Source organism: Chiloscyllium punctatum, chromosome 31, assembly GCF_047496795.1.
Source record: "Chiloscyllium punctatum isolate Juve2018m chromosome 31, sChiPun1.3, whole genome shotgun sequence".
NCBI classification, from domain to species: Eukaryota; Metazoa; Chordata; class Chondrichthyes; order Orectolobiformes; family Hemiscylliidae; genus Chiloscyllium; species Chiloscyllium punctatum.
Genome location: NC_092769.1, coordinates 15,289,324 through 15,361,412, shown reverse-complemented (window position 1 = coordinate 15,361,412; position 72,089 = coordinate 15,289,324). Strand labels below are relative to the sequence as shown.

The window sequence follows — 72,089 nt, the reverse complement described above, 5'->3', positions numbered from 1 at the left end:
TGCCTAGTTCCTGTCTCATCTTGCTGATCCGCTCCTCCCAAGTCTTGGCGCACGCCCCAGCCCCCCCGAACCAAATACCCAGCACCTTCAGGTGGTCAGTCCTGACGGTGAAGGGGATAGAGGATTGGTCGGCCCAGTTCCCGAAGAGCATGGCCTCGCTCTTGCCTCGGTTTACCTTGGCCCCCGAGCCCCGTTCGAACTGGTCACAGATGCACACGAGTCTGTGCACGGACAGCGGATCCGAGCAGAAAACAGCGACGTCATCCATGTACAGGGAGGCCTTAACCTGCAGGCCCCCGCTGCCAGGAATAGTCACCCCTCTCAGGCTCGCATCCTTCCTGATGGATTCGGCAAATGGCTCTATGCAACACACAAACAAGGCGGGTGAGAGAGGGCATCCCTGCCTGACTCCAGATCTTACAGGGAAGCTATCTGATTCCCACCCATTGATTGAGACTGCGCTGACAATGTTGGTGTAGAGCAGTCTGATCCAATTTCCGATTCCCTCCCCAAAGCCCATTTTGGAGAGGACATCCCTCATATATGTATGCGATATCCTGTCAAAGGCTTTCTCCTGGTCCAGGCTGATGAGGCAGGTGTCCACCCCTCTGTCCTGCACATAGGCGATCGTATCCCTGAGGAGTGCGAGACTCTCAGAGATCTTCCTGCCCGGTACAGCACAGGTTTGGTCCGGGTGGATCACCGATCCCAGAGCAGACCTGACCCGGTTGGCGATGACCTTTGACAAGATTTTGTAGTCTGCATTTAACAGTGAGATCGGTCTCCAATTTCTAATTTCCTCCCTCTCCCCCTTCTGCTTGTAGATGAGGGTGATGATGCCTTTCCTCATGGATTCACTCATGGTACCTGCCCGAAGCATACTGACATACACCTCCAGCAGGTCCTGGCCGATCAAGTCCCAAAGAGCGGAATAAACCTCGACCGGTAAGCCGTCGCTTCCGGGAGTTTTATTCTTTCCGAAGGACTCGAGGGCCTTGGTCAGTTCATCCAGAGATAGCGGCTGGTCCAGCCTCTCTCGTGTTCCGTCATCTAGGACCTCCGTGATAGAGGACAGGAATGACTGGGAGGCCGCGCTGTCGGTTGGCTTCGAGTCATACAGGCTGGCGTAGAAGGATTTGCTGATCCTCATGACGTCAGCCTGAGATGACGTTACCGAGCCATCTTCTTTCTTCAGGCTGCTGAGCACGCTCTCTTTGTGCACCTTCTGGAAGAAGAAACGCGAGCACGTCTCGTCCTGCTCCACCGAGCGGACCCTGGACCGGAAGATTATCCTGGAGGCCTCCGAGGCAAAGAGCGAGGCTTGCTGGCCCTTCACCTCCTTGAGGTCCTCCGTGACATCGACCCCCATCGTCTGCAGCAGGAGCAGGTTCTGCATACTTTCCTGGAGCTGGGACAGTTTTCCCCGCCTCTCTCTCGCCTCCTGGACACCTTTGAGGATAAAGAACCTCTTGATGTTCCCTTTTACCGTTTCCCACCAGTCCGCTGGAGACTCAAAGAGAGGCTTCACGGTTCTCCAACCTGCGTAATCCCTCTTGAGCTCTTCGATGTTTCCCGGGGTCAACAGCTTAGTGTTCCACGTTCCCTTGCCCGCCCGCTGTTCGTCCTGTAGGTGACAGTCGGCCAGCAGGAGGCAGTGGTCAGAGAAGAACACCGGCTTGACGTCGGTGGATCTGACCGAGAGCGTTCTCGGATTGTAATGCTACCTCCGGTTTTAGGGTGGATCATTCTTTGGGAACCTTATTCTGCAAAACAGACACAGTGACTGAAACTATGCTACACGGTACGATTTGGGACACGGCCTGCTCAGCTTCGTGCGTTTTTTCTGTAGTCCGGTGTGTTTCGTGTTCCGTGTAAACGTGAAAGTTGTCCTGTTTTGAGCAATGGGTGAAATCATTTAGCAAAGCAAGAATTGAAATTGCAGTAATGTCAAGTAGCTCATGGTAATTTGACCCAATCATAACCGATCATATATTTGCACGCACTCACAGATACATTTGTAGCTGAATCCAGTCTGAGAAGATAGACTCAGTTTACCAGTGATTTTTGTCTGGATTGATGGGCTATCGTTATCTGCTGAGAAATTGATATTGTAGACGGGCACATCCCCGCAACTGTGCGAGTCGGAGAGGGATCATAGAACCGTTTTCACGTCAGTTTGCAGCTGTTGCTATGCAGGAGCACAATTGGAAGTGCAAGAAAATGGCGCGCTGGGCGTGTTGGTAGCGTGGCCGCGCGGTCTAAATCGCTGAATTAAGGCTGCAGTCTCGACAGAGGCATGGGTTCGAATTCCATCACTGCTGTTTCGGCTGAACCAGTCCAACGGCGCTGACCGTTTGGAAGCTGTCTGTCGTTATTCAACGTGCGAGAATTGGCACCAGAGGTCCTAAATCATGTTTTGGAGCAGTTCGTTACCAGAGCTGCAACTGCCTCACTTCCCCACTCGCCCTCCCCGTTTGCATTTTCCTGCTCGTCAGTGATTTAAAGAAAACCAAATGGATGCGATGTCTTTCTGTAGCCTCTCTGTAGATTCCTCCATTTCACTTCCAACATGGGTTAGATCTCGGGGCGCACCATAATACTAGCAACGCCACGAAAGCACCCCTGTCACCTCAGTGTAATAACAGGCCAATTGTTTGAAAGATCTAAAGATTAACCCACCCAAAAACTTTTCCCGATCATATTTCTTCACATTTATTGCTTACTAATACACATATCCCTGTACACAGTGTGCGATTTAGCGTGCCAGCTCACCTAACCTGCACATCTTTGGATTGTGGGAGGACACCACAGCAAAGTCACATAGACTTCGGGAGAACGTGCAAAGTCCCCACTGTCACCCGAGGAGTGAATAAAACGAATGTCCCTGGCGCTGTGAGGCAGCATTGCTAACCGGGTCCCATGTAATCTTATGCAATAAGTAAAATCAGTGAACGATACGAAAAAAAAAGTTTCAAATGAACACTCTCCGACATTGTCAAGGCATGTCAATCTTACATTCAATATGAATAGGTGTATGGAAAACAATAAAAAACAAAATCCCGGCAATTCATGAATAAACTATAATTAAAAATTTAATTTGATCAAAGGTCATAACAATATTTAGACGAATTGCAATTTTTCATGACAAATGTAGGTAATTAGCTGACTAATGAATAATTGGAAGTGGCATATATTTACTGAATGCCGAAGAAAGCGACTTGTTTATCCCCTTGTCACACAGCAGAATAACTGTGTGTGTGTGTGTGTTCGAAATGTTTGAATCCAGCTCTTTCTATCAAAATAAATGATGACTTACGATCACTTCGCCTTGTCACCTTTAAAACCATAACATTCTCAAATATTTTCCAGGCATTTGCAACCAGAAGAACTAGTTAATTTCTTTTCATAGGAACCCAAAGAGAATAAGTAGCGGACACTGTGAATTAGTGAGTCAATGCAAGAATTCAACTGAAGACAACATCCCTTCTTTCCAAAATGTTCAAAATTTAAAAAATCAAAATTTATTGCCATTGTTGAATGAAAGAATAGAGATACTAATTCTTTTTCATTTGATTTTGTTGCATGAAACATCCGTAAGTCGTATTATGATTACAAACACAATAAATGTGAGCATTGAAGTCAAATATAATTAATTGAATTCAACTATGTTTCAACAGGTAAAATAAAAATTGATATTTACAATGATTGAGAGATTGTGCACTGCAATATCTTTACAGTGGTTCATGTACTGTGCCGTAAATCCACATTTGCGCAATCTACTAGATTGAATAATCATTATTTTTTATTAAATAAATCAGCAACACTTGAATTATCAAAGTCTGTCAATGCATTCAAGAATAATGAAATATCTCTTTTTGCAAGTGATTGAGCAATGTCTGGAAATGAACTCGAATTAATTCAGTGAAAAGTAATTACATTTTCCTGAATTTTAAGGCTGACATTACCGTGATCATTCAAATAAGCAATCATCAGATATTTGCAATGACTTTGGATGGGAATTCATTGGTTCCTTTGTGGGGTAGGTGACCTGAAAAATAAAGGCATTTTCATACTGTATATTAGTACTCAGACATAATGGATTAAATGTAAATGTGAATCTCATTATACTTGTTCAAAAGACTTTTTTTATAAATAATTGTGCCATTATTATCATGGCAATGACTTGATAATGAATGCTCTTTTGAAGAATTATAATAATTCAATATCACAAAAGCACTTTGCTGTGATGTTGATTGGATATTTATTAAGATCAGTAAACTGAGGAATAAAACATAGTACCTAGCTTTATGGATTGAAGAAAAATGAGCCATTCTGTGATTATTGAGCGAAATTCTTCTTTTTTTAAGTAAAAAATGTACGTAATACAAGAATTGTGAATTTCCATACACCGGATTCCTTGTTTCATATGTTTCATCAATTTAAATGATCAATATTATGATCAATGTTTAAAGATTTGTGTCAGAATTAGGAAGAAAATTCGTAAGTCATGAAAGTGAGCTTGAAACTGAACAATGGAGTAAATGACATGTGGCATATATGCGATTTTAATAATATTGTCATTTTTGGACAATGATGAAAAATGTTGGAATAGAAATGTCATAAAATCAACATGGTCAAAGCAGTTCTTTTCTTACAATGAAATGAAAACAATAATCATTTTGTAGCACGCATGATTTGAAATAGCAGATTTTTAACATGACATATATAGTGAAGACTAACCCTTTTGAAAAATGTCGGAACTTCACAAATTTAAAATGCAGTATTTGTTCAATTTGTAATAAAAATGGTTATAATTTGAATTGTCTCTTGTACACACACAATAAAAAAGGAGCTTAAAGATTGTTAGATTGACAAAAATTTGCTTCCCAACGTTATTGCCGTATAGTCAATATCTGTGATAAAGTAGAATTATTGGTTTAAACAATATAAATCAACATTAACGACTGAACTGAAATATAACACATCAATTGCATTAACTGCATAGAATAGTAAATAAATGCTTACTGTTGTCATTTGTCCCAGGAACAATAAGATACTTACTCAGGTTATTCCACTGAATAGTAATCAGCTGAATATCTTTGTGTCGCTTTATGTGCACTGTTTTGTGTGAACATTGATTTCAATAAACTTAGATATTTACATGAATTCAGAACAGACTGATAACTGGGTGTGAAAGATCTTATTTAAGATTAGACAATTTTTATGATTCACTAGGTTTGCTGAACAAAACACAGTTAAGTCATCATGCAATAAACTGGATTAGAGAGAAATATGCAAATTCAATTTCAAATGGATGGACTCGGATATTTTCACAACATTTCAATCTTACATTCAATATAAATAGATGAATGGAAAACAAAAAACAAATTTCAGACAACTCATAAACAGATCAATAACTAAAAATTGATATATAGTAGGAAGTTGCATTTGTTTATTTAACTGAAGAAGAACTTGATTTTTTCCTCATATTTATACCTTTGAAGCATCAAGTTCTATGTGCAGTCTGAACTCAGCTCTTCAGAACAAACGAAAATCAAGGAATATCTGTACTTTGCATATTTCATCTTTGTGAGTGCAACATTATCAAATATTTTGCAAAGAACATTGATTGAGTGGAATTAGATACATTCTGCTATTCGCAGAATGAAGAAAATATATAGCAGATACTGTGATTATTGGAATGAACAACAAATGAAAACATATCTAATGTTGAATTGAAAGGCAATTCATTCGATTCTTAGATATTTTCTTATCAACATTCAGAGCTGCTCTGGCACAGCTCTGTGCAAGGTGGGAATTGAAATTGTACCCTCGGGTCTGGTAACAGAGACACGACCAGAGTTGCACAAGATTCCTTCATAACATTCCCAAACAGGCTGGGCAGGGCTGAAAACTAATCAGATGTTTATTGTGATAATTGGATTGGAATTAAATGGTTGGATACTGTGTGTAATCTACTGAACATTCAGTAGTAATTTACAATAATGATGGGAGTTAACAAATGTCTTAATTAAACATGATTTTATGATCACTTGTGGAACGATAGCTTGACAGGATTATGTGATTAGTGTGCATTATATACAAAAAATCAATTTAATTATTCTATATGGTCAGAAGTTTCTCATTTTCTGAAATGCAAATTAAAATGTTTTTGATCTACACGTAAATTGGAACAAAATGATGAATTGGGCAATCAATGTGCCTATTCAGCTGAAGACAACTTTCATTCTTTCTGAAAATGTATGATTTCTAACAAGTCACCATTTCCTGTGATTGTTTAATGAAATAAGATAGATGCCAACCCTTTTTTGTATGCATCAAAAAATTCATGGGGATTTGAATGATTTTGCACATGAAAAATATTGAATTGTTATTGTGAATAAAAACACAATAAATATTAACATTGCAGTGATTTCCAATCAAATCAATTCAAAAGTGTTTCCAAGTTTAAAATGAAAAGCAATATTCAGAGTGATTGAGAGATTGTACATTGCAATGTCCTTGCATTAGTTATTATATGGAAACATAGTTTCACAATTACACCCCTTACCGAATTGAACAATTATTAGGTATTGGCAACAAATCGATTTGAAAACTTTTATTAATGAATTTAAGAATGATGAGGTATCTCCTCTTCCTATTCCACTGAGTAATGTTCAGAAACGAAGAGAAATATTGCAGTGTAAATTAACTGGTGTTCTCTCAATTCCAATTGCTGAAAAGACTGTGATCTTTCAAATAAGCAAAAGTCAGATATTTACAAATGATGTTGCAATGGCAATTATTGGTCTTTTGTGGGTATATTGGCCTGATCGAACAGGTTTTAATATTGTAGCACTCACACTAAGAAATATGAAAGGTATTAAAAGCGAATTGTTCTTGTTATCAAGCCTAAGTTAAAGTATTGCGTAATTATTGTATTTGATCATTGTTTCTAAAATCCTGATAGATAAATTGACTTAATATTTTGAATACACTTTGCACTGATGACGATTGTATATTCATTAAGATTAATAAACTGAAAATTAAAATATAAAACGTGACTTTAATAATTTAAAAAAACTCAGCAACGATTGAACACAGTTCAATTATTTTTGGTCGGTTCATGTCTATTTTATTAATGTAACCTTTATCATGATAAATGTTTAGACAAATGTCAGAACTAGGAAGAAAATTATTAGGCCGGGAAAGTGAGCATTATTATGAACAAAACATCGGGTTAATGATATTTGGTACAGGAAGTCATTTTGTCGCAAATGACTAATAATTGTGTGATTATTGTTCACTGACAACTAATGTTGGAAGAAAATGAAACTATCTCAAAATGAAATTAAAATAAATATCATTTTGGTGGTCACATGATTTGAAAAATGTCTTTACTTTAACTTAATGTGACATTTGAGCTGAAAAATCGTTCTTTCCCCCGCCCCCTCCCCCCACACACCCAGTGTAGTCTTTTCAATAATTTAAAATTTAGTATTAGTTGAAGTAAATAACAAATAGATGTACCTACATTGTTTTTTTGCACACGAAAAAAGTAAAACAATTTTAACATGAAAATGATATCGCTCTGCAAGTAATAATTTCACAGATAATAAGTGTTTGTATTGAATTTAAATGTCACCATAGCTGTAGGAGTGACTTCCCCTGACAGGGAATGAAGACTCAGGAGATCGGCAGTACTCAGGCAAGTGGAAAATGTTTACACATGCTGAAATCAGTTAATGAAGGGATCATCCCCCGAGGCCAAGTTCGGCAGGGAGGTCCATGACACACTGTAACGTTTACAGTAAAAAACAGTATTTTTACACACTTTCTGTATTACAATGGCCACATGCAACGTGGTTACAGTCCTTCCCTCCTTATACTGACACCCGATCCTGTAGAAAACCTAATCTTAGATGGACATCGCTATGGATAGCCCCAGCTTCCTCTTGTTTCATGGTGTTTACAGGTGCTATAATCGCCTGCCTTGGGATCTCTCTGTGCATTTTATTTCCGCAGATTACAAAATTAATTGCTGCAGTCCTATGGGTTTATCACTCTGCCTTATTCACTATTCTCAAGAGTATGTAATTAGAAACTTCTTAAATGTTCTGAGCAACTTTAAAATAGTAACTATTTCTGACAATCAAACTCTGTCTGCTTCCCTGATAGCAGCTGTGGAAGTTAGCTGGGCTCTATCCTACAACTGGTGTTTATTCATTCACTGGGGCAATCATTCTTTCATTAATGAAGTCAGGGTTGGTCATTTTTCTGTGTGCCTGCATTCTCTTATCACTATCTGGAATATGACTGTCTGGAATGGCATACTTATGGAATTGGAGTAGGATTGTGCAAAATGTTCTTTTTTTTCATTAAGACTGTAAAAGACTGTTAGTCTTGTTAATCTACTCTCCACTATTTGTGTTTTAATTCCAAGGCAGGCTGCTCAGGGCATCCCTACAGCAGCAAATCAACAAGGATTTCAGCATTAAAATAAAAATCAACATTCGCTACCATTAGGAAACAGTACCATGCTATATGCTTAGGTCACTGAGACTTATTTCCAGACTTAAAGCCGATTATATTGGATTTGATCAATGATTAAATATTAGATATAAGTAACAATTAGTGTTAAAACTGGTCACTGCAAACAAAAAAAAGATTAGAAATGTCATATTGCTATCTGTTACATGTAGAATTGAACATTAATTATTGGAGTCTAAAACAATCAGGCGTATCTTCATTTGTAAGACCGAATATTAATCCAATGATTTCTGTGAGCATTCACATTAGAAGATATCAGATATTTCCTGTCAGTGTTGGATGATGAATCATTGCTTGGTTTGTGGTTGTGTTGACCTGGAATAAAAGAGCCATTTTTCTTTGTAAAATTGGCACTACAAAATAGTGACTTAAATTGAAATATGAATCTCACGATATTTGTTACAATACCTAAACTGAATTACTGTGTGATTGTTGAACTAATAATGAATTGGTAATCTATTTTAGAACACTGACACATTAAGGTGATTCAATATTTCCAAGCGGGTTTGCTGTGATATGGATTACATAATAATTAGTATCAGTGAACTGAGCATTAGAATGCTGGCATGATGTTTTGGAAAATACATTCGATATGCAGTCATTATTAATCATTCAACATTCTCAGATACTCCTGCAATCTGTACTTGCTGACTCAGCTTTTCTTCTGTAGAAATACAATATATAATCCATGCAAATTTTCTTGTCATCAATATTCACACATTTGTGTAAGCATTACAAAGAAAATAATTAGACAAGGAACACGGGAATTATAGCAAAAAACAGCAGCATTTACAGAGGAAATTTTTAAACATTGTCTCTGACTAAATACATGAAAAAGTTTAATGGGGATTTGTTACAATGTGCTGAGCCGCAATTACATTTTTATCATGATGACTGAGGAACCCTATCAGAAAACTCGCCTATATTTAGGAATTCCTTTACCTCAAAACATGCTACTTTCAGCATCCTTCATCGTAAACAATGAAGTGTGATTATTGGGGTGGCGAAGATGTAGTGTGTAAATTATAAGAAGGTATCTTGTATATATTTGAGATGTTGTGAAAGCGTGATGTTTGCTGTGGCTATTCGTCTTGAGAACAATACAATATTGACAAAAGATTTTGCACTGAACAGTAGTTAGGTGGCCTTGAATACCATCGTGTGGCTTTATGTGCAGTGATTACTTTTATTTCAAGAGCTTTGAGATATTTTCCATGATTTGTAAAATGATTAATAATTTTGTGACAAACGTCCACATATGGTTATGAGCTGGATTTAAAGAATCCAATGTGTTGGTGTGAAAACCCTTCATTGTTGACATTTGCAAGCGAGGTGTATAATGCTCAGGCACTGGCTGGAAGTCAAGGTGTAAGAAAATCTGATTCATCCTGGAGCTGATTGATTCCAGCTGCTGTTTGACTTAGTTTAACTAATTTTGTATTTGTCCCGATTTCGCTGCCTGTCGGTGAATTTAGAACGTCCAATTTCAGTCCAAGGGTCACTTCACATCACTGGAGAGTTAAAATATAATTCACATATTGTGATAACAATGAATTTTCAATTAAAATTTGTGTTTTCACAAACAAAACGATTGGATGTTTTCCGGGAATTAAAAATGACATTGATTAAATATTTATTAAGATTGATAAACTGAGAATTATAATCTAGTTGCAGGAATGTTAAGCTGTTAAACCACAGACTTAGGACTGTTTTGATTTGGAGTGATTTGGAGGCGACAGTGTTGGACTGGGCTGTACAAAGTTAAAAATCCAACACCACCACGGCTATCGTCCAACAGGATTATTTTGCTGAACTAGCTCTCAGAGCGCTGCTCCATCATCAGGCGGAAGCTAGTGCTTCCAAATAAACCTGTTCGACTATAGCCTGGTGTTGAGTAATTTTTAACTTTGTTTTTTAGAAGGAATGTTTTCTTTTATTCAAATATACAGGCTTTTCAAGAATTCTATCTAGCCTTCTGTGATTTTCTTTTAGAGACCACTCATGTATAATTCATACAATTTTCACTGAAATCAGTATTTCAAATTTCCATCAGATTTAAGATGAAAATGAGTACCAAGTAATGAGTACTTCCACGAATGGAAAATACAATAAATTCAATTTACAGAGGCAAGATTCAAGTTCGATCTGAATAAGCAAATAAACACTTTGAATGGAAAATATCTGAAAACGTTTACATTTAAATTTGGACGAAGTCAAATTACTTCTTTTTGAAATACATGGCCTGAAAACTTTTTTGAAAATATGAACAAATCAGGACTATCAACATGTCTTGCTGTCAAGTGTCGTCGGCCAATTGTCATAAAGAATAAATACCACTTTCAGCAACAAGTATCATGTGTAATTACTGAATTGAAAAGTAAGTTGATAGCTCTTGTATTTGTTCGCAAAATGATAACCAGATGTTTACTGTGGTTATTGCGCTCAGTAACAATATGATCAAGATCAATGGCTGTTAGAATCATTGGCCACTCGTAAATAAGAACAGACACTGCTTTGAGCAACAAGTATCATGAATAATTACTGAACAGAAATTTCAGAGACACCCATTGTATTTATTGGAGGGAATGATGACCAGACGCTTACTGTGGTGATTAATCTCAGGAACAATAAGACAATTACTCAGATGATTTCCTGAACAGTAATTAGATGGTCATGAAGACCATTGTGTGGCTTTATGTATCGTGCTTTGTGTGAGCATTGATTTCAATAACATTGTGATAGTATACAAATGTGCAGCTGAGGTGACTTGGCCATGCTAAATTGCCCATAATGTTCACGGATGTTTAGGTTAGGTGTATTAGATTTTGTTAGAGTGGTGCTGGAAAAGCACAGCAATGCATGCAGTATCAGAGGAACAGTAAAATCGACGTTTTGGGAAAAAGCCCTTAATTAGGAATGCAGCCTGTATTCCTGATGAAGGGCTTTTGTCCAAAACATCGATTTTAATGTTCCTCGCATGCTGCCTGAACTGCTGTGCTTTTCCAGCACCACTCTAATCTAAACTCTGGTTTCCAGTATCTGCAGTCATTGTTTTTACCTAGGTTAGGTGTATTAGTCAGGGGAAATGTCGAGTAATCGAGCAAAGGAGTGTCTGGGTGGGTTAATCTTTGGATGGTCAGTGTGGACTGTTGGGCCAAATGGCCTGTTTCAACACTGTAGGGATTCTATGACTCTATGATTCTATGATTTTGGATTAAATTGATAGGTGAGTGCTAAAGATACTACTTAAAGTCAACAAAATCTTTAAGTTTAGCAAGGTACTTTGAAGCCATCATGCATGAAGTGAGATACGTGAGTGAGAGAGAGAGAGACAGAGAAATTAATGTTCAAATGAAAACACGCTAATAGTTTCACAGCATATCAATCTTACATTCACTATGAAAAGGTGAATGGAAAATAAAAACAAATTCCTGACAATTCATGAATGACTAATAATTAGAACTTTAATTTGATCAATGCACATACCAGTATTTAGATGAATTGCAATGTTTAGTTACAAATGTAGGTGATCAGCTGACCAATGAATAAAATGAAGTTGCATTTGGTTATTTTGCTGAAGAGGAATTTCGACTGTTAATATTTTCCTTTTTATAATTTCCGAACTGCTCTGACACATCTCCGCTGAAGGTGGAAATTGAAATCATTCCTCCTGATGTTGTCATAGAGAAACTGTCAGAGCTCCACAAAAACCCGTCATAATGTTACCATCCGGGAAGGGCAAGTGTATAGTCATATATTTACGGCGGCAACTCAAATGAAAATTAATCAGATGTTTCTTGTAATTATTTGAATGGGAATTAATTGCGTATGTCCTGTGTGTAATGAACTGACAAACCGAATTAGTAATTTACAGTAATGATGTAACAAAGCAATAATGACTTTAATTAAATATGAATCTCGTGATTATTCATGATAAGAAAAAACCGAATCATTTGATCAGTGTACACTGATGAACGAAACTTAATCAATCAAATAGTTCTATATGTTCAATGCTTTTTATCACAGAATGAAAAGAAAATTAATATGCATTTGCAACATAAATGATTAGGAAAATAAATGAGAATTTTAAATGATTTTGTTCCATGAAAAGTGATTAACTTGTATTGTGTTTATAGATACAGTAAATGTTAACATTGAAGTTAAACATAATTAAATCAATTCAACTGTTTCCACGGTCAAAATAAAAATTGATATTCACAATGCCCACTGCAAAATCTTTACTGTATTTAATTTATGAGCCATAATTTCGTAGTAATACTTTGAACTATATTGAACAATGATTAGATAATAGCAACAATTGAATTGCCAAAATAATATCATTTCATTTAAGAATACTGAGAAATTTCAGTTAATTATTTCACTGAGCAATGTGGAGAAACGACCTGGAGTCATTCTAATGAAAAGTAATTACAGTTCTCTGAACGCTTCAGGCTGAGATTACCACGATCATTCAAATGAGCAATTATCAGATATTTACAATGAGGCATCGAATGGGAAGTCATTGGTTCCATTATGGGATCGTTCACCTAAACAGTAAATTGATTTTTAAGTTGGAGTGTTCGTTCGAAGAAACAATTGATGGAATTAAAATGCGAATCGCACTATATTTGTTAGAAAGACTAACTCCAATAACTGTGCAAACTACTGTCATGGCAGTGACTGGAAAATTACGTTGTAATCTAAAAAAAAGATTCAATATTTTAAAAGCACTTTGTTGTGATGATGATTGGGTATTCATTTAGTTCAGTAAACTGAAAAATATAATATGGTAGCGAGCTTTATGATTCACAAAAATGAGCCATTCAGTGATTATTCAGCAGAATTGCTTTTGTTTCAAAAATGCAGGATTACAAGAATTACATGTTTCCATCCATTGGTTTGCTTATTGAGATGTAGCTTTAATTTACAACTTTTTGTTCATGGCCAATGTTTAGACATTCATGTCAGACGTATGAAATAAATAAGTAGATAGTGAAAGTGCACATTGCAGTGAACATAAGATACAGGGATCTTCCATAATTTTGTGATTATTGCACATCGACAAATAACTCGAGAGTAAAAAATAATTAGAAATCGACATGGAAAGCAGTTTTTTTTCTTATAAGAAATTGAAAGAAATCCTTATGCATTGCACATGGTTTGAAAACACATCAGTCACCAAAACACCAAGGTCATAAAAATCATCGGTTTAAGACAATAAGACCCGTAATGAAGAGTATTGTGCTCAATGGTATTTAGAGGACCTTGAACATCTTCATGTCGTTCTTGCAGAGAAAACTCTTTCATTCAACAGTTCTAATTGAGCACAAACAGCCAAGTTTCTGGTATTGAGATGGGGTATGTCAGGTTTCAGGAGTGGCAGGTTTATGGGGTATGTCAGGTTTATGGGTGGCACGGTGGCACAGTGGTTAGCACTGCTGCCTCACAGCGCCAGAGACCTGGGTTCAATTCCTGCCACAGGCAACTCTCTGTGTGGAGTTTGCACATTCTCCCCGTGTCTGCGTGGGTTTCCTCCGGGTGTTCCGGTTTCCTCCCACACTGCAAAGATGTGCAGTTCAGGTGAAGTGGCCATGCTAAATTGCCTTATTATTAGGTAAGGGGTAGATGTAGGGGTATGGGTGGGTTTGCTCTTCGGCGGGGCGGTGTGGACTTGTTGGGTCAGTTTCCACACTGTAAGTAATCTAATCTAAAAAGAGATTGATTGTGTTCAGACACTCTCTAGTCCGAGGCACAGACGGACGTTTCTGTGGCCAGCAACAAAAAATCATAATTATGTGTTGCCTCCCTGGTGCAGGATCAAGGATGTCTCCGAGAGGGTGCAGAATATTCTCTCAGGGGAGAGGGATCAGCAGGAGGTCATTGTACACATTGGAACAATAGGAAGGAAAAAGGATGATTTTCTGAAGGGAGAAAATAGAGTGTTAGACAGGAATTTAAAAAGGAGGTCTTCGAGAGTAATAATATCTGGATTACTCACGGTGTTACAAGCTAGTGAGGACAGGAATAGGAGGATAGAGCAGATGAATGCATGGCTGAGCAGCTGGTATAGATGGCAACCAGTTTCTAGTGGAGTGCCACAGTCCTGGGACAACATATTAATAATGACTTGGGTGAGGGAAGTGAATGTACTGTCACCAAGTTTGTAAATCAGTAGGAAGGCAAGTGGGCAGAACATTCTAGATAGGTTAAATGTGTGGGTGAAAACTTGGCATGTGGAATATAAGGAGGAGAAAGTCAGGAAAAATGGAAGAGTTTAATATTATTTAAATGGAGAAATACTGCAGATAGCTACAGAACAGAGGGATTTGGAATTCCACATCTGTGAATCAGAAAAAGCTGACATTGGAGTTCAGTGAGTAATAGAGAAGGTAAATGGAATGGTGGAACCAAAATCTGCAATTGCTGGAAAAACGCAGTACTGAAGAAGAGTCATTGGACCCAAAATATTAACTCTGTTTTCTCTCCACAAATGCTGCCAGACTTGCTGAGTTACTCAGTCAATTTCTGAATTTGTTTCTGATTTCCAGCAATCACAGTTCTTTGGATGTATTTTTTAACACATTGCTGGTTTTTATTTCAACGGGAATACAGTACAGCCTTCATCCTTTCAAAAGAGTCTCACAATCTGCTAAGCAGACCACTTTTTGCTTGTTTAGTTGACAAACTTGTTAAAGGCAAGATATCCAGCGAAAATTATGCACAAATTTCCAGTAAGCTCACACATTCCTGAACATTTACCAATTTGTCATTTAGTTTTAGGAAAAAATGAATTCTATTAAAGTCTTCACTTTTGCTGTCCTTGGCAATATCTGTGAATATGTGTGTGTGACTGCCTGCTTGTGCATGTTTGTTTGGGATATGTGTGTCTTTGTGTGTGTGTATGGGTGTCTGTCTGTGTATATGTATGTGTTTCTGAGTGTCTCAATATAGCGATAGGAGGTATATTTAGTAAGTTTGCAAATTATACCAAAATTGGAGGTGTCCTTCGAAGTGGAAATAATTGTCAGTTTGGAAGGTGTTGTCGAAGGATTTTTGGGAAACGTTTGCAGTGCACCTTGATTCAACTCAGCATCGGTGGTGGATGGAGTAGATGTTTGTAAGGCGGGTACAATTACAACACTTGAAAAGCATCTGGATTCAGATGCTGATAACTGGGACTAGGTTTATCCAAGTTATCTGATGGATGCCAGCCACTTAAACAAAGTGTCTATTTCCGTGCTGTACAACTCCACGACTCTGTGAATCTTGATTTTCAATTCTAATGTAGCAAATTGCAATTCGAGTATTTGGAGTCAAAGCCAAATCACTTGTTGCTGATTCACTCGATCGAACTTCAGGTCCACCATGGTTCTGTTAATTTCAATTGACGGGGTTGGCAGAGTTTAATGGTTTGGAGATCAGAGTTGACATAATACAAGATGGATGGATTAGTCTAAGGATTTCCGTTCAGAACAGTCGCCTAATATTTCCAGGCAGTGATAGTACTCGATCAGAATTAGAACCCGTTTCAATTGTTTGCCTTGATTTGCCTTGTGGAGAGGCAGGAATTGTTACCATTAACAGCTCAGTTTGTTTATACCAGAGAATGGAACAGCACAAACTCCAGGCAATTGCATATATCAAGTTAAAAATCACACAACACCAGGTTATAGTCCAACAGAATTAAACCTGTTGGACTATAACCTGGTGTTGTGTGATTTTTAACTTTGTACACCCCAGTCCAACACCAGCATCTCCAAATCATGGCATAGATACATGATGGCGGGGAGTTGAGGTTAATTATTTTTGAACGAATGTCACATTTCATCAAGGTAAGGAGGTAAATCCCTACCATCTTCATTCAGTAGTTACTATTGGCTGTGCACTGCCTGAGGGGCCACTGGAGCCGGATTCAATCATCGGGAAAAGCATGGTGAGTGGGACTAGGGAAGGAGCCCATACAGAGTGACAGCTGACGCAGACAATGAGAGGCTGCAGTACATCCCTCTGTGCTGCACCATTCCCTGTGTCCAGCTCTGTTCCAGTGGGTTGCTGCAATCTCATTGATACTCTGTCAGAGACACACTACCGGCTTGTTAGTGACGTACACTCGGCCCCAGCGTAGCTGATTGGTACATTGCTGGTCATCTACATTCACTATCAAACTGTTTCATAGAAAAGATTAAATGAATTCACCTGGACAAACGGATCGTTTACTCTGGTCAGAAGATCTGGAAATGACTAGGCAGCAATGAAACTGTCAGCCGTGAGCTATAGGTCTTTGTTCACAGTCAGGCTGATGGTAAATGTAGGAAGCGGCTGGGTCCTAAGGTAGTCAGGGAGACGACAAGTATCGCTTCTCAGCCTTTTGGCTAAGATCATGTGTAGTTCTGTTCTTGTCAGTTTTAATATCTGATAAGTCCCTGATTTAGGGACTGAATATTAATCTGATTTTTGCAGGACGAAGTTGTGTCAGGAGCTTGCTCCGATAACTTCACGCATCATCCCAGTATTGCAGTGTTTCGGGGAATGGTGCACGTCCCCACTAAAAAAGGCGAACAGTAGATTTATTTTTTATATGTTGTATTCTTTATGATCCGAATGCGGAAAGCTTTCGGTTAGTCAAGTCAGACTTGCCTTCGTGCTAATCAGCTTGTTCTACCATCCGATTCGTTTGAGTCTTTCTGCGTGTTATGTTCAGCACTCACTCTTAATGTTGTCACTTCATCCCCGGTACATGCTGCCTCTTCCCACCAACTCCAATTCCCAACAACAGAAGTTTTACAAAGTTACCCACCAGCTCTACCTAATGGCAAACGGCATTTCAGAAAACAAAAGGGAGAACATGAAGCTATTGAAGTAATCAACAGTTCGGATTTTGATGATGATGAGAGTCACTTTGATGTATTAAATGAGAGATTTTAAGAACAATGTGAAGCAAAGATCTGATGTATTTAAGGCACAGAGTCAGAGAGATGTGCAGCACAGAAAAAGATCCTTCAGCCCAACTCGTCCATGGCAACCAGATATCCTAACCTAATTTCGTCCCATTTGCCAGCATTGGTCCATATCCTTCTAAATCCTTCCTGTTCATATATCCAACCAGATGCCCTTTAAATGCTGTAATTTAGTTTAATTTAATTTAAATGCCTCCACCACTTCCTCTGGCATCTCATTCTATACATGCACCACCCTCTGCATGAAAAAGTTGCCCCTTACATCCTGTTGATTTTTTTCTGCCCTCTCATGCTGAACCTATGCCCTCTAGTTCTGGACCCCCCACCGCAGGGAAAAGAACTGCTGACCTCTACATTGGACAGAGCGACTGCTGCTCTCTATATGATACACAGGGACAGCTGTTGTCCATATTATACACAGGTACTGCTGTTCTCCAGATAAGACACAGGAACTGCTGTTCTCTTTCTTATACACAGGTACTGCTGTTCTCTATATTCTACCCATGCACTGATAATAGACAGAGGGATTGCTATTCTCTGTATTATACATAGGGACTCATGTTCTCTATATTAGACACAGGGATTCATGTTCTCTGCATTATACAATGTGACTGCTGTTCTCTGTTTTCACAGGGACTGTTGTTCTCTATGCTATACCCCGCTATTCTCAGGAACTATAGACCGGTGAGCCTGACATCAGTTGTGGGCAAGTTATTGGAGGGATCCTGAGGGATAGGATTTACACACATCCGGTTAAGCAAGGGCTGGTTAGGGATAGTCAATGTGGCTTTGTGCATGGGAAATCATGTCTCACAAGCTGGATTGAGTATTTTGAAGAATCACCAAAGAGGATTGATGAAGGCTTTGACAAGCTCCCTCATGGTGGCCTGGTTAGCAAAATTAGGTCACATGGAATACAGGGAAATCTAGCCATTTTGATACACAACTGGCTTGAAATTAGAAGACAGATGGTGGTGGTGGTGGAGGTTTGTTTTACAGACTGAAGCCCTGTGACCATTGGGGTGCCACAGGGATTGGTGCTGGGTTCACTGCTTTTTGTCATTTATATAAATTATATGAATGTGAGCATAAGAGGTATATTTATTAATTTGCAGATGACACCAAGATTGGAGGTGGAGTGGACAGCGATGAAGGTTACCTCAGAGTATAACAGGATCTTGATCAGATGGGCTGCTGAGCTGAGGAGTGGCAGATGAAGTTTAATTTAGGTAAATGAGAGGTACTGCACTTTAGAAAGGAAAATCAGGACTGGGTTTATACACTTAATGGTAAGGTCCTGGGGAGTGTCCAATGAGACCTTGGAACACGGTTCATAGTTCCTTGAAAGGGGAGTCACAGATGGATATGTTAGTGAAGAAGGTGTTTAGTATGTTTTCCTTTATGGGACAGAGCATTGAATATGGGAGTTGAGAGGTCATATTGCAGCTGTGCAGCACATTGGTTGGGCTACTTTTGGATTATTGTGTTGCATATCAGGCTTTCTTTCTCTTCAAAGCATGTTATGAAACTTGAAAGGGTTAGAAAATACATGGGAACAAATGTTCTCGGCAATATGCACATGATCTGCTCTTCTCTATAATACAGACAGGGACAGCTACTCTCTGTAATACACACAGGGACTTCTGTTTCATATACTCAGAAATTGCTGTTTAGTATAGCATACACAGGGACTGCTGTTCACTGCAGTTTAGAGAATAAGTGCTATTCTGTATAATCTAATATTGCAGGTCAAGCGATGACCCAGTGATGTTATCGTTGGACTGCTAATCCAGAGACCCAGGTAATGTGCTGGGGACCCAGATTCAAATCTTGCCATGGCAGATGATAGAATTTGAATTTCAGAAAATTCTGCAAGTATGAGAGTAATCATGATCATGAATCCATCGCTGATTGTTTGAAGAACCCAACTTATTCTGGAATGGCTTTTAGGGAAGGAAATTGCCATCCTTACCTAGTCTGGTCTCCATGTTTTTCCAGACCCACAGCAATGTGGTGGAATCTGAACTGCTCTTTGCACCATTAGGGATGGCCAATAAATGCTGGCTGAGACAACAACACCCTCATCCCACAAATTAATAAAAAAGATAACATTTAACAAACTGGAACAGAAACGATGTGCCAAACCGCCACCTTCTGCACTGTAACATGACATTGATTACTACTTGAGGTCCTGTGGGATGTAAATTGTGGAATTTATAATTGATAATTTTGTTCAAAAAGTGTGGAGCTAAATAAACATAGCCAGTCAGGCAGCATCTGATGAGAAGAGTCGATGTCTCCAACATAAGCTCTTCCTCAAGACCATCTGTTCCTTTTCCAGCACCACACTTTTTGACACTGATCTCCAGCCTCTGCAGTCCTCACTTTCTCCCAGCATAAATTTTGTTGGTGTAGTTTTTTTCTGTGTCTCTGAACTTCACAGTATTCCTGTAATTGTGGTGATTTCTTAAAAGAACAGTTTCAAAGCTCGGCTGCAGAATGGATGGGTTTTGTGCACTAATGAATGTTTATTAAAGCTAAGCTGTTATGTCTCAAAGTCAAACAAATTTGAACTTTTAGAAAGAGATTCACTGAACTCACCAAATTTCTAGCCACTCTGTTTACGGTGAATTTCTAAGGCAACAAAAAGTGATCAACCTTATCCCAAACTGTAATCCCAGACTTTCAAGCAAACTATATCAGTAATATTGCTCACGTACAGGTGGCAACCAGTTCTATTGTTTCGAAAACATTGCAAAAGGAGTTGAAATGTGAAAGGTGATGCTGATTGGCTAGCTCATCATTAAAATGGCATTGCAGCAAAAACAGTTAGCCGTCAATCTTAATTCTCAGACCCGATAGGTGGACTCTGATTGGTCGGGGTGTCAGCATGGGGATACAGCAGTGGTTGGTTGTCTCCATGATGCATTTCTTATCGAATAAGTGCAATGTCTGTAAAAATTCTGTTTGCCTACATGAACCAGGGTCCTGCGGAATTATATTTGTTGCTTCTAACGCATGCGCAGATGCACCCAGCTGTTGATCTTGCGTGTTTGAAGGTGGTAACCTGCCGAATGATGCCAATGATAGAAATTGTTCTCACGGTTCACTGCACCCACCAAGTCTGGGTTCCCCATGACATGTAAAATCGATGTCCCTTTTCTGTCCTATCATATCTGTTACTGAATCTGCACAGCCTGAATTGGCTGAATACTTTGTGAAACTATTATAATCATATCTAAATGAGTTTTCCACATGCACAGTGAAGGAGTCCCTCATGATTACGAAGACCACATGAGAGCTACGTTCTGAGAGTGACAACATGCCCACGTGCTCTTTCAACATTGCCAGCTTATTATTATTACAGTTCAAATAAGCCATTGAAATTCAGACATACCACTTGTGTCTGATTCAGTGTTCACCAAACATCATCTCTTTTTTCCTTTCTGGTGGCATCATGGCTTCCTGGTTAACACAGCACCAGGGTTCTGGGTTCAATTCCAGCCTTGGGTAAATGTCTGTGTGAATATTGTCCCCCGTGTCTCTTTGGATACTCTCCCCAGGTCTGCATGGGTTTCCTCCTACAATCCAAAGATGTGCTGGTTAGGTGAATTGGCTGTGCTAAATTGCCCATAGTGTTCCAGGTTAGGTGCATTAGTCTGGGATAAATGTAGAGTAATAGGAGAATGGGTCTGGGTGGCTTACTGTCTGGAAGATCGGTGTGGACTTCTTAAGCCTATGGGCCTGTTTCCACGTTGTTGGGAGTCTATGATACACATGAACTGAGCACCTTGTGCAGTTGACTTCAGTTCCAATAACAACGTGTCTGACCAAATAGATAGTGTTGCCATGGGATATTCTCGAGGGAAAACTCTTCCTAACATCTTTATTGGTAACCATGCAAAACACATCTCTGATGGCATGATACCTAGCCTCTATCCATTTGCATATCTTCAACATGTAGATGACATGTTTGCGACATTTGAATCTGCATTAAAGAGTTTCTTTATAAAGCTCGATGATCGCCACCTGATGCTAAAATTCACCACTGAAATGGAGTACCCTTTCCTTGATACATTCATTGCGAAATCAGCCAAATTGTTTTTAAACTCCAATAACTGAAAGCCAACATTCACTGGTCAGCATACTTGTTAGGATTCCTACAGGCCCCAAGATCAACTTGTGGGGACCGTCATGAATATAGTCCTCACCATCCTCTCACTGTGTGGACTTGATACTGAGATAGAGCCGATCAAAACTGGTTCTTGTAATAACAGATTCCCAGATGAAACCATCACTCGTTGTACATCATAAAAACTCATGAAAAGGCCTATCTCCACCACTTTGACACTTTGCAGTGCCTTATCAGGTCATTATCTGGGAAAGGAAATGTCATAGAATCATAGAGTCATCGAGTCTGACAGCATAAAGAAAGCACCTTCGGCCCATACTGGTCTAGGATAACCAGAAGATAGAACATGGAGCATTACAGCACATGCCCTTTATGGAACTGCTCGGCTAATACAGGAAGTTACACTCACAGAATATGGAGCATTGCAGTGCAGTACAGGCCTTTATGCTACCCCTTGTCTAACACCAGACATTAGACGAATACAACATAGAACATTACAGCGCAGTACATGCCCTATATGGAACCGCTCAGCTAATACAGGAAGTTAGATTCAAAGAACATGGAGCATTATCACGAAGTACAGGCCCTTCGTGGAACTGCTCGGCTAATAAAGGATGTTTGACAAATACAACATACAAGATTGCAGTGCAGTACAGGCCCAATATGGAACTGCTCGGCTGATACAGGGAGTTAGATTCATAGAACATGTAGCGTTACAGCGCAATACAGGCCCTTCGTGGAACCGCTCGGCTAAAAAAGGAAGTTAGTCTCAGAGAACATAGAACATTACACCGCAGTACAGGCCCAATATGGAACTGCTCGGATAATACAGGGAGTAAGAATCATAGAAAATGGACCATTACAACTCAGTACAGACCCTTTATGCAATCACATGGCTAATAAGGGGACGACCGAGGCTTGTTTCTGTAGTGTAGTGGTCATCACGTTCGCCTCACACGCGAAAAGTCCCCAGTTCGAATTTGGGCAGAAACTGCTTTGTTCTTCAACGGCAGCCTTTTACATGGACAAGAACGGAGCTTTCTTACTTGCTTTCCCATGTGCAAACCTTCCCTTCGAATTTGCTTGAACAAATCTGCTCTCGTTGTGAAATGTAATGCAATTCCATTTACTTACAGTGCAAAACATTGGCGCTGGATTAAGGCTCCCGCCTCGACAGAGGCGTGGGTTCGAATCCCACCGCTGCTGTTTCTGCTGAACAGCTCCAAAGGCACAGCTTGTTAAAATGCTGTTTCAATCCCTGCTGCATTTCTGTTTAAAACAGAAGAAAAATGGATTTGCTTCCCGGGGAATTGACTGCGGTGTGGGAAAGTGCCGAATTTTCCAAAGTGTCTGTGCTGTCATGATCGTGTTCGCCTCCCGCAAGGAAAATCGCAAGCAGCTCTACTGTTGCTTTCAGTTCCAGGCAAGTTGAGCTTTTACTGGAACCGAATGGAGACTGTTATTTCATCGCTGTTGCGAAACAGAGTCCTACGGTGAGTCGACTCGTCGTTATTTGGTTTTCTGGCCAATGAGAAAATCGTTCCAATCTATTTCGATGTCATATGTTATTGAATTTCTCCCACTTCCATCATTTCCGTCCTGGAGTCATCGGAAGGGAAAGGTAATCTAATCGAGACTGTGATTGGTGAAATTCACTTTTTATGGCCCATTCTTATTATGTTCTTTCTTTGTCTCTTTGCAGCATTGTCTGGGAAGTGGTGGTGCACTCAGGCTCCAGTATGTTTGAAAGAGTAGTTTGGAATTGCCCTGTTGTTAGTTGTGTGATTACTTTATGGCTCATGCCCCCGGACTGTCTCACATTTAGCATTCATGCTCGCTGTGTCTGAAAATGCATTTGGTTTTCCAGTTTTGTTTGTGTTCCGTGTTAAATGCTTTCTGTTTTGCGATTCGCTCAATCCATTACGAATTAACAGGGTTTCTGAGGTAACTTCCAGCTGCAAAAATCCTTAACTGAGAATCTGGGAAACTTTCACGGAGTATGGTCAGTCGGAGCAAAATTAAGGGTGTCATTCGTTTCTGCAGTGTTTCACAATATTACCTTTCCCGTGAGCAGTCGAACAGACTAAATGATTTTGCCACAGACTGCGACGGTAAGCTCCGCAAACACGAAATTCTTTAAAGCAGGTGTAAGCAACACAACGTTATTGGGGTACACCGCGTGGAAACAGATACTTCGGTGTATCTCGTCCATGCTCACCACATAGCCAAAATTAAACAAGTCCCATTAAACAACGAGCTCATGGAAACAGAAAGGTGAAAGGTAGAATGGCTTCAACTTTCAGTGCTGTATGCCACTGACCTCCAGCGGGGCTGACCGAGGCTTGTTTCTGTAGTGTAGTGGTCATCACGTTCGCCTTACACGCGAAAGGTCCCCAGTCCGAAACTGGGCAGAAACTGCTTTGCTCTTCAACTGCAGCCTTTGACAGACAAGAACGGAGCTTTCTTGCTTGCTTTCCCATGTGCAAACCTGCTTTCGAGTTTGCTTGAATAAATCTTCTCTCGTAGTGCAATGCAATGCAATTCCATTTTCCATTTACTAACAGTGCAAAGCATTGTAAAGTTTTTCTCCAACCTGGTTCTGATCATATGCCATTCTGTTTGAGAGTGTAGTTACCCCCTTCTGATCCGTCCAAGAAAAGCATTACCGCATTCGCATTCCTTGCGCACGCGGCTCGGTTCAAAGGCAGGGAAGAAGCTGATGCGCTGGTGTCACAGCGCACCACGGATTCCTGAACTTGTCTGTCTGTCAAATGTACCCCAAAGGCGTCTGTGAAAGACCTCATTTGGAAGGTGTCTGTCGTTATTCAACTTGCGAGAATTGGCACCAGAGGTTCTGAATCATATTTTGGAGCAGTTCGCACGTTAGTGGCTCATTCAATCAGCAACAGCAATGAAAGAAATTACACTCTCAGAAGGACCGTTGGACTTTCACCAGAGCTGCAACTTCCTCACTTCCCCACTCGCCCTCGCCGTTTACATTTTCCTGCTCGTCAGTGATTTAAAGAAACTCAAATGGATGCGATGTCATTCTGCAGCCTCTCTGGAGATTCCTCCGTTTCAGTTCCAACATGGCTTATATCTCGGGCTGCACCTTAATACTAGCGATGCCACGAAAGCATCCCTGTTACCTCAGTGCGATAACAGGCCATTTGTTTGAATAAAATGACCCTCCAAAGAGTAACCCACCCAAACACTTTTTCCAATCATATTTCTTCATATTTACTGCTGACTAATACACATATCCCTGAACACAATGTGCATTTTAGCATGGCCAGCTCACCTAACCTGCACATGTTTGGATTGTGGGAGGACACCACAGCAAAGTCACATAGACTTGGGGAGAACGTGCAAAGTCCCCACAGTCCACCGAGGAGAGAATCAAACCAATGTCCCTGGCGCTGTGAGCCAGTATTGCTAACCACTGAGGTACCATGTAATCTTTTGCAATAAGTAAAATCAGTGAAAGATACGTCAAAAACAAGTTTCAAATGAACACTCTCCGGCATTGTCAAAGAATGTCAATCTTGCATTCAATACGAATAGGTGTAATGAAAATAAAAAATACAAAATCCCGCCAATTCATGAATAAACAATAATTAAAAGTTTAATTTGATCAAAGTTCATAACAATGTTTCGACGAATTGCAATTTTTAATGACAAATGTAGGTAATTAGCTGACTAATGAATAATTGGAAGTGGCATATATTTACTTAATGCCGAAGAAAGCGACTTGTTTTCCCTCTTGTTACACAGCAGAATAACAATGTGTGTGTGTGTGTGTGTATGTGTGTGTCTGTGTTCGAAATGTTTGAATCAAGCTGTTTCTAACAAAATAACTGATGACTTACGAGCACTTAGTCTTGTCAGCTTTAAAACCACAACATTTGTCAAATATTTTCCAGGAAATTACAACCAGAATAACTAGTTAACTTCTTTTCATAGGAACCCAAAGAGAATAAGTAGCGGACACTGTGAATTAGTTGAGTCATTGCAAGAATTCAACTGAAGACAACATCCCTTCTTTCCAAAATGTTCAAAATTTAAAAAATGAAAATTTATTGCCATTGTTGAATGAAAGAATAGAGATGTTAATTCTTTTTCATTTGATTTTGTTGCATGAAACATCCGTAAGCTGTATTATGATTACAAACACAATAAATGTGAGCATTGAAGTCAAATATAATCAATTGAATTCAACTATGTTTCAACAGATAAAATAAAAATTGATATTTACAATGATTGAGAGATTGTGCACTGCAATACATTTGCAGTGGTTCATATACTGTGCCGTAAATCCACATTTGCGCGACCTACTAGATTGAATTATTATTTTTATTCTACATCAGCAACAATTGAATTATCAAAGTCTGTCAATGCATTAAAGAATAATGAATAATCTCTTTTTGCAAGTGATTGAGCAATGTCTGGAAATGAACTGGAATTAATTCAGTTAAAAGTAATTACATTTTCCTGAATTTTAAGACTGAGATGACCGTGATCATTCAAATGAGCTAACATCAGATACTTGCAATGACGTTGGATGGGAAGTCATTGGTTCCTTTGTGGGGTAGGTGACCTGAAAAATAAAGGCATTTTCATACTGTACTATTAGTACTCAGAAATAATAGATTAAATCTAAATGTGAATCTCATTGTATGTGTTCAAAAGACTTATTTAAAAATAATTGTGCCATTATTGTAATGGCAATGACTTGATAATGAATGCTGTATTTTGAAGAATTAAAATGAATCAATATTTCAAAAGCATTTTGCTGTGATGTTGATTGGATATTTATTAAGATCAGTAAATTGAGGCATAAAACATTGTACCTAGCTTTATGGATGGAAGAAAAATGAGCCATTCAGTGATTATTGAGCAAAATTCTTTTTTTAAGTAAAAAATGTACGTAATACAAGAATTGTGAATTTCCATTAGACGGATTCCTTGTAGAGATATGTTACATCAATTAAATGATCAATATTATGATCAATGTTGAAAGATTTGTGTCAGAATTAGGAAGAGAATTCGTAAGTCATGAAAGTGAGCTTGAAACTGAACAATGTAGTCAATGACATGTAGCGTATATGTGATTTTAATAATATTGTCATTTTTGTACAATGATGAATAATGTTGGAATAGAAATGCCAAAAAAATCAACATGGTCAAAGCAGTTCTTTTCTCACAATGAAATGAAAACAATAATCATTTTGTAGCACTCATTATTTGAAATAGCAGGTTTTTAAATGTGACATATACAGTGAAGGCTAACCCTTTTGCAAAAATGTGGGAAGTTCACAAATTTAAAATGCAGTATTTGTTCAATTTGTAATAAAAATGGTTATAATTTGAATTGTCTCTAGTACACACACAACAAAAAAGGAGCTTAAAGATTGTTAGATTGACAAAGATTTGCTTTACAACATTATTGTAGTATAGTCAATATCTGTGATAAAATAGAATTATTGGTTTAAACAATATAAATCAACATTAACGACTGAGCTGAAATATAGCACCTCAATTGCATTAACTGCATAGAATAGTAAATAAATGTTTATTGTTGTCATTTGTCCTAGGAACAATAAGATACTTACTCAGGTTATTCCACTGAATAGTAATCAGCTGATGATGAATATCTTTGTGTCGCTTTATGTGCACTGTTTTGTGTGAACATTGATTTCAATAAATTTAGATATTTACATGAATTAGGAACAGACTGATAACTGGGTGTGAAAGATCTTATTTAAGATTAGACAATTTTTCGGAATTCAGGAGGTTTGCTGAACAAAACACTGTTAAGTCATCATGCAATAAACTGGATTAGAGAGAAATATGCAAATTCAATTTTCAAATGAATGCACTCGGATATTTTCAGAACATTTCAATCGTACATTCAATATAAATAGATGAATGGAAAACTAAAAACAAATTTCAGACAACTCATAAACAGATCAATAACTAAAAATTGATATATAGTAGGAAGTGGCATTTGTTTATTTAACTGAAGAATAACTTAATTTTTTTCTAATATTTATACCTTTGAAGCATCAAGTTCTATCTTTACTTTGCATATTTCATCTTTGTGAATGCAACATTATCAAATATTTTGCAAAGAATATTGATTGAGTGTAATTAGATACATTCTGTTATTAGCGGACTGAAGAATATATATAGCAGATACTGTGATTATTGGAATGAACAACAAATGAAAACATATCTCATGTTGAATTGAAAGGCAATTCATTCGATTCTTAGATATTTTCTTCTCAACAATCAGAGCTGCTCTGGCACAGCTCTGTGCAAGGTGGGAATTGAAATTGGTCTGGTAACAGAGACACGACCAGACAACTCTGGTCTGGTAACAGATACACGACCAGAGTTGCACTAGATTCCTTCATAACATTCCCAACCAGGCTGGGCAGGGCTGAAAACTAATCAGATGTTTATTGCGATAATTGGATTGGAATTAAATGGTTGGATACTGTGTACAATCTTCTGAAAATTCAGTAGTAATTTACAATAATGATGGGAGTTAACAAATGTCTTAATTTAACATGATTTTTATGATCACTTGTGGAACGACAACTTGACAGAATTGTGTGATTACTGTGCATTATAAATAAAAATGAATATAATTATTCTATATGTTCATAAGTTCCACATTTTCAGAAATGCAAATTACAATGCTTTTGATCTACACGTAAATTGGAACAAAATGATGAATTGGTCAATCAATGTGCCTATTCAGCTGAAGACAACTTTCATTCTTTCTAAAATACACGATTTCTAAGTCACCATTTCCTGTGGTTGTTTAATGAAAGAAGAGAGATGCCAACCCTTTTTTGTGTGCTTCAAAAAATTCATGGGGATTTCAATGATTTTGCACGTGAAAAATATTCAATTGTTATTGTGATTAAAAACACAATAAATGTTAACATTGAAGTGATTTCTAATCAAATCAATTCAAAAGTGTTTCCAAGGTTAAAATGAAAAGCAATATTTAGAATGATTGAGTGATCGTGCATTGCAATGTCCTTGCATTAGTTATTATATGAAAACATAGTTCCACATGTACACCCCTTACCGAATTGAACAATTATTAGGTTTTGGCAACAAATCGATTTGAAATATTTTATTAATGAATTTAAGAATAATGAGGTATCTCCTCTTACTATTCCACTGAGTAATGTTCAGAAATGAAGAGAAATATTGCAGTGTAAATTAACTGGTGTTCTCTGAATTTCAATGGCTGAGAAGACTGTGATCTTTCAAATGAGCAAAAGTCAGATACTTACAAATGATGTTGCAATGGCAATTATTGGTCTTTTGTGGGCGTATTGGCCTTATCAAACAAGTTTTAATGTTGTAGCACTCACACGAAGAAATATGGAAGGTATTAAAAGCACATTGTACTTGTTATAAAGCCTAAGTTAAAGTATTGCGTAATTATTGTAATTGATAATTGTTTCTAAAATCCTGATAGATAAATTGACTTAATATTTTGAATGCACTTTGCTCTGATGTCGATTGTCTATTCATTAAGATAAATAAACTGAAAATTAAAATATAAAACGTGGCTTTAATAATTAAAAAATCTCAGCAACAATTGAACATCGTTCAACTTTTTTTTGGTTGGTTCATGTCTATTTTATTAATGTAACTTTTATCATGATAAATGTTTAGATAAATGTCAGAACTCGGAAGAAAATAATGAGGATGGGAAAGTGGGTATTATTATGCACTAAACATAGAGTCAATGACATTTGGTACAGGGAGTCATTTTGTAGCAAAAAAAACTAATAATTGTGTGATTATTGTTCATTGACAACTAATGTTGGAAGAAAATAAAACTACCTCAAAATGAAATTAAAATAAATATCATTTTGGAGGTCACATGATTTGAAAAATGGAAATTGTCACTTAATGTGACATTTGAGCTGAAGAATCGTTCTTCCCCCCGCCACCCCCATGTGTAGTCCTGTCAATAATTTAAAATTTAGTATAAGTTGAACTAAATAACAAATGGATGTTCCTCCATTGTTTTCTTGAAAACAAAAATTTAAAAAATTAACATGAAAATGATATCGCTCTGCAAGGAATAATTTCACAGATAATAAGTGTTTGTATTGAATTTAAATGTCACCATAGCTGTAGGAGTGATTTCCCCTGACAGGGAATGAAGACTGAGGAGATAGGCCGAACTCAGGCAAGTGGAAGATGTTTACTCATGCTGCAATCAGTTAATGCAGGGATCATCCCCCCGAGGCCAATCTAGGAAGGGAGGTCCATGACACACTAATGTGTACAGTAAAAAGCAGTATTTTTACACACCTTCTGTATTACAATGTCCACATGCAATGTGGTTACAGTCGTTCCATCATGATACAGACACCCAATCCTGTAGAACACCTATTCTTGGATGAACATCAATATGGATAGCCCGAATTTCCTATTGGTTCATGGTGTTTTACAGGTGCTATAATCTCCAGGCCTTGGGATCTCTGTGCATTTTATTTCCTCACATTACAAAATTAATTTCTGCAGTCCTTTGGGCCTCTCACTATGCCTTATTTACAATTCTCAAGAATATGTAATTAGAAAAGTCTTAAATGTTCTGAGCAATTTTAAAATAGTAACTATTTCTGACAATCAAACCCTGCCTGTTTCCCTGACAGCCGCTGTGGAAGTTAGCTGGGCTCTATCCTGCAGTTGGTGTTTATTCATTCACTGGGACAATTATTCTTTCATTAATGAAAGTCAGGGTTGGTCATTTTTCTGTGTGCCTGCATTCTCTTATCACTATCTGGAATATGACTGTCTGGAATTGCATGCTTATGGACTTGGAGTAGGATTGTACAAAATGTTCTTTTTTTAACTTAAGACTGAAACACACTGTTGGTCTTATTTATCTCCCCTCCACCATTTTGTGTTTTAATTCCAAGGCAGGCTGCTCAGGGCTTCCCTACAGCAGCAAATCAATAAGGATTTCAGCATTAAAATAAAAATCAACATTCGCTACCATTAGGAAACTGTACCATGCAATATGCTTACGTCACTGAGACTTAATTCCACACTTAAAGCCGACTATACTGATTTGATCAATGATTACATATTAGATATAAGTAACAATTAGTGTTAAAACTAGTCACTGTAAACTTAAAATGATTAGAAATGTCATATTACAATCCGCAACATGTAGAATTGGAGTCGAAAACAATCAGATGTATCTTCATTTGTAAGGCTGAATATGAATCCAATGATTTCTGTGAACATTCAAATGAGAAGATATCCGATATTTCCTGTCAGTGTTGGATGACGGATCATTGCTTGGTTTGTGGTTGTGTTGACCTGGAATAAAAGATAATTTTTTCTTAGTAAAATTGGCACTATGAAATAATGATTTAAATTGAAATGTGAATCTCACGATATTTGTTACAAAACCTAAATTAAATTACTGTGTGATTGTTGGACTAACAATGAATTGGTAATCTATTTTAGAACACTGACACATTAAGTGATTCAATATTTCCAAACGGGTTTGCTGTGATATGGTAGTAAGCACATATGCTCTTACTTAAAAATTAAAATCATGGAAATGAAAGAAAGATAAATACACATACCATGCGCTTATTGTAAATTCATGCAAAATACAACTGTGGAATATGTTTAAAGCAGTTTTTCCTGAAATGAAAAGATAACTAGAATGATTAGCAGCAGGATGTAATCGCAATAAAAAATCATTCAATGTGACTATTCAGCTGCAGGCAGCTCCCCTTCCTTACACATATGTATAACTTCCAACAATTCAAAATTTACTCTGATAAAGAAAAGAACATACGCATGTAAATTCTTTTTTCTTGTTGACAAAAAAGTCACAAATTTGAATTTTTTTAGCTTTAAAAAATTTAACTATTACTGTGATCAGAAATACAATAAAACTTCATGTTGAAGAAAAATCAAATCAAATCAAAATACACATCGATATTCACAATAATTGGGAGAGTGAACACAACAATATCTTTCCATCAGTTAATGTACTGAGCCATAATTCCACTGTTATATCCCTTACTGGATTGATCAATTATTAGATATTAATAACTAAATTATTAATATGCTATCATTGAACTGAATATTAATGAGAAATCTCATTAATGTTTGAACGAGCAATGTGTCAACATAAACAGTAATTATTAGTGAAATGTCTAAGATATCTCTTTATAAATGAGGCTGAGATTACTTTGATTGTTGAAACGAGTAGCATTCAGATATTTATAATGAGCATTGGCTGCAAATCAATGCTTTTTGGTGTAGACCTGAAAGATTTTGTTATTGTAGTATAGGCAGTAAGAAATTATGATGTGCATCGCACCTTACTGAATATTTTCAAGTTTTCTAACAGGTTTCTGGTCCAATCTTCAGTTTAACAAGGGTAATTTTGGGTCAGAACATCAATAACTGCAAACAATTTAAACACATCTCCATCAAAGTTGCTAATCTGATAATTCAGAACAAATATAAAAAAATTACCTCTAAATTTAATTGACTATATTTTTAGATTATAGTCAAGTTCGTTATCTACTTATTTCCTTCCTATTTCTGACACCAGTGGCTAAATATTGATTAGATTAAATGTCATCTGAGATAGACATTAGCTTTCTCTCAAAGATCTGTACAGCACAGGAATGGGCCATTTGGCCCATAATGTTGTGCTGAACATAATGCAAAAGAAACTCATCCCTTCTGCCTACCCTTGGTTCATATCCTTCCAAATTATCGAAATGAACATTAAAGAGCCTTAATGTATCTGCTTCCACCACCAACCCTGGAAGTCCATTCCAGACAGCAATCACTCCCTGTGTACAAAACAAATTGCCCCTTACATGCCCCTTGAACTTTCCCTCCTAACCTTAAACACATGTCACGTAGTTTTTGACGCTTCAACTCTGGGAAAAACTTTCTGACCGTCAACCCTATCTACGTATCTAATGATTGTACAGACTTCCATCAAGTCTTCCCCCAGTCTCCGCCACTTCACAAAAAAGCAATCTGAATTTTTCTCGCCTCTCCAAATCCAGGCAGCATCCTGGTAAATGCCCTCTGTACCCTCTCCAAAGCATCCATACCCTTCCTGGAACATGGCGAACAAAAGTGAATACAATACTTTAAGTATGCCTTAACCAAAGTGTTAAAATGTTACAACATGACTTCCTGACTCTTGTAACCAGTTCCCTGACCAATAAAAGCAAGCATGCCATTTGCCTTCCTAACCACCTAATTACTTGCATGGTCACTTTCAGGGAGCCATGGTCTTGAACGTCAAGATCCCTTTGAATAATAAAGCTGTTAGGGTCCTGCCATTAACTATCTACTTTTTTTTTAACATTTGAGCTTCCAAAGTGAAACACCTCACACTTGTATGGATTAAACTTCACCTTTAATTACTCTGCCCATATCTGCAATTTCTCTTTTTCCTGCTGCATTATTTGACAACACTCTACACTGTCCCCAACTGCACTGAACGTTATATCATCTGCAAACTTATTAACTCACCCAATTAGATTTTAATCCATGTCACTTCTATATAATTGCATCGCAAACAGAAGGGTTCCAGTACAGATCCCTGTGGATAAAAGACAGAAAATGAGGGAAATGCAGAATTCTTGAAGAAATGAGGTTTTTTCAATGACAGAATAATTCTGATGAATAATCTTCTAAAGTGAGATTTTTTTAAAAATTAACCCAATATTTTAATTCATTATCCAGTACAAACTGCTTTGAAAATATTGTATCATCTTAAGTGTTGCATTCTCACATTAAATATTATTTCATTGTCATTTCAATTATCACACCATCATGAGATTTACATTTTCGTTCAATCCATTATTTATTAAGGCCAGTATCATAATGAAACATTGACATTCTTTTCAGGTCAACACACCTGCAATCAACCAAAGTTCTCTCACCCAACACTCATTTTAACTCTCTCATTCTCTTTTATTTGAATTCTCGTATTAATGGAAGGATCATTAATCAGTCTTATCAATTAAGAAATTGCTAACTATTTTTCACATAAATATTTAATTTTTTTCCAACATATTGCACAATTACATTGCAATAGGGGTTTTCTCATCATTCTTAAATTTGTTATCAGCCATTTTAAAACTAATTATTACCAAAATCTAACCGGTAATCATTGTTGAAATCCAATATCTCCAGCTGTATATGTGGAACTATGTCTCAGTACATCAACTGATACAAACAATATTGCACTCTACAATCTCTTAATCTTAGCAAAAATAATTTTAAGTGTGGAATCTTAGCTGGATTGAATTGGTTGTAAGAAAAAGTGCAGTCTGAAGAAAGGTCACTGGGCCCAACTCTCTCCACAGATGCTGCCAGACCTGCTGAGTTATTTTCCAGCAATTACTGAGTTTGTTTGTGATTTCCAGCATCCACAGTTTTGTTTACAATCTTGTATTGATTGTATTTCACCTCAATTCTAACATTGTTACAGTTCTGATTATTACAATAAGAGCTAAGTATTTTTCATGTTAAGCATTATTTAAATTACACGTGTTCCTTGTGTAAATAAACCAGAATTAACAAATGTTTGTTCTATGCTTTTACAATAAATCTTGAATTCTTAGAAATCACATTTTTTTGAAAATGAGGGAAGTTGTCTTTCGCTGAGTAGTCACATTGAATGACTAATGCTTTATTTCCAATTCATGTGCATTAAAAAGCAGGTTAATTTTAACTTATGCACATGAATAACTGCTTCAAACAAATTGACTTACTTGATTATCATGAGATTTATGTTTATTTAAGACCATTGTTGCTTCGTTCCATCATTATTAGAAATTACTAATTCTTTTTATCCATTACACAATGGAACTGTCTAATACAATCCTAGTCCAATTATAACAATAAATATCTGAGCAGTTTTCCCTGTGAATAAACACAGTAAGTATGTGATTATAGTCCTGCCCTTCCTGCATGGGAATATTATGGTAATGTGTGTACTAGTAGACCAGGAGCCATGGGTTCAATTCCCACCTTCAACAGAGATGTGTCAAAACACCTCAGAGTTGATTAGAAAATATCTAAGTGTCGACTGAATTGCTTTTCAACCAACATTGTCTCAACTTGTAACTGTTGTTCATTATAATGATCACAACATCTTGAATTTATTTGCTTCACATCACTGATTAAAGTATGAATTGGGCTTGGACTGCTTTAGTACCTGAGAAGTAAATTATTTATTAACACTAAATAGTCACGAGATTATGCAAATTCCTTTTTCTATCAAATGTCATGGACTGTATCTTGTGGTCACTCTCATATTCACTTTCATTATCTTTTTATTTTCTTCTTAATTCAGACACAAATGTTTGAACACCGATAAAGTATGAATAAAGTATTATGCTGCTTCTAAATACCTCTCAACTTTTAATAACTTTGCAGTCTTAAAGATTCTACGGTGTAAATAATTTTTAAGGTGAGGAGGAAAGATTTAAAAGGGGTCTGAGGGGCAACTTTTCCACACTGTTTTTCACATATTGGGATGAGCTGTGAGAGGAAGGGCAGTGGCTGGTACAATTACAACATCTAAAAGACTTTTGGACAGTTTATTGGATAGAAAACGTCCAAAGGGGTATGGGAGAAACACAGGGAAATGGGACTAGTTTAGTTTAGGAAACTTGGCCGGAATGCCAAGTTAGGCTGAATGGCCTGTTTCCGTGCTGTATCAGTCTAGCATTCTACAATTCAAACTTCACTGTGATTGGTCAAGGAAAGAACAAACGGGTGTTAATTCTATTTTGTATCCATAAAAAAGTGAGATGAATTTTAAATAATTTTGTCACATGAAATAGTTTGCTCTTATTGTGATTAGAAATACAATGAATGTGAGCATTGAAGTGAAATATAATTTAATCAATTCAACTGTGTTTCCATGGTTAAAATAAAAATTGATATTCACAATCATTGTGAGTTTGTACATTGCAATATCTTCACATTACTTCATGTACTGAGCCATTATTACACATTTATACCCCCTACTGAACTGAACAATAATTAGATAGAGCAACACTTAGATTTTCGAAAATCTATCAGTACACTTGTAAGAAGGAGAAATTTAATTTTGCTACATGACTGTGCAATGTGCAGACATGAACAGGAATTATTGCAGTGAAAAGTCGTTCCAGTTTTCTGAATTCATAAGGCTGAGATTACTGTGATTATTCAAAACAGCAAAAGTCAGTTTACAAAGCGTTTTGCATGCAAAATGATTGGTTCCATTGTGGGATAGTTAACCTGAAAACAATCGCATTGTTTCAATGGATTAAATTAAAATATGGATTAAAATAATATATGGATCTGACGAAACACATTAGAAAGACAAACAAATTATTCTGCAATTATTATAAGGATAGTGAATTCCTAATAAATGTTGTATTCTGAACAAATAAATTGACTCAATATTTTAAAATCACTTTGCTCTGATGTTGATTAGACGTACATTAAGATCGGTAAACTGAAGACTGAAATATAATACTTAGATTGATGGATTGAGGACAATAAATGAGCCATTCAATAGTTATTGAAGAGAATTATTTTTTGTCAAAATGCAGACAATACAGAAGTAATGTATTTCATTCAATTAGTTTACTTGTCGAAACATGCTATGTGATTTTAATTTATGTAATTTTATACTGATCGATGTTCAAACATTTGTGTCTGAATTAAGAAGAAAATAAAAAGATAATGAAAGTGAATAGGAGAGTGACCATAAGATACAGTCCGTGACATTTGATAGAAAAAGGAATTTGCATAATCTCGTGACTATTTAGTGTTAATAAATAATTTACTTCTCAGGTACTGAAGCAGTCCAAGTCCAAGTACAACAAGATCTGGACAATATCCAGGCTTGGGCTTACAGGAGGCAAGTAACATACATGCCACACAAATGCAGGCTATCACATATAAGACATAACCTAACCACCATCCCTTGACATTCGATGGTGTTACTATGACTGAACACCCACTATCAACATTATCCTGTGAATAATCATTGATCAGGAACGGAATTGGTCTCACCACATAAACACAGTGGCTACAAGAGTAATTCAACTCCTGGCTCCTGAAATCCTGTCCAAACGCTACTAGGCACAAGTCAGGAGTGTGATGGAATACTCCCACTTGCCTGGATGAGTGCAGCCCTAACAACACTCAAGAAACTTGATACCATCGGAATAAAGCAGCCCGCTTGATTGGCACTGCTGCTACTGAACATCAGTGGTGGTGAGGGTAGATGTTTGTGGATGTCCTAGCTACAATCTCTGCCTCTTCTTATTAACAAAGATAAAAGAATCTTACATTGCTCAACATTCTCATCAAAACCGAGTACAGTATTCACCCCAGCCCTCTTTTATACCAACCAGCAGCATTTCCACCACCAATAGCAGCTCCTCTTAAATTATTTTGTCAGTAACTTGTAATTAACTGGTTACTACAATTACAACTGAAAATGTGTTGCTGGAAAAGCACAGGTCAGGCAGTATCAAAGGACCAGGTGAATTGACGTTTCGGGCATAAGCCCTTCTTCAGGAAGGTCCTGAAGAAGCAGTGAACCACATTTTGAAATGATCTTTCTGAACATAATATAGATCAGGTTAAAACTGAAGTCGGTGTCTTACACAACTTGCTGAAAGGACACAGACAGTAGAATCTGAGGTGATCATGAGTGTATGGAGGTGAATGTGGGAGACAAGCTGGGACTTTATTGGAGTAGTCACTGTGAGAGGGAACAAATGCTGGATGCAGGGTTTCAGCAGCTGATGGACTGACGCTCAGGTGAGCCATCGGAAACTGAGCAAGTGACCACCATCTAATAGGACAGAGAAACTGATCCATCAGCCTGAAACTGACTGACCACGTGGCTGACAGTGACTCCAACACAAGTGAATGGAAACATTGCTCAGAGCCTGTTTCTGTAACATTCAACACAACCAGGAAATGGAAAGTGAATAATGAGCTGAAAACAAGGCCACTGCTCTGTTAGAGTCAAAATCATTCAATGTTCAGTTATTGGACATTATTGACTCTCAGAATATTCTAACCTGCAGAATCACAGTAAAAGGGGAAAGTAAACAACATTTTTGGCAAAGACAGAATGAGCCAACTGCTTGTATAAAAACAGCTCAGAACAAATGTGCTGAATCCTCCACAAACTGACAAACACAGGTACCATCAGTTTATAGATAGACAATGAAATTCTTCAGAAAAACCCTTCCCTGTTTATGGTGTGTGGTAGAAAACATTCTCAGTGAGAACTGCCACTTATTTCCTTTGAAAAGAATCTCTGTTTCCCCTCAGAAAAGCAGGTGTGCCCCAAACTTACAGACTGTCTTACAGACAAAGGAAACCTGATCAGGGACTCGCAGGTTAATTAAGCTATGAGTGACAGTCCATTGCACACAACAAGAGCTTAGACCACAACAGATTCTAGTGAAACCAACAATGCAATGAAAAAGGTGAATTAGTCTTAATAATCATGCAGCCTCTCTCAATCAAATAATCCCAGTCAACTTCTAAACATTTTAAAACTATTAATACCAATGTATACATATTTATTTACTTTCCTAATTTCCTCCAAAAAATATATATGACTATTCTCTTTAAAATATATTTTAAATGGTCAATTCATAATCACAATTCAGTTCCAATTATTCTTAGTGCAAAACAACTAGCAAACTAAAATAGTTTTCACGTCAATAATGACACTGGAAACTTTGTTATGTAGTTTACCCATATTTCCAAATATTGTTTTGGTTCATTATTCCAGTGAAGCTAAAATTCAAGTCTATTTATTTTCTCTGATATCCTTCCATTACTTTATTCCCTAATAACAATGCCCATGGTGTAATGGGTGACAAACATTAAATAAAATTGAATTTTCAATGCAAGAACTTGTACAAATAATCACATATTATTCAGTTCATTCATTATCGTTGATTATGAGGGTTATTTTCACTGTATGATCATGTTAAATTCACTTAAATAATCAGAGTAGAATTTTCACCTTTAAAGATATGTAAAGTGAATGTCAAATTATTAATATTTCAAGTAAAACCAAATTCACATTTTGCTCTGTGTTATTCCAGGAATGACAGGATGTGTTGAATTATTATGGGAAACAGGAACAAGTGAAGGTGGTGGCTCTCTGACGTGAGGCCTTAAAGCCAAAGGGCCAGGTGGTAGTTACAGTGGGGGAGGTACCGAGTGCCCCGCTGTCCTCAGAAGGCAGTGAGGATGGTGACACTGACTGGAACGGGTTAGATGACAAAGCATCCACGTATGGACAGAGGGACGACAATGGGTGGGATGACCCACCGCCCTATAAGGTCCAGAAGGCCGTGTCTGTGGCACCACTGGGCATCAAAGGTCAACTTGGACAGACAGTAGGGAGCAACAAAGGGAACTGACAGAAACCAAACATGAACCGTTCACCTGCTGAATAACAGATGTTGGTGTGTTAACACCCAGCCTGATAGAGAAATGGTAATAACGGGCCTTATTGGGACAATATGGATGAATTAGTTGAGGTACAGTCTCACCGATGATGGTGTTAGGCCAAAATCCTTTATGCCAAGATGCCCGGACGTGTACAGCAGAACCTGTCTCTGCAATGAGTGGGTGAGGGGTTGAGCCCCCCCCCAGTGCACAGCCGATGAGTGCCTCCAGGCATTCACAGATATTACAGGGATAAACTGGGGAGGGGACAGACTGAATGGGCTAAAATAACCTTGGTGTCTCAGGGAACCAAGGGTATTATCGAGGCTCATACAGAGAGGAAGCCTGAGGTGTGTAAGGACCACGGGGGATTACCAAACCCCAACCTGTGATGATGAAATAGGTTTGATGTATTTAACAGATGACATGGGACCCTATTTAACTGTAATTATAAACGTGGGACTGCCAGTGGGAGATCATTCTGATCACATTCTGAATTGGGCCATGAGAGCTGAGACAAACTCAGAAACACAGGGAGGGTAGTACAGTACAGGGAGGGTACTGCAGTACAGGGAGGGTAACCAGACCCACAATGTTACAAGGGAAGCAGGAAAGGGCACATAGACAAGGAACGTAGGCAGAGAGAGGGAGATAGATGTTCACATTGTGTGTGTGCCTGTGTTCACGTAGGCACATGAATATTCATTGACGCTGTGTTTGGGAACCAGCAGAACAAATATTAATAAAAGGAGCATCTATATCAGTTACCGAAACGGATTTGCCCCTCACCCCTCAATTACTAAAATGAGAGCAGTTGGAGAGGGAATCAAGGAAGCTGGATGAAATAAATCTGTCCCAATGCAGATCATCGATATGGCAAAATATATTCAGATATGGGAGTGTGAAACTGAGGAAGGGACCATTCTGGAAGTTGCCATTTTAGAACAGTTCAGAGCAACTATTGATGTAGAGGCACAAACTCTAATATGGGTACAATCTGGCCAGGCCCAGGACAGGAAGCAAAGGAGAGGCGACATCTCCAGAGTAGTTACCTTGCAGGGAGACTGGAACAGTCACAGAATCTGGGGAGTTATAGCTAGGACCCAAACAGCAGGGCGGGTAACTCAAACAGGAATGTGGGTTATTATCTGTAGATCCTGTAAAGATCGAGGGCCCTCTCACTCCCCACCCAAACTGGATCCCATTAAAGCTGGGGCTGAGAAGGCAATAATTGTGACAGTAACAGATTGAGAGAAGCAGGGAATAGTCAGACCAACAGTATCCCAGACTAATTCACAGAAGCCGGACAGCTCATCCCACCTCACTATTGATTAGACCTCCCTCAGTAAATCTGCCACTAAAGAGTATCCTACAGTACTGAACCACACCACTTTATTTAATGGATTAAAATTGCAACAGGATACAGTCTCAGCCCTTGATATTGTGAATGGGTTACTGTGGACCTAGAACGGTCAGAATAAGCTAGTATTTACTGTCTGAGGAAAGCAGTAGACCTGGATCCAGTTACCTCAGGGACCTCATAATATTCCAGTATATCCCACCGATATATGGCTGATGGAGTGCATCGATTTAATCTTACCAACACCTCATTGCCTCAGTTGGTGAGAAAGAACATATCCGGATATTACATAGAGTATTGGGTCAGGTCAGGCAGGCCGGGCTTAAAATTAACCCACAGAGCGTGGGAAGGTAGGGAGAGATGTACCTGGGACATCACATCAGGAAGATCAAATCAGGAACGGAGGGGGACAATCCCAGTGAAACGAAAGACCATGATTTCAAAACTATCCACCCGCACACTGTGAAGGGGATAAGGCAAACTTTAGGATTGTTTAATTATTGGAGGACTTTTTTGGAGAATGACCCAGAAATGGCAGAACCATCACGAGCCCTGACAGAAGCGCGGACATTAGCCAGGTGTCAGGCAGTCAGCATATACACAGAGAGACAGCATGCCTTTGGTATAGTTCATGACCAAGTGATAGCCTGGGCTCGGTGAGGGTAAATCACCCTGTCTGTGGGCACGTAGAGCATGAAGGACAGGTCAGAGAGTTAGTGGAAGCAGCTAACTTTCCCAGTGAAGCAGCAATAATGAGAATTAGAGCTCACAAGGTAGTCAAAACCCCACACCAATGGGGCAGTAAGTTTGTGGATAAGGCAGGTGAATAGACAATAGACAATAGGTGCAGGAGTAGGCCCTTCTGCCCTTCGAGACAGCACCACCATTCATTATGATGATGGCTGATCATCCTCAATTAGTATCCTGCTCCTGCCTTATCCCCATAACCCTTGATTCCACTATCCTTAATCACTCTATCCAATTCTTTCTTGAAAGTACCCAGAGACTTGGCCTCCACAGCCTTCTGGGGCAGAGCATTCCATATACCCACCATCTCTGGGTGAAGAAGTTTCTCCTCAACTCTGTTCTAAGTGGCCTACCCCTTATTTTTAAAATTTGTCCTCTGGTTCAGGACTCACCCATCAGCAGAAACTTGCTTCCTGCCTCCAGAGTGTCCAATCCTTTAATAATCTTCTATGTGAAATACTGACTGAAATAGTGCAGACATTTGAGGAGATGGCAATGGCCGTAGCTACAGAAGTGAGAGAGGAAGGTTTAAAGATATTCCCAGAAACAGTCCCACAACAGCAGAAACAGGAATGGGAAAAGGGTGGGGCAGTAATAGGACACGTCAGAGTCTGGATGATCCAGCAGTGCCACTACACTGTATAAGACAAACATTATTAAAAACATATCATGGGCTGGCCCATATTGGGGAGGATAAAATGCAATATCAGATGATCCACTACAATCCTTGCCTGGAACAGGGAGAAATACAGCAAGGTTTTGTCGAAGGTGTGTAGTCTGTTCACAGTGTGAGCCAGGGAAAGCAATAAAATGGAGGCAGCAGCAGGGACCCAGGGGCCCATGGGAACAATTACAGATGGATTTTACACACACACCCAATCCCAGGGAAGGAAGTCCTGCTGGGTTTTAGTAAATAGGTTTACTCAATGGGTGGAAGCATTCCCCTGCAGATTCTGACCAAGGGACAAATGTTACAGGGAACATAGCTCTTTAGCTATGTGACCTGTTTGGTACTGAACAGAAATCCCATCCCCCATACCACCCCCAGAGCTCTGGGACAGTAGAAGGAATGACGCAGACACTGAAAGCTAGTCTGACTAAGGCTCTCTCAGAGACAGGACAGCGATGGGTTAGAGTACTATTTAGCAGCCTAATAAAACTGAGGACAACCCCAGCAAAGGGGACGGGACAGTCCCCCTTTGAATTAGTGACTGGATGGACTATGCAGATACCACAGGGTATGGTAGTGGGAGGGCCGGAGATGTGTGGTAGTGGGAGGGCTGGAGATGTGCAATGACAAGGATAGGGTTAAACCATTTGTAAAAGAACTGGCAAAGCAGCCGCATGAGCTGAGAGAATCAGAGACTGGGAAAGGAAACATGGAAATATCCGAGCTGACATTCCAAACTCTGGAGTTCAGGTCAGGGGGAAAATATTACTGGATCGTATGAAGTAAACACATCAAAATGCTGGACTTATCTGGGGGAGCCAGAGAGGGACCTTTCCCATCCTGTATTAGTAAGGAGCTCTGAATAAACATTGGTCGTGGTGCTCAGCACAGAACTCAAGGCTCCTCTTTGATATTTCTTCCAGTAACAGTTGTGTAGGGGTATGTTGCTGGCTGGAGGTCTGTGACCAGTGCCTCTGTTCCACAAGGGTCAGAGCTGGGACATCTGTTGCTTGTAATATATATAAATGAAAAGTTTGAAAATGTAAACGTTTTAATTAGCAAGTTTGTAGATGGCACAAACTGTTGAAGTTGTGAATCGTGAAGAATGATGTCAAAGGATACAGCAAGAAAGAGATGAGTCAGAAAGTTTTGTGGGGAAATTGCAGATATATTTTAATTCAGACAAGTGTGAGGTGATGCATTTTGGAAGACACAAAGCAAGAGGAATTTGTACAATAAACGGAAGGGTCCTGAGCAACACTGATATACAGAGGGATCTTCAGTTGCAAGCTGAAAGATCCCTGAAAGTGGTGAAGGAGGTGAATGGCAGGCTTGCCTTCTTTAGTCAGGGGAATGATAATAAAACTATGATCAGGCCACCTTTCGGGGATTGTGTGCCGTTTTGATCACCACATTATAGGAAGAAGGTGAAGGCTTTTGGGAAGGTGGAAACAGGTTTACCAGGATGTTGCCTGGATTGGGAGAGGTTAGAAAATCTTGGATTGTTCTCTTTGGAAAGTCAATGTCTGTGGGGTGACCCAACTGGCACAGAGTTTGTAAACCATGGTTTACTACAGAAATTGTATCTCTTGTTAAAAAGAAGAAAGAGGCTTATGTGTTGATGAGGCAAAATGGTACAGATGAAGCAATAGAGAGTTACAGATCAGCTAGGAAGGATTTAAAGAGAGAGTTAAGAAAAGCAAAGGGAGGACACGAGCAGTTTTTAGCAAACAGAATTAAGGGTAACCCTGAAATTGACTGCGGTTAAAGTGGGCAGCACGGTGGCACAGTGGTTAGCACTGCTGCCTCGCAGCGCCGGAGACCCGGGTTCAATTCCCGCCTCAGGCGACTGACTGTGTGGAGTTTGCACGTTCTCCCCGTGTCTGCGTGGGTTTCCTCCGGGTGCTCCGGTTTCCTCCCACAGTCCAAAGATGTGCAGGTCAGGTGAATTGGCCATGCTAAATTGCCCATAGTGTAAGGTAAGGGGTAAATGTAGATGTAGGGGTATGGGTGGGTTACGCTTCGGCGGGGCGGTGTGGACTTGTTGGGCCGAAGGGCCTGTTTCCACACTGTAAGTAATCTAATCTAATCTAATCTAATCTAATACTGCCCACATTTCTGATCCCCTTATTCCAGGGTTGATGTGATCACACCAGAGAGGGTACAGAGGAGATTGATCAGAATGTTTCTACAATTGGAAAATATCTGCTCTGCGGAGAGATTGGATAGTCTGGGGATGATTTCTGAGGAGGATGAGCTGAGATTTAATTGAAGTGATAAAATGCTGAGGAATCCAGATCGAGTGGATAGGAAGGAGCTATTCATTAACTGAGAGGTCAGAAACTGGAGGATTTAGATTGAAACTAATTCTCAGAAAGAAGGGGAGAGGAGAATTCATTTCACTCGGAGATGGTGGGGAGCAGGAACTCATTGATGGACTGGCAGAGGCAGTAACCAGCATCACATTAGAATAAAAGGACATGGATGTAACTGAGATGCTGGAACATGCAGGGCTGCGGACTAAAGTCTGCAGAATGGGATCATTGTGATTGATTTAACATTTCTCCAGAATATTAAAGTCAAGTCCAATTTGAGAATTTATGAACATCATCCGACCTGAATTCCAAATGTCAGAATAAATTTATCAGAAAGTTCAGCACAGCTCGAGGACACTTGGCCTATCCTGCATGTGTTGGCTGTAATAGAATGACCCAGGCTTTACAGCGTTATGTACTCACCAATGAGAGCAGCAATTTCAGACTGTGTACTCTGCCCTCTATGTTGTTATAATCTGTTTTTTCAATGTATTTCTTTCAGAGCTGCTCACCTTGTTTCCTGGTTTCTTTCCCAGCCCTAAATCCATTCCCCATGGCCTTGAGGGACTACCATTTCTGCAATTTAATTTCTCCTGCCTTCCCCCGTGTGACAGACTGTCTTTTTGTCCTTGTCTCACCCCCACCTTGCACACAACTTGTTACATTTCTGATGGTTCCCAGACCTCTGTGACTTCACTGCGCATCCTGGGTCAGGGGCACAAGTTGTGAATTCTCTTCCTCATGAGATAATTGGAAATCTGTCTGGCTGCAATTTCCCCCAGATTTTATTTTGTAAATAAAAGAGGATTTGCGTCAGAGTCAAGTATTTGTGAGCCTTCATCCACAATCCTGAGCACTTAGACATAATATGTGACCCTCCCACAGATGTGCAGGTTTGATGGATTGGCTGTGCTAACATGGCCTGTAGTGTGTAGGTAAGGTGGGTTGTGTTAGCCATGCTAAATGTGGGGTTATGGAGGTAGGGTGGGACAGCAGGTCATTGCAGACTCGATGGACCGAATCGTCTCTTTGTGCGCCTCAGGGATTCTGTAATTCTAACTAGTTGTGATTGTTGTCACATTTTCCTAAGTCCAGGTTCATTCATCTCAGGTACACATGCTACCTTTTGTGTTTCTGTGTGTGCCCGTAGTGTTAGGTAAGGGGTAAATGTAGGGGTATGGGTGGGTTGCGCTTCGGCGGGTCGTGTGGACTTGTCCACAGTCTCCATGATTGTGCAGATTCAGTGGATCAGCCATGGGAAATGCAGTGTTAAAAGGATGGAGTGCTCCAGGTGGGATGCTCTTTGGATGGTTGGTGGGGTTTGATGGGCCAATGCTCTCCTGCCACACTGTTGAGATTCTATTCTATGATTGTGGATAAAGGCTATTCTATGATTGAGGATAAAGCAGGGTGTTCTTGGAGAGGCGGTAATAACTGGAAAGCTGAATCCAAAAATCACCACCTTCACCAAAGGAGATTTTCGGAAAATGACAGATAGTCAGGTGGATTAGCATTCCAATCTTAGATAGTGAGGAAGCGTGTAGGAGATAATGATTTTGCAATTTTAAACTGAGGGGAGACAGTGATTTATGGTTTTAGATTGCGTCGTACATTCGCAGTGTGAATATCCAACCTGTACTTTATTACAAAGCCAAGGTCACTGACAATGAAAACCAAAACACCCAGGAAACATCGCCTCACCACGTAATCTGATAAAAGAATTCTGATAAGTCTGGTTGAATTTAGAACAAAGATGAAAAGTTGGAAGATTAAATCCAATCCCAAGATCCAGTGCTTAAACAAAAGGTGACGACAATAGGATGAGGCAGGAGTTGGCTAATGTAGACTGGAAACAAAGACTTTATGGTGGGAAAGTTGACGGACAGTGCGGGAATATCAAAGAAATTTTTTGAAGTGCTCAGCAAAAGTATATATCAGGGAAAAGGAAGGACTTTAGGAAAAAAGGAATAATCTGCCATGGGTGGCTCAGGAAATAAGGGAGTCTATCAAACTGAAATAGAATGCATACAGATTGGCAATGACCATGGAGATTAGAAAAACTTTAAAGATCAACAGAAAGCGAGATGGGATTGGGGGAGAAAAGTGATTAATAGCTATCCCCAGGGCTGGAATAACAGTTTATACTGCTAGAGGGGAACATGATGTTTGGGGAACATATGGCCTCTAATTGTTGAAGCACTTAACTGTTACCATAGAGATAATCCTAAGCAAGTTAAAAATCACAGCACACTCCAAAAGCTTGTATTTCCAAATAAACCTGTTGGACTATAACCTGGTGATGTGTGGTTTTTAAACTTTGTCCACCCCACCACCAGCTCCTCCACATCAGAATCCTGACAGACAGCCCCACTGAAACTGAAGTACCTATCACATACTTGAGGGAGCCACAGGGGCGTGGGGGAGGGGTGTGTGGTTTAACCACAAAGTGCTGAACTGAACTAGACTTTCTAACTGCCGTTGCCATGGAGATAATACTGAGAGACAGTCTCTATTCAAGGTCCCAAACCACAAAGGTATAAGAGTGGGAGCTGTACATTGGACAGGTGGGGAGTTACTTGATGCTGCCTGAAGGTGTTTTGCTTGTACACTATCCAGGTAACTGCCATGTCTCATCAATAAAGTCTCAAAGAAGACCTCTCTGAGTTCTGTGCCTAGTTATTCCTATCCAGCAGGGTTCAGGAATATGAGCACACAGCAGTCAGTCTTCACAGTGGAGGATACGAAGAACATGCCAGTAATTGATAAGGAGACTGAGGAAGGTGAGGACCTAGATAATAACCATTATCGTGAAAGAGTTAGAACTGGATATGCTAATGTAGCTAAAGGTAGACAAGTCTCATTGCCCTGATGGGATACATCCCAGGATACCAACAGAGTTAGTGGGAGAAATAGCAAATGCACTTAGAGTCATAGAGTCTGACAGCAGAGACAGGCCCTTTGGCCCATGCCGACCAGAAAGTCCATCCACGCTAACTCCATTTCCCTGCACTTGGCCCATTTGCTTCTGACCCTTTCCTATCCATGTATTTGTCCAAATGTCTTTTACCTGTTGTGAGTGTTCCTGCCTGAACCATTTCCACTGGCAGCTCATTCCATATACATACCACCCTCTGTGTAAAACAGTTGCCCCTCAGCTTCCCTTTTATTCTTTCTCCTCTAACCTTCAACTGATCCAATCAAGCCGTCCAATCCTTGAGTTCCTGGGAAAAAGACTGAGTGCATTCACCTTATCCATGCCTCTCATGGTCTTATACACTTCTAGAAAAGAATCCCCTCAGTTTCCTCTGCTCCAAACATAAAATCCTCCCTTGTCCAACCTCTCCCTATAACTCAGACCCCTGAGCCCTGGTAACATCCTTGTAAATTGTTCTGCACTTTTTACAGTTTAATAACTGAAACCTCCATTACATCCATCATATTTCCAGTGTTTCCCTGCGGGGCTGGAACCGACGGGACAATGCCAATGGATTACAATCCATGATCGAGAATGAACCCCTTTACAACAATCCCGTTTTCATAGTGTTCCCCATGGTGCAGGTATCCTTGTGTCTTTCTGGTTGCATGGTTAATTAAAGACTTGTCCTTCTACAAAGCAAAGTTGTGGCTTCATTGTTCCTGGGAAATGTGCCATGATTTTTCAGACTTTCAAAAACAAATGAACTCTCTCTCCACACTCACCACGCTGACATGGACTTGGCTGTGTCTCAGTACTTTTCCAGTCACATTGAGATTTGAAATATTTGCCCACGGACAGAATGCACACCTTTCCATCCAGATGAAAAGGCCAATGATATTCAGATCGGCACGGATCAAGTAACTATCAGATTTGACCATGAAGTTCAATTTGTATTTCTCATCCGCAAATCCACCCTTTCAGTACCATACAACAGAGCACACAAGTTACCACTGTTAATACAGGATGGAAATTCATAAGACAATTGTAGTATTAAACTGTAGTTTTCTTGTTTCTCCCAAAGCTTTAAACCTCAGTCTCACAATTTCTCTCTTCTGTGAACTGAAATCCAAACCAATCCCCCCACTCCTTTCCTCCACACCCAGTTCTCTCACACACTCTCTCTTCGAATCCAGTTTCCTAGCTCCTGATGAGAACCATCCTGCATACACAGCTTCCTGCACACTCTGGCCAAGACCCATCTTACTAAAATGAGCCAAATTAGAATTCTAATTGCAGGCCCATCCTTGTCCCTTTCCATAACAACCCTGAATCTTCACAAAAGAGTTCTAATAACTTTCTGCAAAACGCTGCACCACTGATAGTCTGATCACATATCAGGGTAGCAAGAGAGGGGCCATTCCCCTGGGTCCTGCTCCCAGAGGGATGAAGCTGCTAATGATAGATTAATCCCTCACACCCACAGCCTCCTTCCCAGGCACTGACCTATACTGTGCATAATCCCACAATTGCCAGCACTGCACCCATGCACTTGTCTCCCCTCCTACAGCACGAGCTCCCGATCATACAGGAGTCCAGGTGATTGACAGCAGCTGCTGCCCAATATATCAGAATCCCTACAGTATGGAAACAGGCCCTTCGGCCAAACAAGTCTATACCGACCCTGCAAACAGTAACTTACACAGACCTATGCCCCCTAACTAATTTAATCAATACTATGGGCAATTTCGAATGGCCAATTCACCTGCTCTGCACATCTTTAGATTGTGGGAGGATGCACAAACCCCACACAGACAGTCGCCCGTGGCCGGAATCGAACCCGGGTACCTGGTGCTGTGAGGCAGCAGTGCCAACCACTGAGCTGTCTCTATAGGGTGGAGGGGGCGGGGCTGGAGGACTGGGACAACGAGATTGTAAACAATGAATGAATGTGGTGAACACTGGGAGATGGACAGGTCAGTGAGGGACAGGAGCAGTGCAGCAGCAGGCGGGGATCCTGGACAAACTGAGCAATGGGAGAGTCTGACAGGAGAGAAACTACAGGAAGGGTCTGTTTGGAGGCTCAGGCAGGGACAGCTGGGAGACAGTATGGCCTGGTGGCTTGGGCAGGTTTACTAATCAGCCTCTTCAAAGATGCTGTTACTCAACTCTGAGCCTGATCCTCCTGATCTAGAGGTAAGGACACGTACACTATTCCCTGGTGGGCAAGGGATACAAGGACTGCCTTTCAAAAGGAACTCCCCTGTGTTGGTGACATGAACAAGACTCAATACAGACTCACTGAGAAAATGCTGGCGTCCTTGAACTTCATCCAGAATATTAACACCTATAACTGGGCAACGCAGACCCCAATGTACAGAGTTAAATCCTGGATACCAATAACAGCTTTGTGCATGGGAAATCATATCTCATGAATTTGACTCAGTTTTTTTTAAGAAGTAACAAAGAGGATTGCTGAGGTCAGAGCATGGACATGATCTACATGGACTTCAGTAACGTGTTTGACAAGGTTCCTCATGGGAGACTGGTCAGCAAGGTTAGATCGCATGGAGTACAGAACTGGCCCGAAGGTAGAAGGCAGAGGGGGCTTTTCAGGCTGGAGGCCTGTGACCAGTGGAGTCTCACAAGGATCGGTGCTGGATCCACTACTTTTCGTCATTTATATCCATGATTTGGATGTGAACATAAGAGGTATTGTAAATAAGTTTGCAGATGACACCAAAATGGGAGATGTAGTAGACAGTGAAAAAGATTACCTCACAGTACAAGAGGATCTGGATCAGATGGTTGATGGATTGAGGAGTTTAGTTTAGAAAAATGCGAGCTGCTGCATTTTGGAAAAGCCAACTTTAGCAGGACTTATACAGTTAATAGTAAGTTCCCGGGGAGTGCTCTAAACAAAAAGAGTCCTTGCAGGTTCATAGTTCCTTGACAGTAGAGTAGCAAGTAGATAGGATAGTGAAGGCAACAGTTGGTCCGCTTGTGTTTACTGGTCAGAGCATTGAGTATAGGGGTTGGGAGGTCATAGTGCGGCTGTACAGGACATTGCAAAAGTTGCCGAATCAATATTCCATAGAATTCTGTTCTCCTTCCTATCAGATGGATGCTCTTAAAGAGATCAGAAAAGAATTAAAGCATTGTTGTGGTTCTGTTCGCCGAGCTGGGAATTTGTCTTGCAAACGTTTCGTCCCCTGTCTAGGTGACATCCTCAGTGCTTGGGAGCCTCCTGTGAAGCGCTTCTGTGCTGTCGCTTCCGGCATTTATAGTGGCCTGTGTCTGCCGCTTCCGGCTGTCAGTTCCAGCTGTCCGCTGTAGTGGCCGGTATATTGGGTCCAGGTCAATGTGCTTGTTGATAGAGTCTGTGGATGAGTGCCATGCCTCTAGGAATTCCCTGGCTGTTCTCTGTTTGCCCAACTCTATCAACAAACACATCGACCTGGACCCAATATACCGGCCACTACTGCGGACAGTTCGAACTGACAACCGGAAGCGGCAGACACAGGCCACTATAAATGCCGGAAGCGACAGCACAGAAGCGCTTCACAGGAGGCTCCCAAGCACTGAGGATGTCACCTAGACAGGGGACGAAACGTTTGCAAGACAAATTCCCAGCTCGGCGAACAGAACCACAACAATGAGCACCCGAGTTACAAATCTTCTACCAAACTTAGAATTAAAGCATGTTGCCAGGGTTGAATAGGCTGTTTTCCCTGGAGCGTCAGAGGCTGAATGGTGACCTGAAAGAGATTTTTAACATCAGGCTGGGCATGGACAGGGTAAATAGACAAGATATTTGCCCTGCAGTGGGGGAGTACAGAACGAGGGGACTGGGAGGGAGGGTAGGTAGGTAGACAGGGATGGGTGGATTTAGAGGGGTGGGACTGAAATGGGTGGAGAAAGAGAGGGGGGATTGAGAGGAGTGGCATAGAGACAGATGAGGACAGAAAGTGGGATTAGAGAGGAGGGGAACAGACACGGGGAACAAAGGGTGGTCGGGCGCGACTGACAGAAAGGGGGAACAGGCCGACAGAGGGGGAGAACAGGCCAACGGGTTGAGGGGTGTGTGGCCGATGTGGGGGGGGGGGGGGTGGGGGAAAAAAAGAGTCAGGCCAACAGAGGGGAGGGGGGAACAGGCCGACGGGGGGGGTGGGGGTGGGCGGGCAGAGAGAGCAGGGGAAGATGGGCAGAAAATGTAGAGTTATTTTATAGATCTTAAGCTCAACCCTGTTCCTGTTTTCTCCTCCTCACCTTAATTCCCTCTGAAGGGCTCAGAACAACTGCGTAGTTCTTGGAAAGTAGAGTTTCAGGGAGATCAGGTTCTGAACGTGGCATTTAGGACACGAACATTGAATGGAACGTGCTGATCAATAAATGGACTCTGGTTCGATTCCACTGTCTGTGTGGTGTTTGCACATTCTCCCTGTGTGTCTGCGTGGGCTTCCTCTGGGTGCTCTTAATTTCCTCCCACAAATCCAAAGACATGCAGGTTAGCTGGATGAGCTTTGGGTAATGGTAGGTTACAGAGTTAGGGTGGAATGCTGTTTCGATGGTTGGTATGGTCTCATGGGCCGAAAGGCCTGCTTCCACACTGTAGGGATTCTGTCACTGAGTATAGGGATTAGGAGGGCACGTTGTGGCTGAGTAGGGCATTGGTGAGGTCAGTTTTAGAATACTGTATTCAATTGTGGTCTCCCTGATTTCACAAAGATGTTACCAGAATAGGACTCAACCTCTTAATGACAAGTTCCTGGGAAGTGTTGACAGACAAACAGACCGTGCAGTGTGGGTTGATAGTTCCTTGAAAGTGTGGTTGAAGGGAGACAGGTCGGTGAAGGTGGTGTGCGGTATGCTAGCTGTTATTGGGCAGTGCATTGAGTATAGGAGTTGGGAGATCATGTTTCGGTTGCAGTTTATTGGCTCGGCCAATTTTGGAATCCCCAGACTGCTTTCAATTGCAGTCTCCCTGCGAAAGGAAAGATGTTGGGAAACTTGCAAGAGTTCAGAAATTTTTTTCCAGGGTGTTGCCAGTATTGGAACATTTGAACCATCGGGAGAGGCTGAATAGGCTGAGGCTATTTCCCTGCAGCACTGGACACTTTAGGTAGTTTTATCGAACTTTATAAAAATTATGAGGAGCAATGATAGTGTGACTAGTCATGGTTTCTTTTTTTCTCAGGGTAGGGGAGTCCAAACAAATGTGAATCTTTTTTCCAAGGTGGAAATGACAAATTCTAGAAGAGAGATGGCAAGTTTAAAGGATATGAAAACCGAACCAACTGAAGATGCTGTGAACCAGGAAGAGAAACAGAAGTTTCTGGAAAAGCTCAGCAGGTCTAGCAGCATCTGTGAAAAGAAATTAGAGTTAACGTATCGGAGGAAGGGTGACCAGACCCAAAACTTTAACTGATTTTTCTTCAGAGATGTTGCATGACCTGCTGAGCATTTCTAACATCTGTGCAAGTTTAAAGGGAGTTGTTTGGCGTATATACCTGACAGGAACTTTATAAAGTGCAGGTGAGACCACATCTGGAGTAATGACAGAAGTTTTGGTCCCTTTATTTAAGGAAATACATCATTCCATCAGAGGTATTTCAGAGAAAATTGACTGGGATGAACCCTGGTTTGCAGGGATTATCTTTAAAGAAAAGGCTGAAGAAGTTGGGACTCTACTCATTGGATTTGGGAAGAATGAGAGGGGATCTCATTGTAACATGTAGGATTCTTAAGGAGTTTGACAGGATAAATACTGAGAGGATGTTTCCCATCATGAGGGAGTCTGGAACCAGATTCTGGGTCAGTCACAGAATCACGGATTCTGTTTTGGATTCGTCAAGTTTAAGGCAACACCGACACAGGTCAGGGGTTTCATAAGCAATGGAGCTGGGGTGAGGTGGAGACAAGCAACATTTTAAGAGATTGGAATTCCTGGTGTTTGTGATTGTGTAGATGTCTGATCAGAAGGTCACCTTGGGGTCAGATATGAGAGCAATATTGTCAAGAGTGTGGTTCTGCCTCAGACAGTTCCCAGGGAGAGTGAGGGGCTCAGCAGTAAGGGAAAGTGATTTGTAATAGCAACTGAAGGCAATGGGTTTAACCATTGCAATGTTCCGTTGCAGGAAATTGCAGCCAATCGCGTAGTGGGAGCGTGATGAGCAGTTTGATAACTGAGTAATGGAGAGGGATGATGGGGAGGGATAGCTGGGCATTGTCAGTGTACATGTGAAACCTAACACGGTGCTTTAGGACAATGTCACCTCCTGGCAGTATGGAGGTGAGAAACAGGAGGGACCAAGGAGAGATCCTTAAGGGACACCAAATACAGGGAATTCAGAAAGGAAAGGGAGAGTCAGGATGGAGTAGGTTTTTGCAACAACGGTGGGGTCAAATATTAGTTTGTAGCAGAATGGGAGAGAAGGACATAACCAGAAAAGACAGACAGGTAGAACAAGGAACAATATCTGTGAATGGGGGAGGGGGGGTGATGAGGAGGAGGAGCAGCCCAACTCCAAAAGTACTATTCCTACATCAGTGACATCACCCAACTCCACCCTAGTCTCAGCTCATTTACTGAAATACTCCTCCATCCCTGTGTTATCTCCAGACTTCATGATCCAAACACACTCCTGGCCAGCCTCCCACATTCAACTTCCATGTAATCTCAAGAGTATCTAAAACCCTACTGCCCAAGCGCTCACTTGTACCAAAACTTGTTGATTCATCAAAAGGCTCCTATTAACAAGCAACAATTTAAAATTCTCACCCTTGATGTAATTCCTGGCTGTGAACATCCCTGTCTCCCTGAACCACACAATCTGTGAGACCTCGACAACTCATTTTCTTTCAGACTCCCAACGATATGTTTAATAAATGCTTCACCTGTCTAGCTGTTTCTACCGTTGCCAAGGCAACACGGTATGGAATTCCCACCCTAACCCCCTCAGACCTGCTTTCCTCCTTTAAGGTATTCCTGAAAACCTGCTTATTTGGCAATTCTTTTGATCACCTGACCTAATATCTCCAGCTGTGGCCTTATGTCACAAGTTCTCAATCATATGTCTGTGGAATTATAAACATGATAAAAAAAAACAACTGTTGTTGATTTGCACACATTTTGTCAATTCTTCACTGTCGCTGAGTGAATAATCTATAACAGCTCTTACCCAAACACATTGTAGGAGCACCTTCACCACACGAACTGTAGCTGTACAAGGAAGTCAAACATCACCTTCTCCACAGGCAATCGGGCTTTAGCACTGATCACTGGTATCTGTGGACGGAGAAACACACAGTTGATATTTCAGGGAGTGCAAAATGCATTATCGGGAGGGAAAATGGTACAGAATTTGGGATTTTTTAATTTGTGTTTTACTACGTGCACCAAGTTCTGTAAAACCTCTCATCCCATACCATGAAAATTTCCTCCTCTTCCTGGTCAATATGTTTTTCCTTCCCCCTGCCCTGCACCTTCACACATTTCCAACGCCTTGGTCACAACAACACTGTGCTGTCAGTGAAGTTTATCACGTGGTTGAGTATTGCCCCGCCCCTCATTCATTCTGATTGGTTGAAGGACCAACGAGCACCTCTAGCCACAGTTCCCCCACTCTTATTGGTCCTGCGCTGATATCAATAATCCGAAGCCCACTGTGGGCTGGAGCATGCTCAGTGCTTCCTGCTTTTACTGCTGTTCATCAGGTATGAGAGAGAGAGGGCTCATCCCTGTTTCTCCTGAGGTCAGACAATAACAACAACTACCTGCATTGTATGGAGCCTTTCACATTGACAAATCTCCTCAAATGCTTCACGAATGATGGAAACGTTGATTAAAGAGAACGATTTTTAGATACATCTTTAAGGCGGAGAGAGAGAGTTAGGGAGGATATTCCAAAGGTTCGTGTCCTCGGCAGCTTCAATCGTGGAGTGATATAGGTGGGGAACAGCTCACAATGGAGACAGCTAGTGGCTAACCATAAGTTGGATTAGTGGTGCTGGAAGAGCACAGCAGAACAGGCAGCATCCAACGAGCAGCGAACGTCGATTTCGCTGCTCGTTGGATGCTGCCTGAACTGCTGTGCTCTTCCAGCACCACTAATCCACTATTTGCTTTCCAGCATCTGCAGTCATTGTGTTTACTTCATTGATGCTAACCATAAGTTAACAACCTCATGTCGTAGCCCCCTACCCCACACACCAGTTCTCACAGTCTGCCATTACACACTACCTATAGTTAGCCACTAACAGTCTCCATTAACAGCTAATCATCCTCCCCCAGACAGATTGTTATCCACTCCTTTACCCAACCGTTCTTCTCACTCTATCCCCACCTATCGTTTACTCCTTTTATCCTCCCCTTCAATCGTACCTTCTGCACTAAAACTGACTTGTTTTCTCAGTAATATCTGTCCTGAGGAAGGGACACTGGGTCTGAAACTTTATCTGATTTCTCATCACAGATGCTGCCAGACCTGCTGAGCTTTTCCAGAACCTCCTGGTTGTTGTTTCTGATTTACATCTTCTGCAGTTCTTTTGGTTTTAATTTACCGGGAGTTTGTAATTCAGGTCCCACAGCCTCTGTCCCAGTCTCTGCTGTCTCTCCCAACCCCACCCAGTGACACGGCACCTGCACAGCTCATGGACAGGCGCTGTCTTGCTGGCCACACCCCTCATTCACTCCCATTGGCTGCAGGACCACACAACCTCTCCTATTGGTCTGGAGCTGTCGTTAATTAAGCTGGCGCCGATTGAGAGTGGTTGGTTCCTCCCTGTCTCTGCCCTGGGATGAGCTCCATCATTCACAGTGAATGGGGTTGTATCACAGAGCACAGGGGCTGGGGGCTATTCAGCCCATTGGGGCTGTATTCTCTCCCTCTGGAGATGCTGCAAGTCGGTCCCAAGTCCCCTCCCATGTGCCCACGGCCCCCCAAATCTTACCTTAAAAAGTAAAATTCCAAGTCTGTTTCAGAATACCTGCTGAATCTGTGTCGTTCAGACTGTTCCAGATGCTCAGAACTTACTGAGGAAAATAGTATTCACATTTTCACCTTGTATTATTTGTCAATTACTTGAAAGTAGTTACTAAAAATTGTGACAGTGCTAACAATTCCTCTCTCTCTCTGCAAATTCAAGACCTTGGAACCAAATCTGCACCAGGTCGAAATCACTGCTTCACCTTCTCAGCTCCAAGGATATTTATGTTTGCTTCAGCTAGCTCGCCACAAAATAGAGGAATGCATCTTAATTTATTAGGATCAAAGAAACAGACCTTCGGTCCAATTCGTCCATGCCAACGAGGAATCCTAAACGAATGGATTCCCATTTACCAGCTATTGGCCTGTATCCATCAAAACCCTTCCTATTCATGGACCCAATTGGAAGCCTTTTAAATGTTGTGATTTTTCAGCCTTCACGACTTCATCTGGTAACCCCTCCCATACACACACCACACTCAGCTTGAAAACGTTGCCTTTTAGATCCCTTTTAAATGTTTCCCCTCTCAACTTAAACCCAGGTGCTCTAGTTTTGGACCCACCTAACCTGAGGAAATAGGACCCCGGCTGCTCACCTTATTCACACCCCTCGTGATTTTATATATCTCCATGAAGTCACCTCTCAGTCTTTGACTCTCCAGAGAAAATAGCCCCAGCCTATTCAGCCTCTCCCTGTCGGCCAAATCCTCCAATCTTGGCAACGTTTTTGTAAATCTTGTCCAAACCTTTTCAAGTTTCACAACATCCTTCCCAGAACAGGAAAATTCAAACTGAAAACAGAATTCCAGAAGTGGCTTAATCAATGTCCTGTCCAGCCACAATATGACATCCCAGCTTCTGTATTCAATGCATTGACCAATAACGGAGAGCGTTAATGGAGTCCCATTTGCCAGCGGTTCACCCTTATCCCTCTAAATCGTTCCTCTTCATGTACCCAATCAAATGCCTTTTAAATGCTGCTGTACTAAACTCCACCCCTTCCTCTAGCAGTTCACTCCATACTTGCAATGCCCTCAACATGAATAAGATGCCCCTTAGATCCCTTTTAAATCTTTTCCCTCTCACCTTAAGCCTGTACCCTCTAGTTCTGGACCCACCGAACTTGGGAAAAAGTCCCTGACTGCTCACCTTATCCATGCCCTTCATGATTTTATAAGATCACCGCTCAGACTCCAACTCTCCAGGGAAAATAGACAGCCTATTCAGCCTATCCCAATAGCTCAAACCGTCCAATCCTGGCAAAGTCCCTGGAAATGTTTTCTGAACCCTATCAAGTTTCTCAACGTTATTCCGAGAACAGAGAGATTGGAACTGAAAACAGAATTCCAGAAGGGCCTCAATCAGTGCCCTGTCCAGCCACAATATGACGTTACAACAGCTGCATTCAATGCATTGACCAATAACGGGGAGCGTACCAAATGCTGCATTCACTCCCTTACCTACCTGTGACTCTACGTTCAAGGAACTAGGAACCTGCACTCCAAGATCTCTTTGTTCAGCAATGTTCCCCAGGACTTTACCATTAAGTGTATAAGTCCTGCCCTGATTTGCCTTTCCAAAATACAACAGCTCACATTTATCTAAATTGAACTCCGTCTGCCATTCCTTGCTCCAATGGCTCATCTGATCAAGATCCTGTTGTATTCTGAACTAACCTTCTTTATTCTACACATCCAATTTTGGTGTCTTCTGTAAACCTACTAACCATACCTCATATATTCACATTCAAGTCATTTATTTAAGGGCCCAATATCCATCCTTGCAGCACATTGCTGCTCACAGGCCTCCAGTCCGCAAAGCAACCCTCCATCATCATCCTCTGTCTCCTACCTTCAAGGCAGTTTTGTAATGGCTTGCTCTCCCTGCATTCCATGTTATCTAACCCTGCTAACCAGTCTGCTTTGTGGAACCTTGTTGAATGTTCATATAAACAACATTCACTACCTGGCTTAATCAATTTTCTTTGTCACTTCAAAACACTCACTCAAGTTAGTGAGACCCAATTGTGCACGTACAAAGCCACATTAACTCTCCCTGATCATTCCTTACCTTTCCAAACACATGGATATCCTGTCCCTCAGAATCCCTTCCAACAACTTGCCTGCCACTGACTTCAGGCTCACTGTTCTCTTGTTCCATGGCATCTCCTTACCACGTTTTTAAAAATAATGGCACCTCACCTGTCGCTATCAATGATACAAATACCTCAGGAGAGGCCCAACAATCACTTCCCTAGATTTCCAGAAAGTTCCAGGATACACCTGATCAGGTTCCAGGGCTTTATCCACCTTGATGCGATTTAAGACATCCAGTACCACCACCTCTGTAACATGGACACTTTTCAAGTTACCAGTGTTTATTTCTCCAAACTCTCGAGCTTCATATACTTCACCAATAAAAATGACGTGAAATATTTGCATATCTTTTGCACCCCCTGTGGTTCCATAGACAGCCATGTTCAAAACCATACCCTGAGCCCATCTGCCTGACCTGTCAGGTCTCTTGCACTGAAATAAATGCAGTGTAACTGGTCCATCGCACCTCATTCTGTGACTTGCTCTTGCCTGCCTTGACAGTTTGACCTGTGAACAGTACCAGCCTCAGACTCACCTCTTTTCTCACTATCCCTTTAGGATTACCCCGACTCCCTCACTGGTTTAATGCCTCCCGAGTGGCACTAGCAAATCTCCCTGCTCGTCAGGACCCCATGCTTTCACCTTCCTACGCCATTGGTACCAATGTACAATGACCTCCCACTGGTTATTTTCCCTTTTGAGAATATTCTGCTCCCTCAGAGACATCCTTGACACTGACACCAGGGCGGCACCACCCCATTCTGATGTCTCACTGTCAGCTGCAGAAACGGCAGACTGTGCCCCTGACTAGAGAGTCCCCTCTCACCATCGATCGTGTGGAACTGGATATACTTCACATTATGTTAGAAGCCAGTCTCAGTACCAGTAACTTGGCTGTCAGTGCTACATTCCTCTGAAAGTGTATTACCACCTACATTTTCCAAAACCGTATACTTGTCTGAGATGGGGATAGCCACAGGAGACTCCTGCAGTACCAACCTACCCCTCCTAGCTTTCCTGGAGGTAACCCATCTACCTGACTGTATCTGCAGTATCCTGCATTCCTGAGACTGCCACCTATCACACCGCCCACCCCACCCCCGGCTCCTGTCAATTCTTCACTGCCTTTAATCACTCCTCCACCAATCCATACGTTCCAATAGGATTTGCAATCACACTTCCTGCAGACAATTATCAGGATCATTGAAACTCTCCCTAATCTCCCTCATCTGACAGGAACAGCACGCCACTCTACAACAGGCCATCTCTCCGCCTTAACAATCGACAGACCAAGACAAAGGCACAGTCTTACTGCTCGAAAAATACTGCCCGAGAATAACTTAATGCTTACGTTTTATATCTTAAACATTTAATCAAGAGACCCTAAGACATTAAAAAGAAAGTCACCTGACTCACGATTGTAGATTTAATAAAATAAAACCGACTAAGATTGATATTTGAAGAGACTGAAACTCACTGAGCTGATCCCCGGCTCTGAGTACTTCCAAGGGTGAGGTCTCTCTGAGGGCAGCTGTGAAATGTCACTGTTTCTCTTCTCTGCCCACTCCATTTCCAGAGAGGTTTTTAACTTCACAACAAGTCAGCTCAGAGAGGTCACTGCTTGGTTTTATTCACTGGGGGTTGCCCTTGCTGCCCAGACCAGTATTTATTGGCCACCTTTACTTGTCTTGGAGAAAGTGGTGGTTAACCGCCTCCCTGAAATGCTGCAGTCCATGTACACCACAGTGATGTTTGGACAACATTCCCCTCTGGCCCCACAACCCTCCCTCCCTGTCTCTGTAATCCCCCTCCAGCCTCACCACCCTCCCTGTCTCTGTAATCTCCCTCCGGCTTCAGAAATTACATGGCCGTGGCTTAAGGTTTTTATTTGGATTCATTTTTGTTTAATAACCCACCCCCCCCCGAAAAATAAGTGAAATATTTCGCCCTGAAACAAATTTCTGTTGATTGACCTTTTGGAGAGGCTGACACATGGACGTTGCAGTATTTTATCTCACATTGTACACGTAGAATGATGGAACTTTATTTTAAACATTGCTAAAAAGGGAGGCAATGGCTTAATGGTATTCCTGCCAGATGAGTGATATGTACAGTGTTCCGAGGATTAGGGATAGAATCCCAACATGGCTGATGGCAGCATCGGAATTCAATACAATCTAGAATGAAAAGACGAATGATGACCATGAAACTATTGTTGATTGTTAGTAACCCATCTGGTTTACTAATGTCCTGTAGGGAAGGAAACGGTCATTCTCACCTGGTCTGGCCTACATGTGACTCCAGACCCACAGCAATGTGGTTAACTCTCAACTGCCCTCAGGAAAAAAATACTTTAAAAACTGTTAAAAAAATACTCCGCAGGTATCACTTAAAAACTGGCTGTTCCCATTGGGACTGTGAATTTCTGAAAGGCCTGAACTAAAACTGAGTTTCAGCTTCACCTTCTCCCTGTCTCACCCCACTCTGTTTACACCCAACTCCAAAACACTCTCATTGAGCCAAGCAGCCCTCACAGTGCAGCCCTGTCATTTTCATTGTCTGCTCACACCTACACTGCCCTCAGCCTCCTGAACTGTTCCAATGCATCTCAATGGGAGCTCAGGGACAGCACCTCATCTTTCAATTCAGCCCTTTGTAACCCCAGAGTCAACATGGACCTCAGCAGTTTCGGAATGAACAGACAGTTGTCAGAAGCTGGAACATTCCACCTGAAAAGGTAATGGAATTTTAGTCCAAAAGGATTTTTAATGGGAAGTTTACAGGTAATTAAAAATATGAAGTTTACAGGTTAACATCATGAAGTGGGTGATTGGGTCTAAATCTGAGAGTTCTTACAAAGAGACGAGGTGTAATTTGGATAAATCTGTGCTCCCTCTCAGGCTTATATCTCCTTCCTCAGCTGTAGGGCCCAGAACACAGCAGATACCCAAAGGGTGACCCAATCATGAATTCGTACATCTTTCTTCTTAACAAAAATATTGGAGATATCTTCCCACAAACAGAGCAGAGAAACCTTTCTCCTTCCACAGTTAAATGCCAATAACATTCAGATCCTGATGACCCCATTGACTGTAAAAACTTGCTTTTGAGATCCCAGCCCCAATTATTCTCATTTAATATCCTATGAAATGAATTCACAAAACAAAACTCAGTCAGTACAGGAAGAATATAAAGACACATTTTTTTCTTGGTATGTGCTTGATGTGTAAATGCCTCTTTTCAAGTTGCACGCCCCCCCCCACCACCCGAGGAAGGTGACATGCACATGCGCCTCACTATACCTTACCCCCAATAAAAATGGCGGCCATATCCCAGGACCTTTCACAGCCTGAGGGCCGCAGCCACTTTCCCATCTGCTGCAAACGGGGGATTAAGAGTTTCTAGTTCAGACTTTCAAACCGCACAGAGTGTAATTAAAACTTTTCAGTCGAAAGTGACTCATTATCTCCGTCTCCAAGGCCACTCTCCCCTTCCCTGTTTGTGTCTCCCACATTCACCGACGGCCGAGTTACGTGGCACTGCATCAGCAGAGTTACTGGTGACGTGTCATCCCACTGGCCACGCCCCTTATTCACTCCCATTGTTTGGATGACCAGCTGGTTCCACTTGGTCCACCAGTCCCACCACCTTTTCCTATTGGTCCGAAGCTGCCATCAATCAGCTGGACCCCATTGTGAGGTCAGTGGTGGGATCCTCCCCCTGTCTGAATCAAACCCAGAAGGTGTATGGATGGTGTGAATCAGGAACAACAAGCAGAAGGTGCTGGGAAAGCTCAGCAGGTCTGGCAGCATCTGGGAACAGAAATCTGTCCAGTGGCCCTTCCTCAGAACCGATGGGAGCTGGGAAAATTAGAATCCTGACAGTGTGGAAACAGGCCATTCGGCCCAAAAGGTCCACAGCGTTCCTCCGAAGCGTATCCCACACAGACCCATTCCCATTCCCCTACCCTATTACTCTACATTTCTCCTGACTAATGCACCTAACCTACACATCCCTGAGCATTATGGGAAATTTAGCTTGGCCAATTCAACTAACCTGCAGATCTTTGTATTGCAGGAGATAGGGGTGAAAGAGTAAATAACAGGGAGGGACAGAACCCAAAGAGAGACCAGAACATTTGGAAAGACAAAGGAGTGGATTACGATCTGGCTGGGAGGGTGCATAGCTGTTAATGGAGGGGACAGGAACCTGTGTCTGGCTGCATCTCAGTGGAGGTGGCGGAAATAGCGACTGATGATCTACGTTCTGCTGCAAAAACAGACCCTGAGCTTCCAGCTGCCTGCCACTTTAACACACGAGCCTGTTCACTGGCCAACATCTCTGTCTCACGCTTACTGCAGTGTTCCAGTAACGTCTGAACATACCAAATTGCCCCGTTTTTTTAAGGACTGCAATTTCCCCTCCCACGTCGTCAATACCATCGAATGTGTTTCCTCCACTTCCCACACCTCTGTCTTTGAAATCCACACCTCCAATTGTAAGGATAGAACCCTCCCCAAGTCCTTACCTTCCACCCAGATACAACACATCATCCTCTGCCATTTCCACCACATACAATCAAACCCCACCACCAGATTCTTAATGTGTTTGACAGGATAAATAGTGAGAGGATGTTTCCCATCATGGGGGGAGTCCGAAACCAGATTCTGTGTCTGTCACGGAATCAAGGCTTCCGTTTCAGATTCATCAAGTTTAAGGCGAGACCAACGTGGGTAAGGGGCTTCAGTAGCAATGGAGCTGGGGTAAGGAGGAGACAAACAACGTTTAAGAGATTGGAATTCCTGGTGTTTGTGATTGTGTAGATGTCTGATCAGAAGGTCAGCTTGGGGTCAGATATGAGAGCAATATTGTGAAGAGTGTAGTTCTGCCTCAGACAGTTCCCAGTGAGAGTGAGGGGCTCAGCAATAAGGGAAAGGAATTTGTAAGGCAATGGGTTTAACCATTACAATGTTTCATTGGAGGAAACTGCAGCTAATCGAGTAGTGGGAGAGTGGTAAGCAGTTTGATAACTGAGTAACATTGAAGTAATGGAGACGGATGATGGGGAGGAAGAGTTGGGCATCGTCAGTGCACATGTGAATCCCAACATGTTGCTTTTGCACAATGTCACCTCCTGGCATTGTACGTGAGATACAGGAGGGACCAAGGACACCAAATGCAAGGAATTCAGAAAGGAAAGGGAGAGTGGAGATGGAGCAGGATTTTGGGAGAGAAGGGCATAACCAGAAAAGACAGAACAAGGAACAATGTCTGTGAATCGGTGAGGGGGACTGATGAGGAGGGGGAGGAAAGAGAGTTGGAAAGTCTGTAGTTTAGTGAGATTAGGGTAAAGGGTCAAGGTGAGCTCTGATAAGGCTTGACATGAGACTGGAGGAAGATGTCAGTTCAGGACAAATTCCAGGAGCACTACATGAGGCAGTTTGGCTCCGTGGGCTAGTGGGAGGGAGGGAAGCTCCAGATCGGATTATCTCAGTCTTAGTGACAGAGAAACTCCATGTGCTGCAAACTCTTCTTGTTGGAGAGAAGGATGGAAGAGACAGAAGGATGGACAGTGTTTCACAAAGAAACAAAACCTGGGTAAGTGATATTTAAAGTGAGTGAACAAAAATAATGTATTTAACGTTTATCCAAAATATTACAAGTGACTGAAATCCTGGTTCGAAACCCATCTTGGCAGATGGTGGAGTCTGAATTCAAGAAAAAAATAACTGGAATTAGGAATCTCCTGATCTCCATGAAACCATTGTCAATGGCAAAATAAATTCTGCCAACCTGACAGTGGCCCAGCCAGCTACTCACTTTATTAATCACTGCAAAGTCTCAACAAAGGAATGAAACTGGATGGACCGCTTGGTATCTAACAAGGCACCATTTAATACAACCACAGAATCAGCCCTCTCCATGGTGCAACGTCCTCCTCACTAACATCTGGATTTTGGGGCCAAAATGTGACGAGCTGTCTCACAGACCAATCAAGGAACAGCCTGACATACTCATACTCACAAAATCAACCCTTACAGACAATGACCAGACACCATCTTCACCATCCCTAGATAGTGAGTGTGGTGCAGGAAAAGCACAACAGGTCAGGCAGCGTCCGAGGAGCAGGAGAATCGATGTTTCGAGCCTAAGCCCTTCATCACCCTGACCTGCTGTGCTTTTCCAGCACCACACTCTCGACTCTGATCTCCAGCATCTGCAGTCTTCACTTTCTCCTGAAATCTCTGGATATGTCCTGTCCCACCGGCAGGACAGACCAGGCAGAGGTGGTGGCACAGTGGTGTACAGACAGGGAGGATTTGTCCTGGGAGTACTCAGCATTGACTCCGGACACCAGGAAGTCTCACGGCTCCTGCTGATTACCACGTACTGTCCTCCCTTGGCTGATGGATCAGTTCTCCTTCATGTTGAACAACATTTGGAGGAAGCACTGAGGAAGTAAAATGGCGTCAAACATACTCTGGGTACAGGATTTCTATATCCTCAATCAAGACGAGCTCTGCAACAGAATTACTGACTGAGCTGGTCAGGTCCTAAAGGATATAGCTGCTTAACTGAGTCTGCAGCGGGTGGTGAGGGTACCAACAAGAGGGAAAAACATAATTGATCTCATTGTTATGAATTGACTAGCTGCAGATATATCTGTCCATGAAAGTATCGGTAAGAGCGACCATCACACATTCCTTTTGGAGACAAAGTCTTGCCTTAAAGTTGAGAAAAACCGCTATTGTGTTGAGTGACACTATCACCGCTCTAAATGGGATAGACTTTGAAGAGATGTTGGATCTCAAACTGGGTATCTTTGAGGCACTGTGGGACATCAACAGCAGGAGAACTGTACTCCAGCACAATCTGTAATCTCATGGGTTTGTAAATCCCACTCTCAACCATCACAATGTACAGTAAAGGAGGGCATGCCAAGAGCAGCACCAGGTATACCTAAAAATGAAGTGCCAACCTGGTGAAGCTATCAAACAGAACTACCTGCATATCAAACAGCATCAGCACGAAGCAACAGAGCTAAGTGATCCTACATCCAATGGAACAGATTGGAGCTCTGCAGTTCTGCCACACCCAGTTGTGAACTGTGATGGACAATTAAACAACTCACTGGAGGAAGCATCACAGATATCCCCACCCTTACTGATGGAGGGGCCTCACACACCCATGCACCAGATAAGATGACAGCATTTGCAGCAACCTGCAGCCAGAAGGGCAAAGTGGGATGATCCATCTTAGCCTTCTCCAGTGGTTTCTAACATCACAGATGTGAGTTTTAAGCCAGTTCGATTCAGTTTGAATAACATCAGGAAATGGTTAAGTAGCGCAAAGGCTATGGGCCCTGCCAATATTCTGGCAATAATACTGATGGTTTGTGCTCCTGAACTTGCCACCCACCAAGCCAAGAACCGCTCCAGCACTGGCATCGACCAACAATGTGGAACATTGCCCAGGGATGTTCAACACAAAAACAAAGGGCAATCCAACCCAGCCAATTTCCCTCTATCAGTCCACACTCGATCAGCAGTAAAGTGATGGAAGTCGTCATCAACAGGGCTATCAAGCAGCAGCTGAGCAACACTCATTTTAGGCTCCACCAGGGCCACTCAGCTCCCGATTGTGATACTGCCCTGTTTTTACTTGATTCACAACCTGACAACCAGAGGTGAGGAGAGTGTGATAGCTCAGTCTCAGTCCAAGACCACTATTTCTAGCTGATTCCACCCTCATCTCAGCTCATATACTCTCATCTATCTTATGTTATCTCCAGACTTCATTATCCAAAAACACTCCTGGCTAGCTTCCCACATTCAATCTCCCTGTAATCTCAAGAAAACCTAAATCTCTGCTGCCCAAGTACTCCCTTGTACTAAAAATTGTTGATCGATAAAAAGGCTCCTATTCATAAGCAACAACATAGAGCCATAGAGATGTACAGCAAGGAAACAGACCCTTCGTTCCAAGCCATCCATGCCAACCAGATATCCCAACCCAATCTAGTCTCACCTGCCAGCACCCGGCCCACATCCTCCAATTTAAAATTCTCACCCTTGATTTAATTCCTTGCTCGCTGCATCACACACCCTTTGGGACCTCGACAACCCATTCTGTTCAAGACTCCCAACGATTTGTTAAATCATTATTTCACCTGTGTGGCTGTTTCTACAGTTGCTAAAGCAACAAGGTCTGAAATTTGCAGTCAAAACCTCACAGATCTGCTTTCAGACTTTCAGACTTTCCTCAAAACCTGCTTATTTGGCAATGCTTTTGGTCACCTGACCTAATATCATCCTTCTCTGGCCTCATGTCCAAAGTTCCCAATAATAATTTTGTGGAATTATAAGCATGTTCTTGATTTGGATATTATCTTCAAATCACCACTGTTGCTGAATGAGTAATCTGTAATGTCTCTTACCCAACCACATTGTGGAAGCACCTTCACCACACAAACTGCAGCTGTATAAGAAAGTCAAACATCACCCTCTCCACAGGCAACAGGGCTTTAGCATTAATCATTGTAATCTGTGGAAGGAGGAACACAGTTGATGTTTCAGGGAGTGCAAAATGGATTACAGGGAATGAAAATGGTGCAGAATTTGATAGTCAGAAATGGAAGGAAAATACACTTGCTTATTGGAAAAAAAGAATTCTTGACTGTCAAAGATTTTCTAGAAAAAATAATCTGATAATAGAGCAGCACATGGTCAGGGGCTGGGCAGCAGTGAAAAATTAACTTCCAAGAATCTCTGTTAAAGTAATAGTAAAATACTAATCAGACCAAAAATACACCTACTGTTCAAGACTGAGGAAGCTAGATTTTGACAAAGTGGCCATGAGGGAGCCCAGAGGTGAATCAGAGCAATATTAGCTGTTATGATCCCACAGTCAGAGATGTATAGCACCGACACAGACCCTTTGTTCTAACTCATTCATGCCAACCAAATATCCTAACCTAATCTATTGCAATTTGCAACTACTTGGCCCATATCCCTGTAAATGCTTCCTAATCATATCATATTTCTATTTAGAGGCCTTTAACATGTTTTAATTGTACCAGCCTCCACCACTTCCTCTGGCAGCTCATTCCACCCACTGCATTAAAGGGTTGGCCTTTAGGCCCCTTTGAAATTTTTCCCTGTTCACCCTAAAGCAATGCCCTCTACTTCTGGACACCACTACCCCAGGAAAAATACCTTGTTCATTTACCCTATCCATGCCCCTTATGATTGTATAAACCTCCATAACATTACCGCTCAGCCTATGGTAGTCCAGGAAAAACAGCCCCAGCCTTTTATGCCTCACCCTGTAACTCAAATCCTCCAAACCTCGCAACATCCTTGTAAATCTTTTTCAAAACCTTTCAACTTTAACAGCACCCTTCTGATCGGAGGCAGGCCAGAATTGCACACAATATTCCAAAAGTGGCCTAACCAATGTCCTGTACAGGAACATGACCTCCCACATCCTATATTCGATGCTGTAACCAATAAAGGAAAATATACTGAACACCTCCTTCACTATCCTATCTACCTGCAACTTGACTGGCAATGAACTATTGTTAGAAATGGGGAAAAGTGTTGTTTTTGCAGATATAGAAAAAGCATACAGAAAAAGGGGTTCAGCAAGAGAACTATTAACTCTATAAGTATTTCGGGAACAGAATCTATAATTATGGTTAATTAAATACTAATTTTAGTGTGTAATTATTATAAGTTTCAAATAAGTTCAATGTTTAAAATAAAGTTCAAATAAGTTTTGTTTAAAACTTGTGTTTTCAGCAAAACGCTGAGATAACCAAAATGCTTGAGCTATACAAGTCAATAAAATATGCAGGGATGGACTGTACCAGCAGAGTTGATACAAAATGTTGAACCAGATCATGATATACCTATGGATAATGGACAAGTGAGAAGGAACATCAAGATATAGGTTTAGCCTTGTGTCAGCACTTACAGAGGGGAAAGTTGCCAACTTGGAGAGAAGGGGGCAATCAGGGTGGAGCATAGCTGGGCATTAATGGAAATCAATAAGAAAGATCGGGTAGTATCGGAGCCAGTCATAGTCGGGAAAGATGACCTCACACAACTCAAATGTACAACTGGTGTAGTAATTTGAATTTTTCCTCACTTCAATTGTTCTGTACAATTGGAGTCCGATTCTTACAAGATCGTAGATTAAATTATCTCGTTTCCAGTTTTGGTGGTCTCGTCTAAACTTTATTGATTTTGTTTTTAACACGATGAACCTGCAGTCCAAGGTCTCTTTGTTCCGCAAGACTCTCCAGGGCCTTGCCATTCAGTGTATATGTCCTGCCCTGATTTGCTTTTCCAAAATGCAGCACCTCACATTTATCTAAATGAAACCCAATCTGATCAATATCCCATTGCACTCTGAGGTAACCTTCTTCCCTGTCCACAATACCTCCAATTTTGTATGACCTGCAAACTTATTTACGACACACCCTATGTTGACATCCAAATCATTTAAATGAATGACGAAACAAATCCAGAAATAAACACCCATCTCTCTAGGTTTGAACATGCTCATATGCTCTGTGTAAATCCTGCCCTATGACTTTTACCAGAGAAACGCTGCACCTTGCCCCCTACAAAGATGGCGGCTCCGCACGTGTCCAGTGAATCGTTGCCCCGAATAAAGATGGCGGCGCTCACTCAGCCCTGGAGCCGCGCTGAGGCAATTCCCCGTTTACTGCAAACGCGGGACTGGGACGTTCAAATTTGTGTTTTCCGACGTGCACAATTTGTTTATAAAACATCACCTCTCATAGGAACACAATTCTTCTCCCGTTTCCCTGTTTATTTCTTTCCTTACCATATTCTTTCGCTCCATAACTTCCCGAGCATTCCTTTCATCTACTCGTTGCCACGCGCAAGGGTGATCACGTGGTTTAGTTTAGTTCCGCCCATCATTCACTTTGATTGGTTGGAAGACCAACCGACTCACAAGGTCCTCCAGCTCCGCCCACCGTCCTTTCATTGGTCCGGTGCTGACATCAATCACCCGGGGTCCCTTTGTTGGCTAGATCATGCGCAGTGCATCCTGCTTGAGCTGATATGTTGGGAAATGTGATGGGAGAGTTTACTGAAGGGAACAATTGGAGAAAGTGAGGACTGCAAATGCTGGAGATCAGAGCTGAAAAATGTGTTGCTGGAAAAGCGCAGCAGGTCAGGCAGCATCCAAGGAGCAGGAGAATCGACGTTTCGGGCATTTCCCCTCCCCCCACCTTATCTCAGTCCCAACCATTTCCCCTCCCCCCCCTTATCTCAGTCCCAACCTTGTGGATTTCTCCAGCTTCCTCATTTCCTCTCCACCCACCTTATCTCAGTCCCAACCCTCAGACTCAGCATCGCCTTCTTGTCCTGCAATCTTCTTGCCGACCTCTCTGCGCCCACTCCCTCTCCGGCCTATCACACTCACCTTGACATCCCTGCACCTATCGCATTCCCAATGCCCCACCCCCAAGTCCCTCCTCCCTACCCTTTTATCTTAGCCTGCTTGGCACACCAGCCTCATTCCTGAAGAAGGGCTTATGCCCAAAACGTCGATTCTCCTGCTCCTTGGATGCTGCTTGACCTGCTGCGCTTTTCCAACAACACATTTTTCTGCTCTGAAGGGAAAAATTCCCTTTGTGTGAGCTCTGCAGTAGATTTCCTGTATTCATGGAGGGAATTCCCTTCCTACTCATGTCTGCATAGCTGTGATTGATGAATCAATGCCATCTGAATCAGTACATAAACACCCCATTTTCACAACATCTGAGATCTTTCGCACGTTGTATCATGCTCATCTTTGGAGACAAAAAAGCATGAAATGGAGGCTCAAGGAATTGGAGCATGAGTAGGGATTTCATCCCCTTCAGCTTGTTTTCCCCCATTCTGTCAGATCATGGCTGGGCCAACCCAGGCCTCAACATCTCGTTTATAATTGATTCGCATAGCCCTCAATTTTAGCAAATTTCCTGATGATACAAAGCTGGGTGGCAGGGTGAAATGTGATGAGGATTTTAGGAGATTACAGGGTGACCTGGACAAGTTAGGTGAGTGGGCAGATGCATGGAAGATGCAGTTTAATGTGGATAAATGTATGGTTATCCACTTTGGTGGCAAGAATAGGAAGGCAGATTACTACCTAAATAGAATCAATTTAGGTAAAGGGGCAGTACAGAGAGATCTGGGTGTTCTTGTACACCAGTCAATGAAGGTAAGCATGCAGGTACAGCAGGTAGTGAAGAACCTAATAGCATGCTGGCCTTCATAACAAGAGGAATTGAGTATAGAAGCAAAGAGGTGCTTCTGCAGCTGTACAGGACCCTGGTGAGACCACAGCTGGAGTACTGTGTGCAGTTCTGGTCTCCAAATTTGAGGAAATACATTCTGGTTATTGAGGGAGTGCAGTGTAGGTTCACAAGGTCAGTCCCTGGAATGGCGGGATTACCTTACACTGAAAGACTGAAGCGACTGGGCTTGTATACCCATAGTGTACAGCGATGCACAGGTTCGGTGCATTAATCAGGGGTAAATGTTGAGGAATAGGTTTGATTGGAATACTCTTCAGAGAGTTGGTGTGGATTTGTTGGGCTCAAGGGCCTGTTTCCACAACATAGGGATTCAATGCTCTGAGTAATTTTGGGGATCTAACAGAATCCTGGTATGCAGAGGGTTCTCTGATAGTTAAAATCGTATTGTACACTCAGCTTATGTTACCTTCTGAAGCAATTTGAGGTTGACTGCTCTGTACAATTTTTCAGAACAGATGCTCTGGAACCAATCAGGGATCATCTGATAATGTGATTGATTAATGAGCTCAAAATAAGCGACCCTTTTGGTAAGATTCAATGCAGCGTGATAGAATTTAGTTTTAGGGTGAGGAATTTGCTTCTTCAACTAGTATCCAAATTTAAAGGCAGTCACAAGGGTATAAAGTAGCAGTTAGCTAAACTGGAATGGGACTATAGTTAGAATGTTAAAGCAGAAGAATATATTCAGTTATTTTATAATTCTCAACAATATCTATTGACTTGTAAAGGAAATGCACGATGAACAACAGTGCATAGGTGAGGGAATTATGAGGGACATCAAATTGAAAGAAAAAAATCACAAAACTGCAAAGATGATGGTAGACCAGAAGGTTTAAAAATTTCAAACTTTCGAAGGATGAACAAAACAAAGATGGAAGATAATTTGTCCCTTGCCAGAGAGACTGTTATAACATCTTTGCTCCCATTAATACCTTGCTTATTTCCCATCTTTAGGATGGTAGCAGTATCTTCTGGATTAGTAAGATAATTGGGCAAATTAACCCACGATTTACTCAGCCTAAAACAAGGAAGGGTTTAAAGGGATATGGGCCAAATGCTGGCAAATGAGACTAGATTAATTTAGAATATCTGGTCAGCATGGATAAATTGGACCAAAGGGCCTGTCTCCAATTTGTACATCTGAGTCTAACTGGCCATCTGTTTTTTGAGAATCATCATTTTCTTTCATTGTTGGTTGATGCTCCATACCCTTGCTTGGTGAAACCCTTTTAATCTCCCATGTTGTTGCACATGCTGTAATAAAGGTTGTTTAGCTCGGTTGGCTGGATTGCTGGTTTGCAATACTGTGATGCCATCAGCGCAGACTCAATTCCTGCATCGGCTGAGGCTCCATCTTTTCAAACTTGTCCCTCACCTGAGGTGCGGTGACTTTTTCTGTCATGACAGAGCAGCCCTACTGCCTTCCCTTCCAGGGCTATGGTGACTTTACTTTTATTCAGTTACAAGTGGTTAGAAATGTTATACTCTT

The 72,089-nt window shown here is 41.0% G+C and overlaps 1 long non-coding RNA gene and 1 other non-coding gene across 7 annotated transcripts; one reads left to right on the top strand and one right to left on the bottom strand.

The window, feature by feature from the left end:
• Nucleotides 1-16,902: 16,902 nt before the first annotated feature.
• LOC140457243 (U2 spliceosomal RNA) lies at nt 16,903-17,093 on the top strand. The gene has a single exon (XR_011953347.1). It is a non-coding gene; the product is annotated as a U2 spliceosomal RNA (small nuclear RNA).
• An 8,599-nt stretch (nt 17,094-25,692) lies between these two features.
• On the bottom strand, nt 25,693-69,184 carry LOC140456912 (uncharacterized). Of its 6 annotated transcripts, none has more exons than XR_011953188.1 (6): nt 69,115-69,184; nt 66,698-66,804; nt 54,359-54,465; nt 33,208-33,277; nt 31,278-31,338; nt 25,693-31,005 (listed from the first exon to the last, which is right to left on the bottom strand). It is a non-coding gene; the product is annotated as an uncharacterized lncRNA (long non-coding RNA). The 6 variants fall into 6 exon arrangements; XR_011953190.1 differs by lacking the exons at nt 66,698-66,804; nt 69,115-69,184 and adding exons at nt 32,027-32,112; nt 54,606-55,053; XR_011953191.1 differs by lacking the exon at nt 66,698-66,804 and having other exon boundaries at nt 69,115-69,159.
• Between the last annotated feature and the right edge of the window lie 2,905 nt (nt 69,185-72,089).